At 39.1% G+C, this 69,840-nt stretch overlaps 2 protein-coding genes, 1 non-coding gene and 1 pseudogene across 3 annotated transcripts; all 4 read right to left on the reverse strand.

Moving 5' to 3' along the window:
* Positions 1 to 15,807: 15,807 nt before the first annotated feature.
* On the reverse strand, positions 15,808 to 29,087 carry LOC108414417 (mucin-5AC-like). The gene is made up of 19 exons (XM_037532709.1): positions 29,006 to 29,087; positions 26,445 to 26,504; positions 24,501 to 26,342; positions 24,213 to 24,340; positions 23,983 to 24,044; positions 23,720 to 23,841; positions 23,275 to 23,603; positions 22,508 to 22,572; positions 21,456 to 21,631; positions 21,120 to 21,232; positions 20,981 to 21,045; positions 20,517 to 20,695; positions 19,838 to 20,130; positions 19,061 to 19,125; positions 18,537 to 18,712; positions 18,201 to 18,313; positions 18,062 to 18,126; positions 17,598 to 17,776; positions 15,808 to 17,201 (listed from the first exon to the last, which is right to left on the reverse strand). The coding sequence occupies exons 2-19, from the start codon at positions 26,482 to 26,484 to the stop codon at positions 17,110 to 17,112; spliced, it is 4,104 nt and encodes a 1,367-aa protein (XP_037388606.1). The 5' UTR covers positions 26,485 to 26,504; positions 29,006 to 29,087; the 3' UTR covers positions 15,808 to 17,109.
* On the reverse strand, positions 19,460 to 19,567 carry LOC119262113. The gene has a single exon (XR_005129431.1). It is a non-coding gene; the product is annotated as a U6 spliceosomal RNA (small nuclear RNA).
* LOC119262116 lies at positions 22,942 to 23,004 on the reverse strand (annotated as a pseudogene).
* Positions 29,088 to 43,238: 14,151 nt separating the features above from the next.
* On the reverse strand, positions 43,239 to 60,222 carry si:dkey-162h11.3 (mucin-2). Its single transcript, XM_037532571.1, has 14 exons — positions 59,277 to 60,222; positions 51,103 to 59,163; positions 50,839 to 50,969; positions 50,660 to 50,721; positions 48,779 to 48,903; positions 48,331 to 48,542; positions 48,162 to 48,181; positions 47,791 to 48,064; positions 47,432 to 47,496; positions 45,550 to 45,725; positions 45,283 to 45,395; positions 44,993 to 45,057; positions 44,136 to 44,314; positions 43,239 to 43,836 (listed from the first exon to the last, which is right to left on the reverse strand). The coding sequence occupies exons 1-14, from the start codon at positions 60,220 to 60,222 to the stop codon at positions 43,745 to 43,747; spliced, it is 10,521 nt and encodes a 3,506-aa protein (XP_037388468.1). The 3' UTR covers positions 43,239 to 43,744.
* Between the last annotated feature and the right edge of the window lie 9,618 nt (positions 60,223 to 69,840).

A 69,840-nucleotide genomic window follows, 5' to 3' on the forward strand; every position in this document is an offset into this window, starting at 1 on the left:
CGAATGCTTGGGTGCATGACTCATCCCACCTGTCACCAAAAGGCTCTCTGACCTTGAAGTAGGTTTTGTCACCTGCAGTCTTGGAAGACTTTCTGCCCTTCTATGTGGGTGGGTATCCCTTGGTCAACTCGGACAGGGGTCGGACGATGATGGAATAGTTTTTAATGAATCGTTGATAATACCCACAGAACCCCAAAAATGACTGGAGTGACACAAGATCAGTGGGTTGCTTCCAGGAAACTACTGCCTCAATCTTAGCTGGGTCTGTTGCAATGCCATGGTCTGACAATATGTCCCACATATGCCACTTGGGAACAACAGAACTGACACTTGTCAATGGACAACTTCAGCCCACTCTCCTCCAATCGGTCCTGGACTTTCAGTAAGCGTTCTTCATGCTCTGCCAAGCTTTTCCCAAATACGATCAAGTCATTGAGGTACACTATCACTTCCACCATGTGCATGTCACCTACTGCCCTCTCCATGAGGCATTGAAATGTCGCTGGGGCCCCAGTCACACCTTGTGGCATCCTCTCAAACTGGAAGAATCCCAGTGGACAGTCTTCTCTTTGTCTTCATCTGCCATAGGGATCTGATAGTACCCACTACGGAGATCCAGAACAGAGAACCACTTACTGCCATTAAGACAATCCAGTGCTTCATCAATATGTGGTACAACATACTGATCAGGAATGGTCTGTCGATTCAAAGTCCTGATACATCCTATCACTATTAGTGATCACGCACCTGTATCTGTGTCTCTGACACAGAAACGAGTTACACCACCAACTAGGAACTGGAGATTTAATACATCATTACTTAAAGAACAAGATTTCATTAATTATTTTAAACGAGAGTGGGCTATATACTTAGAACAAAATAATCTGCCGGAAATATCGCCATGTGTTCTATGGGAAGCAGGAAAGGCAGTAATGCGGGGTAAAATAATTTCTTACTGTGCACATAAGAAAAATAAAGAAAAAACACTTATATTAGAATTGGAACAGAAAATTAAATCTTTAGAAAATGCCTATGCTGCATCACCACAAGAAAATATAATTAACAGCCTGAGGAAACTTAAATTGGAATTAAATGAAATACTTGATAAGAAGACACAATTTATGTTGCAGAGGTTGCGTCTGGAAAACTTTGAACATGGAAATAAATCTGGAAAATTCCTGGCCAATCAGTTAAAACTGAATAAAGAAAAAACAGCTATTCACTCTATTAAAGACTCTGTCGGTAATATTACTCATGACCCACAACAAATAAATAACTCCTTTAAAGACTTTTATGAAGCCTTATACTCATCACAGATTAATCCATCTGATGCTGAAATTGAAGAATTTCTTAATGACATAAATCTTCCTAAATTAAATGAGGATCAGATTACAACTCTTGATTCACCGTTTTCATCATCTCAATTCTATAAGGCAATACAGCACCTTAAAAATAATAAAGCCCCAGGCCCAGACGGTTTCCCAGCAGAATTCTATAAAGAATTCTGGCCTGTGTTAGAACCTACTTTTTTCAGGATGGTGACTCAAATCAAGAATAACCACACAATCTCTCCAAACATGAACTCGGCCAACATTAGCCTGCTTCTTAAACCAGGCAAAGACCCAACACTTCCATCTAGCTATCGCCCAATCTCTCTTATTAATGTAGACCTTAAAATTTTTTGCAAAGTTCTCGCAAGAAGATTAGAAAAAATCACTCCATATATTATACATTCGGACCAAACAGGTTTTATCAAGGGCCGGCATAAATATAATAGACTACTGTTCCATTAACAAATTAGAAAAAATAGTAGTCTCTTTAGATGCAGAGAAAGCATTCGACAGGGTAAATTGGAAATTTTTGTTAGCAGTTCTACATAAATTTGGATTTGGCCCATCCTTTATAAACTGGATCGAAACATTATACAGTTCTCCAAATGCACGGGTTAGGACAAATGATCTTATTTCACAAAGCTTCAGTCTGCAGAGGGGAACTAGACAAGGTTGCCCACTCTCTCCCTCAATGTTTATCATCTTCATTGAGCCACTAGCAGCAAAAATCAGACAGAATGTAAACATCAAAGGAATCCAAACAGAAAATACAGACCATAAAATAAGCCTTTATGCTGATGATGTATTACTTTTCCTTGGGAACTCACAAACCGCTCTTCTAAAGACAATCACACTTATAGATAAGTTCTCATCTGTATCAGATTACTCCATTAATTGGAGTAAATCAACAGTTTTGCCTCTGAATTGTAAATTTCAGAACATCATACCTACATCACTACAGTCGGGCAACATTAGATATCTAGGTATAAATTTTTCTCCCAGGCTGTTAGATCTGGTACGACTGAACCATATTCCTTTACTAAAAACAATAGAGGACGATCTCACACGTTGGAACCCTCTACCTATATCTCTCATGGGGAGAGTTGCCACAATAAAAATGATGATTCTGCCTAAAGTAAATTATCTGTTCTTAATGATCCCTAATAAACCTTCTATTGCTTGGTTTAAGTCGCTAGACTCAAATATATCTAAATTTTTATGGAAAAGTAAAACATCTAGAATAAGCTTGAAGACTTTACAAAAGCTAAAATGCAGCGGTGGTCTAGAACTACCAAATTTTTATCACTATTTTTTAGCCAATAGACTACAGTATGTTTCAAGGTGGATGAAATCAAACCGCTCAGACAGTCCATGGCTGGATCTGGAACAAACACTCTGTGGGAAATTGAAAATATCTGACTTACCTCTCATTAGCTCCAGCATTAAACATTACAATTGCTTTAAAAGCCTTACAATAAGCACCACCCTGATAGCCTGGTGGGAATTCTTAAAGATGGCTAAGTCTTCACTAATCCCTTGTAAATTAACACCCATTTGGAACAATCCCGATATATGTCGGAAAAAGACAGTACTGAATTTTTCAGAATGGCAAGAAAAAGGAATAAATAATTTAGAACATGTTATTCATGATGGGACCTTTATTTCATTTGAAGATCTTATTTTAAAATATGAAATTAGCAGTAGCAAAATTCTGGAATATCACCAATTGAGGTCCATCATACAGGCAAGATTTAATCTAAGTAATCTAAATCTAGAAATCCCTGTGTGGATAACAGACTTTCTAAACCTCTATACCCCTAAACTGTTATCAAAAATATACAAATTATTATTAAAAATTAATGATTCAATATCCCTTCCAATTACAAAATGGGAGAGAGATCTTTCCATCATCCCGGATGAAAATTTCTGGACACAGATATGTCTAAATACTTTTAAAATGACTAAAAATCCAAATTTACAACTTATACAATACAAAACTCTCCATAGAATACATTATACAGGGCACAGAATGTTCCAAATGGGCCTCAGAGAAACAAATATATGCACTAACTGCACAGGTAATTATATTGAAAATTATATGCATGCTATATGGTCTTGCATGCCTGTTCAGAGATTTTGGGTGTCTGATGGCTCTTGGACTGGAGATGGGGGCTGACGCTCTGCGGTTTCTGTGTGCGGGCCCTGTTGTTGATGGTGGGGGGCCTGGATGTGTGCGTTCACGGTCTTGGGGTGGGGACCTGGGGACCCGTGGGGGTGGGTGCTGGCCCCGTCCAGGGGGCTGGCCTCCTCTGTGTGGGCCGGGGTGCGGGGTTTGGGGCCTTGGCGCCTGGGGTCGCCCGTCCCCCGTTTGGGCTCCTCCCTACGCTGGAGGGGTCTGTGCCCCCCTGGGCGCACCGCCGGGTGGTGGGGGGTCTGGGGCGCGCCGGGGTGTCTGTCTGGCATTCCAGGATTCTGGATGCCTCCCGGGAGGAGGGGTGGGGCACTCAAGTAGGGGGACAACCACATAGGGCTGGTTGGTTCTGGACCCAGGACCACTGTGTTTGCGTATATATGGGTGTGTGTGAAGTTTGTGCGGGTGAGTGTGTTTGTGTTGGTATGTATGTGTGTGTGTTTGTATTGTAATTGAGTATGTGTATTGTAATCGTGAGTATGTGTGATAATTGTTGTCTCTTGTGTGCGTGTGGGTGTGTATGTTTTGTGCTGTGTCAGCTGTGTGTGCGGGCGCCGGCCTGGAGCGCGGTGGTGTCCTGGGGTCGTGGCCGCTTCGGGCCCAGGGCCGGCCTTCCCTGCGCCGCGGCCGGGTGTAGGAAACCGGGGTGCCTAGTGAGCTAGCGCCAGCTGGCTCTCTTCCTCCGAGGGGTAGTTCTCTGCCTCTCGGTCTTTCTTATCCTGACCCTTCCCCTCCTCCCACTCAGTCAAACATCACACTACACATGGGGGTTCTGGGGGAGGGGGGCCCATGCTACAGTGAGTAGGGCCACCTACCTGGCTCTGCTCGCTGTGATGCGTGATGTCCCACTCCTCCCCTTTTTTCCCCCCTTACAATGACACATTTCATGACACAGTACAGTACACACAGGGCTTTGGGGGGCAGGTGTCACTCAGTGGATGGTGGGTGGCGCTGCTGATGTGACCTCACTTATCTGCTCACTGCTACCTGCCCCTCAATTTTATTTACACATTAGACATTGAGGGCCTTGGGGGGCAGTGTGGCAGTGTGCTGTTATTCAGTACTACATTGCCTCTGTCCCTCCAATTTTAATTGCACTGTAGCTCACACACATTCTTTTCATTTCACACACATATGGAGTGTGTGGGGTGGGGGGGTGGGCGGGTCCTCTCACACCCCGGTTTGGTGCACCCTGCCTGGTGGGGAGACCGGCCGGTCATTCGGGGCCGGGGTGGCTGCCTCCCTGGGTTACCTCTGACCCGTGCTGTGTCCGCCCACCGATACTGTGAGTCCATGTATGTTCCGTGTGTATGCATGAGTGGGTGACTGATGTGTGCGAGTGTGGGTGTGTGTGGGTGCATGTGAACATGTGTGTGTGGACAGCTGGGCCTGGGTCTATGACTTGCTGAGCCTGGACATCTGTGGTACATGGTGGTGGGCAGGAGTTACCCCTCCCCACCGCTCCCCGCTGCTTGCCGACTCCGCCCCCCCCCCCCGGGGTATGGGTGCCCTGTGGGTCCCTGGGTGCATGGCTGGACATCTTGGCGTGGTCCCTGCCCTGCTCCCTTGGCGGTTGTGTCCTGAGGGTGGTTTGGGCCTCTCTGGCATGGGGGGGGGGTCCTGCCGGGGGTCGGCCGGTCTCGGGCGCCTGGGCCCTCGGGGGCCGCATGCTCGGCTCATGCTGGGGATGTTGGCCTGCCGGGGGGGTGGGCTGCTCATTGCCTCTGGCTCTCCGGTCACTTGCCCTTTGTCTGTGGGCGCTCTGTCTGGGGCCTCCATTCTTCGTCCTCTGGGGCGTGCACGCGGTGGCCGTCGGAGCATGTGGCCTCAGGTCTCCTGAGTTCCTAATGGGCTGTGCATGGTCCGGGTCCCCCGGGTCCTTCCCTATCTGTCTCTGGACCACGGGGGCATGGTTGCGGCTTCTTGCCCTCATTGCTGAGCACATTCCATGACACATGACACGTGAACGCATATACACACATATGCACATTGCTGCAAACAGTAGAATTGTGTGTGGTGGGTGGGTGTATATGTATAGAGGCATATGTATAGATATGTAAACATGTGTATGTATGTAGCAGCAAATAGAGTTATGTCTGGGTGTATATATGTATATGTATATGTGAATATGTATATGTATGTATATCTGTATAATTGTTTTTTTCCCCTCCCTTTTTTTTTTTTTTTTAACTTAATTATTTATCTATTTATTTTTATTTAGTTGTCTGTTTATTTACTTATTTTATTTGTTTTTTTCTTTTTTTTTATTTTTTTTATTATTATTTTTTTTTCTATTTATTTATTTATTTACTTACTTAATTATCATTATTATGATTTATTATTATTTTATTTTATTTTTTTCTCTCTCCTCCCTTCTTCTCTTTCTTTCCTGTCCTCTTTTTTATTGCCTGTCAGGCCTGGCCAAACAAATAAAATAAAAACTTTAACAAGAATAGGCTTTAGTAACCTATAGAGCTTTTTCTTGTGAAAACAAATATGTTTGGTACATCAGTACATTCGGATTACCATTCCGATTGCAAAAATGGCCAGACATGACAGGTTAAAAAAAAATAAAAAAATAAAAATAAAAAAATAAAAAAAGTCCTGTAGTCCACACACATGCATAACTGGCCAGACTTCTTCCTTGCGAGGACTATGGGAGACGCATAAGGGCTCCTTGACTCCTTTATGATTTCTGCGGCTAACAGGCCCTGCAAGTGTTGACCCAAATCATCCAGGTCAGCAGGTGCTATACGGCGGGTTCCTCTCACAGAATGGCTTAGCATCACGCAGTCTAATTTGATGCTCCACCCCTCTCACGAGACCAACATCCCATTCCTCCATTGAAAAGACGTTCACTCTTTGCGTTAGTTTCTTGGAAAGTCTCCCTTTTCCACTCTTCTGGAATCGGTGAGTCAGCAAAATCAAATACTAACGGGTCTATCCATTGGCGACTTTGGACTTGTCTGGCTGTGCTACTGTTACAGTGTCTACTACCTAAAGATGAGCGAGGACAGTGCCAGCTTGAACACAAACATCTTTAAGAGACTCGTTCTGTAGCATGACTAGGAACCTATTCTTGTCCAGTGTGGATGAAAACAACACTGTGGGCTGCACTAACACACTTGTGGGGAGAGCAAATGATGAAGCACGCTCTGTAATGAGGATACTCTTCTCCAATGACTGGGTTTCTTTGACTTTACAAATTGCAATGTGGTCACTTGTAGCAGGAACAACTAAAGGACCAGGGCCAGGCCATCTAACATCAGCCACTCTGTCCCCTGCAAGATCAGCAGCTCTTGTGACTGAGCAGGATTGCGCTGTAGATGTGGCAACACCACATACTCTCATGGAGCACACTTGCTCTGAACTGGACTTTTTGGTGACAGAGTTGAAACAGACTTTGTGAACATTGGTGCCCACTAGAATTGGCACGCTATCAGAACAACGAGGATCAGGGCACACTAGAGCAAGAACAGTGATGGGCCCTTTAGCGCCAGACACTTTCTTTGGAAGTTCTAATTCAACTTGGATGTAGCCGCAGTATGGATAACTCTCATCCGAGCCACTCAGACCCTAACTGTAGAAGCCACTTAATGGATGAAGCGGCTTGTGAGCTAGATGCTGTGTATACCAGCTTTCAAAGACAATCGTCACTTGGGCGCCGCTATCGATGAGAGCGGTACACTGCTTTCCACCAACTTTCACTTGGACCAGAGATGGGGGTCCTACTAACCCTCTGGGTATACACTTCGACTTTCCTCTTACAACCCCTCGGTTTACATAGATCTTGGGTGAGTCATCCTCAGAATGAACAGCTGATTCCCTTTTTCATCTTTTGCTGCATGCCGTGCACAAATGAATTTCTGAATTACCATCTGGGGGTCTTCTGTAGCTTGGCTGATGTGTCCATCATCACCACAACGGAGGCAGAAAAAGTCACTGTGGCTTCGGGGTGAAGGTGAGCTTGACTGGTTGAACTTGGAGGGCGGCGGCTTGTGAGCAAACCTCTCAGTGGCTGGCTTGATAGTCATTACCTAGATCTGTTTTTGCAGGTTCTTTAATTCTTTTTTCAATGCATTTACATTCTTGTCATCCCCTGAGGATTCAGAATTAGAACTAAGGGACAATTGCGTATCAGTGGGTAACGTTTGTATTGGATGCAAAGAGGTATAGTTACTAACTTGTTGTCTCAGCTTTCTTATCTCATCTTGAAGACCCTGCATCTTGTTTGCATTTGCTATCGCACTCTTGACTTGGACAGATGTCATCGCTGAGCTCAGCTTGTGACGTGAAGCTTCATACCCTTCTTCGAAGCGGATTTCGTTCAGCAGTTGTAGGAAGTTAGGTGGGCTGTTCCTCCTTTCCCTTAGTCTCAAAAGCATCAAGTCAGATGTAGTTGCACCTTTAATAAGTTGTTCTAGATGCGCTCCATTAGCAGCAGAGGCTGGGAGTCCACCTCTCTGTACAACTCTGTTGAGAGCTTTCTCAATGCGTCTTAGAAACTCAAAGTTTTTCCCCTGGTTTCTGGCAGAGGTGCCTGAATGCAAAGTAAAGATCCTCCCCAGTCTCAGGTGTGCCAAAAGCATTCTCAACAGCATCAATATACTCTTGGGAGGTTGCATCTGGGTCGTTGAAATTAACAGCCTGCTCAATTTCATATGCTGGACCTTTCAGACTCTCCAAAATTCGCATTCGTTTCGCTGGTCTTGACCATAAGGCGTGCTTGCTCTAACCAGCTGTCCAGCTGTTCTTCACCAGGTGGAGTAGGCACAACTCCAGAGAATGTATGTAATCTCCTATATGCACTGCTCTCACCTGAGAACCTACCTTGCTTTTCCATCAATTCTACAACCGCCCCAATGATGGCATCAGGTGCACATGTCTGAGCTAGTTCTGCCTGGCTCAAAACAGGGTTCTCATCTGGTATATTTCGCTCAGTTGTCTGCTCAGCTGAGTCCCCAACCTATCTCCAAGGCCTATCAGTGCCTGAAGGCAGCACATCTAGTGGCAGTGTCTTGACATTCACTTTTTCACGACATTCACACAGGACTGGGGGTCATACATCCTACCTTGCACTCTGACTCGTCCCAGTGCTTTTACAGACTTGAGGGTTTCTTCAATGAAGCTCACTTTAGTGTTGTCAGGAATGTCTTTCACCAACAAGGCATTATCAGGGTTGATGCCTTCCCCTTTACACCATGGCGAAGTTGTGCCATGCTCTGGGTTATGACTAGCTTTGTCAGACTGTAGTTAGACTGGAGTTAGATTATTTTAAATCTGACTAGCTGTGACTAGGGCTCAGAACTTAAAATGAAGTATTTTAAATACTGTTTACGAACTGTTTTAGAAGTATTTTTAAAGCTTAAATGAAACTATGGCGTCTGGCTTTATTACACTATTTTATGCCACTACTTTACAATACAACTTTACAGTAATCCCATTTTAATATCCCAGCGGTGCCTCCATTTTATGTAGCACTCATGCCACCTATGCAACAATATGTTCTAAATATAGAGGGTGAGGCTAGGGTTCGTTATTTTAGAAGTTTGTTTTAGATTTTTAAAACACAAAATGAATCTCAACCAGAGTACTAGAGTACCTTAATAGAAATAAGCTGAGACAGACTTTTCTCGTGTTTTTCCTCGTGTTGCTCTCATGCAGCTCTCGCCCTCTCTCCCTGTCTCTCATGCGCGTGTGGATGTCAATGATACTGCACAGTCTGACTCATGATTAGAAACTCAGCCGCCACAGTCTCTCAGGTAGATGTGAAGAAATGTGTGGATGATGTAATGTAAACAAGGAAAAATCGCACTTAAAGCCATAGATGAATAGTGAAGTCCAGATTTTACTTAAAGCATATGATGCAGCCTTCAGATCTGGTAACAAGGATCTGAGAGGAGCCAGACACAATCTGAAAACTGGCATCAGGGCTATGAAGAATAAATATACCATGCCAATTCAAGCTCACATACTCAACAACTCAAATTCTCAGTGCATGTAGTGTGGAATTCAGGCAGGCAGTGACTGACTACAAGAGCAGTGTCAATAGCTCACAGTCCTTAGATTGTCCTCCCAAACAATCTCAACTCATTCTATGCCTGCTTTGAGACCCTCAGGTCACCCTGCAGAAGAGACGGTACTAATGCTTTCTACAGAAGAAGTGATGTGAGCTCTCTTCAGAGTGCACACATGGACCCAATGGCATGCCAGGACAGGTCCTGAAAGAATGTGCCAACTGCCTGGCTGCTACTTTGAAGCCACAACCCTCATCTCCATTCAAAAGAAACCTAAGGTTACATACCTCATTGACTACCATCCAGTTGCACTCACACACATCATAATGAAGTGCTTTGAAGGACTGGTCTGGACTCATGCTAAGAATTGCCTCCCCTGAACTCTGAATCCTCATCAGGTCCAGGGGGATCAGTCTTACAATCTGCATCTGGATTCTGGATTTTCCCACCAGCAGGCCCTAGTCTGTCAGGATTGGCAACCACACTTCTCCCACCCTTACTCTCAGTACAGGCTGTCCACAAGATTGTGTTATATCACCCATGCTCTACACCCTGTTGTTACAGCCCCTTTAAGCTGTCTAGGGGTAAGAGGAGCATATAACATGTGGTGGAGGTTTGATGAGTGGGTTGGTGTATCATAAAATGGAGAGGGAGAGAACCACAGACCAGATAAGCTCACGTTTTAGCAGTTTACTGAACTCATTCAATATATACAGAAACCAGCCATAAGTATACATATATTCAAAAAGAAACAAAACAAAAATGATCAAATCCATACAAAACTGAAAATAAATGTAGGGCTGAACTCAGGACGGCACCAAAGAAAAGAACAAAACAAAAGATAAACGAAACCATAAGCTAACTGAACAAAACTTTTAATCTAAGAAATCAATAATGAAAACAAAGACTAACTACTCTGAACCTAATCAAACAAAACATACAGAGGGTAGTGCCCGCCCCTTACCTAAGGTTTTTAACAGTAGACAGTCCTACGTGGTGTAATGTATGAGCGTGCTCCTTCTTACCTGTCCAGCGCCTAAAACAAATACTAATGGCTGTTTTAAAGAGCTACAGAAGAATGTAAAACATAGGTCAATTACATGGAGCATTCAAGTTTGTAGGCCACATGGTTCTCCCCCACGCCAAACAGCATGGCTGCTGCTCTCCTTCTGTGGTTCTGTGGTGTCTGTCTGCCTCCTGCCCTCCTGTTCCCCTCTAGTGGCAGACTTAAATAAAGTGGGCTCCACCCACCAAGGTACTCCTGCAACAGGACCACACCCCAGGCTGTACATGTGAACACACACACAAACACAGACATGCCCTACATGCATTTGCACGTAACAACATAACACTGAACATCCCTAACTTGTTGCCTGTGTAAGAATAATATCTAACACCATCATCAGATTCATTATTGACATGACAGTAGTAGGCCTCATTTATAACAATGAGGAAGTGTACAGAGAGAAAGAGACAACAATCTCTCCCTCAGTTTATTCAAAGCCAAACAGATGATCGTTGATTTCAGGAAGAGGAATAGAGTGCACACCTCCAAGTCTTGAGGAGACCATGGTGGACAGAGTGAACTCCTTCCAGAGTTCATGTAGCTGTGAATGTCCCCTGGTAATTCAAGATGACCTCAGCAGAAAGACCCAACAATACCACGTAATAGTTTTACCCTCCACCTACGGTGCCCACCGGATTTTGATGACAAACGCTACTCAAACTATGCACATTGCACTTTGTAATTCCTTTAGATAACTCTGTCTTTCCATGTATATACACTTGGACTGAGCACTTTAACATCAATAGAATTTTTTACAGTACACTTGCCACCACAGAGATCACACTTTTGCATTATGTTGTTTTTTATTTACAATGCAAGTCAATACAAGATGACCCTTTACAGTAATTTCGTCTTTTGTATAAGTTTTCACAGTAATGGACTGTGTGCTTTTGTGATTTAAATCTGTTTTAATCTCTTTTACTTCTGCATTTCTATGTGGATAATCTCTGTCTGGATGTATTCCTGATACTTGAAATGAAATTTGGATAGATAGATAGATAGATAGATAGATAGATAGATAGATAGATAGATAGATAGATAGATAGATAGATAAGCAATCAGAAAATTATAATGTGCAGCACAAAAATAAGCACATAAAATGGCATAAGCAGTAGTGTATATCATATCCAGTAAAATGAACCAAGTGACTATGCATTGTAAACGATAACATATGTTAACAGTTATGCAATATACATTGGTGTATAAACAAGTGACAGTGCAAAAGAGGAATAATGCAGTACAATCTGCAATATAAGTGGACATATAAACAAAGCAATGCATAGTAATGCAAGTACAGTGATATAATGTCCAGCAAGTGCTCAGTGACCCTGTCGTATCAGTGGCTCAGTATACAATAATATTCCTTCATAGTGACAAGGTGTTGTACAAGCACCAGTTGCTGTTGGTACAAACAACCTCCTGTACTCACTACAGTGGAGCTGAATGAGTCCTGCTGAAAGTGCTCCACTGTCTGGTTAATAGGTTGTGGAGGCAATGAGACATGCAATGATTATTTTTGTGATAATGTTCTGACTGCTGTTACTGTGACTCAGTAAAGCTGTGAATGATGTATGAATGATGGTGTAGTACATTTTTGTGGACAATAATGTGTTTTGATTATTGGTGTAGTGCCTACAAGTTCAACTGTAGATGTAGCTCCTGCTTTTTTTATAAATAAATTTTATGAATTTCCCTGCAGCCTTCGAATTTCAAGTAAAATCAAAGTGGATATATTAATTGTTATATGACATTAAGTCTAAGTTGAATTGTTAATATAACTCATTGTTCATGTTTTCTGTCGACCGAATAAAGTTATGAAGCTGCACTATGTAAGGTTTGTTTTTTAAACAACAAAAGCAACAAAAACAAAAAAATATCATTACGGAGTCAGGAGGGAAAAAATCAAGCTAAAATATCATGTCTGTTTAGCTATTACCAAAATGTTTACATAAAATCCTTCAGAATAGAATATGTATGCAAGTATTTTATGAAGTGATATTTCTGGTTTTGAAAGTACATCGTAAAAAGTGAAAGTTGATTTGAAGTTTACTTGTTTTTTGTTGTTGTTGTCTTCTTCTTCTTCTTTCGGCTGCTCCCTTTAGGGGTTGCCACAGCGGATCATCTGCCCACGTCTTGCCCTATCCACTGCCTTCTCTACTTTTACACCAACAATCTACATGTCCACCTTCACTACATCCATAAACCTTCTCTGAGGTCTACCTCTTCTCCTTCTACCTGCCTGCTCCATCTCCAACATTCTCTGACCAATATTTCCACTATTCCCTCTTCTTCATCTCTTTTCTACACTGTCCATTGCTCTGGATGGTTGACCCAAGATATTTGAAGTCATCCACCTTTACGACCTCTACTCCTTGCATCTTCACCTTTCCACCTGCCTCCCTCTCATTCACACACATGTATTCCGTCTTGTCTTTACTGAACTTCATTCCTCTCCTCTCCAGTGCAAACCTCCACCTCTCCAGATTCTCTTCCACCTGCTCTCTACTCTCACCACAGATTACAATGTCATCTGCAAACATCATGGTCCATGGAGCCTCCTGCCTGACCTCATCTGTCAACCTTTCCATCACCATTGCTAACAAGAAGGGGCTCAAAGCTGATCCCTGATGTAACCCACCTTCACCTTGAAACTATTTGTCACTCCAACTACACACCTCACCACTGTCTCACTATCCTCATACATGTCCTGCACCACCCTAACATACTTTTCAGCTACACCTGACTTCTTCATACAGTACCACAGTTTCTCTCTTGGCACCCTATCATATGGCTTCTCTAGATCCACAAAGACACAATGTAGCTCCTTCTGACCTCCTTTGTACTTCTCTACCAACACTCTCAATGCAAAAATTGCATCTGTGGTACTCTTTCTGGGCATGAAACCAAACTGCTTATCACTGATCTGAACCTCTCGCCTTAGCCTTGCTTCAACAACTCTTTCCCATACCTTCATGGTGTGGCTCATCAACTTTATACCTCTGTAGTTACTGCAGCTCTGCACATCACCCTTGCTCTTAAAAATGGGGACCAGTACACTGCTTCTCCACTCATCAGGCATCCTCTCACTCTCCAGGATTTTGTTAAACAACCTGGTTAAATAGTCCACTGCCTTCTCTCCTAAACATCTCCATACCTCCACAGGTATGTCATCTGGACCAACTGCCTTTCCATTCTTCATCCTTTTTACAGCTGCCCTCACTTCCATCTTACCAATTCTCTGCACTTCCTGATTCACTATCTCTCCCCCCATTGTCCTCCTCTCTCTCTCATTTTCCTCATTCATTAGTTCTTCAAAGTATTCCTTCCATTTACTCAACACTCTCTATTCACTCACTAGTACATTTCCCTCTCTATCCTTTATCAGCCTAACCTGCTGTACATCCTTTCCAGCTCTATCTCTCTGTTTAGCCAAGCGATACAAGTCCTTTACTCCTTTACTGTCCAGCCTCTCATACAGCTCATCATAGGCCTGAGCCTTTGCCACCATTCTTTTCGCTATGCGACTAGCCTCACAGTACTCCTGCCTACTTCCTTCATCTCTCTGGTTATCCCACTTATTCTTAGCTGCCTTCTTCTGAATACTCTCCTGGACTTCCTCATTCCACCATCAACTTTCATTGTCTTCTTTCCTCTGACCAGACGAAACACCCAACATCTTTTTACCAGTTTCTCTCACCACCTTAGCTGTAGTTTCCCAGTCCTCAGGTAGCTCCTCACTGCCCCCAAGGACCTGTTGCAATTTTTCCCTGAAATGCCTGCAACCATCCTCCTCCTTTAGCTTCCACCATCTAATCTTTGGCTCTGTCTTCACTCTCTTCCTCTTCTTTGTTTCTAATCTCATTCTACAGACAATCACCCTATGCTGCCTTGCTACACTTTCCCCTGGTACCACTTTACAATCTCCAATTTCCTTTAGGTGGCATCTCCTGCTACGGATATAATCCATCTGTGTGCACCTCCCTCCACTCTTGTATGTCACCCCATGTTCTTCCCTTTTCTCAAAATACATGTTCTTCCCTCTTCTCAAAATACATGTTCACAGCCATTTCCATTCTCTTTGCAAAATCTACAACCATCTGACCTTCCGCATTTCTGTCTTTCACAGCATACATACCCAGCACCTCTTCATCCCCTCTGTTCCCTTCACCAACATGTCCATTGAAGTCTGCACCAATCACCAATCTCTCCTCTCTAGGGACACCATCTACCACTTCATCCATCTTACTCCAAAATTCCTCTTTCTCCTCTAACTGACAACCAACCTGTGGTGCATATGAACTGACCACATTCAAAATCACACCATCAACCTCCAACTTAAGGCTCATGAACCTGTCCGACACTTTCTTTACATCCAGAACACTTTTCCCAAGCTGTTCCTTTAGGATTATCCCTACTCCATTTCTCTTCCTCTCTACACCATGATAGAACAGTTTGAATCCACCTCCAATGTTCCTGGCCTTGCTTCCTTTCCATCTGGTCTCCTGGACACACAGAATATTTACCTTCCTTCTCTCCATCATGTCTGCAAGCTCTCTGCCTTTACCAGTCCCTATGTTCAGAGTCCCTACTCTAGCCTCCATACTCCTGCCTTTCCTTCTCTCTTGCTGCCTTCTAACCCGCCTTCCTCCTCTCCTCTTTGATGGGCTTTGACCTACAGTAGTCCAATTTCCACCGGCACCCTGCTGGTCAACACCACTGGAGGCAGTCGTTGTTAATCCAGTATGGCAATCACATTTGTGATCCGCATGATAGTTTTGGCACAAGTTTTACACTGGATGCCCTTCCTGACGCAACCCTCACCATTTATCCAGGCTTTGGGGATAAAAGGGAAAGTTGATTTGAAGTTGACTTGTTTTTTGTTGTTGTTGTATATGAATGTAAATTGAAATACAAAACAAATAAACATATTTCAGTTTTGACATTTTTATGATTTCAGTTTGAGAGACAACATGTAACAGATGCAGCTTATCCAAAAATCAGAAAATTATTTTCTTGTAATAGTAATTTCAAGTGTCTCTAGTGTGCTTTAGATCAAGAACCTATGCAGAAGGGCCAAGAACAGGAATAAATGAAGTTTGCTATAATATTAAGGGTCAGGCTTGTAGAAGTAATAAAGATCAGCCATAAAACCTTTACTTGACTCAAGTGGCAGCCAATGTTAAAAAAAATATATAGAGCAAATAGATATTGGACTTTTTATTTTGAAACAATTAATACAATGTACTTTCATTTACTTGGCCATTTTCATTCAAAACCTTCTCACCACTCAGACCGTTGTTATTTTCCTGAAGAATAGCTCTTTTGCCTTTCTAAGTTCATTGCTGCAACACAGACACATGATTGTACAGCTCACAGTAATGACAGAAATACAAAGAGTTAGTCATTCCGTAGTGTTTTATGACTATGCAAATGAAATAAATCAGAGTCAATTTAACTCAAATCCAATTAATTCTTACAATATATATATATATATATATATATATATATATAAATAAAACAGGATTAACATGATAGAGCTACATACCTTTCATCATAGAGCTCAGTCATGGAGCTCATCTAATGGCAGTAGCAGAGGTACAATAATACACTGCAATATTATGTACTAGGGTTAAATTTAAAAATGTAAATAATTTATGCATCTTTGCATCTGCAAGAATCTATTTAATACACTAATTTCTTTTATTTATGAATTAATCTATACCAAATTTAAAACAGATTTCATCAGGACTTCAAATTTACCACCCAAAAAATGTATAAACTAGGCTTTGTACTTGGACGCCCTTATAAATCTGTCTTTGAACTCAAACATTCAGTATAAAAACAATTTTTTTCATCTTTCTTGTAAATGCACTTTGTCATTGACCCATAACATGTGCTCATATATTGACCCATAACAATGTAATTTCAACAAAACAGAATTAATCATTTTTATTTAACACTCATGAACTCTTCTTAAAATATATAAAAGTTATGACATGCCTGAACTACTGAATACTATTCATTATGTAGCTCTCGCTCATCTGATGGCAGTAGCAGAGGTACAGATATCCTTAAGGATGTAGAGATAAATGACCATTTTATTTCTTTACCCACAACTAGACTCCTTATATCTGCATATAAACCATTATTACCAATAGTAGCATAATTTACTTTTCTAAAGTATTCTGAAGGTTTCATGCATGTCAGGAGATTTAACTGATGCCAAAAATATTTGTAGAAGGCCTAGAAATAAACTCCTGGGGCTCGGAAAGCAAACTGCAACCTGGGTATCAGTGTGAATATCACAATTTTTAATGGTAACTGACAGTGATGTCAGTACATTACGCAAATTATTCTCAGTTTACAATGGATTAATTTAATAAACAGTGTTTATGATGCATTTAGAGTTAAACTATGGGGCCCCAATGTAAGGTTTCTTGCAAATAGTTGGTGCATTTGAGAACTAAAGTCAGGAATAAATGTGAATGGTAGACATCATCATTCTTAGCTGGACCATGTGACTAGAAGTGAGATGGCCACCATGAAGATCGCTGTGAACACGCTGATCTTGCTGCTGACTTCACTTGATGATATTACTGTAACACAAAGAAATATAAAAGAATGAATATTGAATGACATCAGCGGAACTGTCACAAGTCTAAGTAATTCAACACAACTTAAAAAGAACATTTTATACATCCTTACAAATTAGCATGTATGACTATACATGGCAAAAGTGTACTTTTCATATACAGAAACATTGCTAAGAGTCTACAATTCTAAGTCATGAACAGTTAGATTCTTCAAACTCCAACCTGAAATGTACAAGGGAGCATTAAAGATACCACATGGACTTTGTGTTCATTAAAAGATGGTACTTTGAAAGCATGTATGCACACTTTTTTGTGTTATCTCTTTAAAAGCTTTTGTATCACAGTACTAAAAATCAATCTACAGTGCTTATTGATGATTCATTTGTCTAAATTACTTACCAGTGCCATTTACTATGATTTTTGAGGTGAAGATCTGGAAGGGGAGGCTGTTATTTTTAGCTGCTCTAATTATAGTTTGTCCAATCTGGGTGGTGTTGGGCAGTGTAGCAGATGCTCCAAAAGACAAATCCATAGAGTTTTGGATCATTCTTACCAATGTAAGGCTGTAACCTCCATCACTGGATGGCCAAACATAAAGTGAGTGAAGACAAAAGAATTATGATGAACTTTTTCTACTATAATTAGTAGAAAATAAGCATATTAAATGAATGTAAGAGAAATACACAAAATCATCGGTCCAATCCAACTATTACTCTAAGTACCTTAGAAGCCACTTACACAATATTTCTAAGTAAATCCAACATTTCTTTTTAGACATGACTGAGCAATGATTCAAACTAATATAATTCCTCATTTCTTTGGTCTGGCCTGACTGCAAATAGATCAAGAAACACCATAAGTACCTGAAATTTGTCAGTGCCAAGCTACTGAATGCTGAAGGATAGTCAGCAGTGAAAAAAGGCTCGAGCTGCAAAATTAAAGAATGAATAAGTGGTTAACAAGAATTGTTCTGAAATCACTGAGATGTGATATCATACTTACTCCTGTTTTGATCATTGATGACCTGGCTGTGAATAAAGCTGAAGTGGGATTTGAGAGATCCGTTACAAAAGTGCCATTCGTGAAAATTACCACAGTGACAATCTTCGGAGAACCTGGAGAAATAACGACAGGATGCAAATTTCTTAATGTGGGAGTACAGTGCTTGATATTTGCTTTGCTGAACCTGTGAATTATGGCAACATACAAGGTGGACAGTAACATTAAATGTAATTTTAAAGTCTTTATCCTAAACTGTCTTAGCACTGTCAAGAACAGTTCTCTCTTCAGTTGGAAGAAAGACGAATCTGCGCACTTTGGTATCCAGGTTCAACTTACTGACAACAGTAATGGAGGTGGGGTCCACTGGCAATGTGAAACCTGAGTTTGGATTTGATATAGCCTCTTTCAGAGTGCTCACGATTTCAGTAGCGGCTGGGATGGGTTTTGTGGAGTTCTCGTTGAATATCAACTGGACATCTGCTTCTACGTTTTGATCACGTGTGGTCCCAGGTCTGGGGAAAAAAAATAAAACACTGGATTTGACTATGCTCCACACTGACTATGCTCCACTTAAGATTTTTAGTTTTTCTGAACATTTACATTTACATCTTATGTGGTACAAAAAACGCTGAAGCCTGACAAGGACATTCTGCACAAGAATGTCTAACACTTTCTTTTAAAGAGTTGGATCTGTCAAAGGTATGTACTGAGGAATCTTCAGCCTAGTTTGTAATTGTGATTCACCACCTCAGTATGAAATATGAAGATTACTATAGCATGGATAAGGTCATATCTTAATATTACACACTATATGTTTGAAATTAAAGGTCAGTTTCTAGTTATGTTATATCAACTCTTACCTAAAACCTATCACAACGGTCCTGACGAAGAGAATCCCATATTGTAATTTGTAGATTTTGTCAAACTGCAAAGAGATTTGTAGTATTATCCACAGATATTACACTTTTTACAGTTTTTTTTTCATTCATTTTTTTTCATTCATTCATTTTTTCGAGTCATTTCAGCTTTCAGATTTAACAGATATTGGCCAGATTCATAAATACACCAGCAGATTTAACTTGATGTTAAGACCAAATAATATCACACCTTTTCTCATTAATTTTTTTCTCTTTGCATTATATGTGGTGCTGCCACCCTTTTCCCTCACTTGCATGTGCTGTCAGCCATTTGTAACAATACACCAAAAATTTTAACAATTGTAACAATTTTACCAAAAAACAACACCTGATAACTTCCATGATAAGAGGATGCTTCTATCCATTAGGATCGAGCATTGTGGTAAGAGGGGCCATGCTAATCTTCTCTGTATCAATCCAATTTTAGTATGCGCTGCCGTAGCAGGCAGTGTAAAAATACAGTTATTAAGAGAAGCATTGAATTATTTAACTTTAGATTTATATTTATATTTAGATATAGATATATTTTGTAATTTTACCAAATTTTGATTGCCATTTATCTAGAATACACATCAAAATGCCACCACACTATATAGGGACAGGTGTGCTAATTACTTGCACAGTATAGCATGCTTTCCACTGAGTTTTATGAATCTGGCCTGTAGTCTGTCATTAATATAGCACAAATGTTCTGAAGTGATGTATTAATCTGACACTCACTGATACTACCACTATGCTGGCTAAGCTTTGGAACTGCTCACTCTGAGGGTCACTCAGCTGTACCACATAGACTTGCTGTATGACAATCTGTAGAGCAACTGTTGGGGGTGGACGTGTTGGTGCAGCTGTTGTTGTTGCTGCTGTTGTGGTAGTAGTAGTTCTTGTGGTAGTAGTAGTTGTAGTAGTAGTTGTTGTAGTAGTAGTTGTAGTAGTAGTTGTTGGACTAGTGGTTGTTAGAATAGTTGTTGCAGTAGTTGCAGTAGGAGGACTTAATGATGTTCCCGATGTAATGCCTGTATTGAATTGAATGAATATTGAATGACATTAGCGGAACTGTCACAAGTCTAAGTAATTCAACACAACTTAAAAAGAACATTTTATACATCCTTACAAATTAGCATGTATGACTATACATGGCAAAAGTGTACTTTTCATATACAGAAACATTGCTAAGAGTCTACAATTCTAAGTTCATGAACAGTTAGATTCTTCAAACTCCAACCTGAAATGTACAAGGGAGCATTAAAGATACCACATGGACTTTGTGTTCATTAAAAGATGGTACTTTGAAAGCATATATGCACACTTTTTTGTGTTATCTCTTTAAAAGCTTTTGTATCACAGTACTAAAAATCAATCTACAGTGCTTATTGATGATTCATTTGTCTAAATTACTTACCAGTGCCATTTACTATGATTTTTGAGGTGAAGATCTGGAAGGGGAGGCTGTTATTTTTAGCTGCTCTAATTATAGTTTGTCCAATCTGGGTGGTGTTGGGCAGTGTAGCAGATGCTCCAAAAGACAAATCCATAGAGTTTTGGATCATTCTTTCCAATGTAAGGCTGTAACCTCCATCACTGGATGGCCAAACATAAAGTGAGTGAAGACAAAAGAATTATGATGAACTTTTTCTACTATAATTAGTAGAAAATAAGCATATTAAATGAATGTAAGAGAAATACACAAAATCATCGGTCCAATCCAGCTATTACTCTAAGTACCTTAGAAGCCACTTACACAATATTTCTAAGTAAATCCAACAATTCTTTTTAGACATGACTGAGCAATGATTCAAACTAATATAATTCCTCATTTCTTTGGTCTGGCCTGACTGCAAATAGATCAAGAAACACCATAAGTACCTGAAATTTGTCAGTGCCAAGCTACTGAATGCTGAAGGATAGTCAGCAGTGAAAAAAGGCTCGAGCTGCAAAATTAAAGAATGAATAAGTGGTTAACAAGAATTGTTCTGAAATCACTGAGATGTGATATCATACTTACTCCTGTTTTGATCATTGATGACCTGGCTGTGAATAAAGCTGAAGTGGGATTTGAGAGATCCGTTACAAAAGTGCCATTCGTGAAAATTACCACAGTGACAATCTTCGGAGAACCTGGAGAAATAACGACAGGATGCAAATTTCTTAATGTGGGAGTACAGTGCTTGATATTTGCTTTGCTGAACCTGTGAATTATGGCAACATACAAGGTGGACAGTAACATTAAACATAATTTTAAAGTCTTTATCCTAAACTGTCTTAGCACTGTCAAGAACAGTTCTCTCTTCAGTTGGAAGAAAGACGAATCTGCGCACTTTGGTATCCAGGTTCAACTTACTGACAACAGTAATGGAGGTGGGATCCACTGGCAATGTGAAACCTGAGTTTGGATTTGATATAGCCTCTTTCAGAGTGCTCACGATTTCAGTAGCGGCTGGGATGGGTTTTGTGGAGTTCTCGTTGAATATCAACTGGACATCTGCTTCTACGTTTTGATCACGTGTGATCCCAGGTCTGGGGAAAAAAAATAAAACACTGGATTTGACTATGCTCCACACTGACTATGCTCCACTTAAGATTTTTAGTTTTTCTGAACATTTACATTTACATCTTATGTGGTACAAAAAACGCTGAAGCCTGACAAGGACATTCTGACTGAACAACCAGACTGTGGAACAGACAGTAGAACAGTGTTCTGCCCTACCCACCCCATTGCCACCCCATACGAACTCAATGCACTCTGCACTTTATCCTGCACTCCATTACTTTACTTCACTTTACACTGCACATTCGGACTCAGTCTCTACCATGCACTTTACTCTAAGCTACTCTAAGTCACCTACTGGACTATCTCCGTACTTACACACATACATAGATTATTGCACATGTACACAGCAATGCAGTATCCTTATTTTATGACTTTTTACCTCACATTCAGTGCAATAAGATTATGCATATAATTATGTACATAATGTCTGTGTATATTGTTAAAGTTGGTTTACTGTATATTTCTATATTTATATATATATCCTTTTTTTTTTTTTTTTTTTTTGTACTCCATGTTGTATTTACTGTCGCTGCATTCAGTGGGAACTTGCACCCAAGTTTTTCACTCACCTGTACTCCTGTACTCTCGTGATGTGACAATAAATCTGATTTGATTTGATTTGATTTGATTTCTGCACAAGAATGTCTAACACTTTCTTTTAAAGAGTTGGATCTGTCAAAGGTATGTACTGAGGAATCTTCAGCCTAGTTTGTAATTGTGATTCACCACCTCAGTATGAAATATGAAGATTACTATAGCATGGATAAGGTCATATCTTAATATTACACACTATATGTTTGAAATTAAAGGTCAGTTTCTAGTTATGTTATATCAACTCTTACCTAAAAGCTATCACAACGGTCCTGACGAAGAGAATCCCATATTGTAATTTGTAGATTTTGTCCAACTGCAAAGAGATTTGTAGTATTATCCACAGATATTACACTTTTTACAGTTTTTTTTTCATTCATTTTTTTTCATTCATTCATTTTTTCGAGTCATTTCAGCTTTCAGATTTAACAGATATTGGCCAGATTCATAAATACACCAGCAGATTTAACTTGATGTAAAGACCAAATAATATCACACCTTTTCTCATTAATTTTTTTCTCTTTGCATTATATGTGGTGCTGCCACCCTTTTCCCTCACTTGCATGTGCTGTCAGCCATTTGTAACAATACACCAAAAATTTTAACAATTTACCAAAAAACAACACCTGATAACTTCCATGATAAGAGGATGCTTCTATCCATTAGGATCGAGGATTGTGGTAAGAGGGGCCATGCTAATCTTCTCTGTATCAATCCAATTTTAGTATGCGCTGCCGTAGCAGGCAGTGTAAAAATACAGTTATTAAGAGAAGCATTGAATTATTTAACTTTAGATTTATATTTATATTTAGATATAGATATATTTTGCAATTTTACCAAATTTTGATTGCCATTTATCTAGAATACACATCAAAATGCCACCACACTATATAGGGACAGGTGTGCTAATTACTTGCACAGTATAGCATGCTTTCCACTGAGTTTTATGAATCTGGCCTGTAGTCTGTCATTAATATAGCACAAATGTTCTGAAGTGATGTATTAATCTGACACTCACTGATACTACCACTATGCTGGCTAAGCTTTGGAACTGCTCACTCTGAGGGTCACTCAGCTGTACCACATAGACTTGCTGTATGACAATCTGTAGAGCAAATGTTGGGGGTGGACGTGTTGGTGCAGCTATTGTTGTTGTTGCTGTTGTTGTGGTAGTAGTAGTTCTTGTGGTAGTAGTAGTTGTAGTAGTAGTTGTTGCAGTTGATGGAGTAGTTGTTGCAGTTGTTGCAGTTGTTGCAGTAGTTGCGGTTGTTGGAACTTGAGTTGTGGTAGTTGTGGTGGACACCAATAATGTTGGAATCTGAGTTGTAGATGTAGTTGTTGTTATCACTATGAATAACATGAGACATGATCACGATTCAGATAATGAACCCTCAAAATATCAGAAGCTGAAATGCTACTTTTGCATAAGACTTTGTATTACAAAAAACATGATTTGTACTTACCACTAGCTGCTATGATACTGAGAGATGTGTTTGCACTTAGTACAGTGGTAACAACTTCAGTGTCATTGGGTGCACTTCCAGCACTAAACTCTAAATTCATAAGTGTGATGATTGACCCTGCCCTAAGCAAATAAAAGTAGATTTGAAAAGGCTATATGTCAGACATGTGACACACATACACTCATAACATATGATGATATAAAGCTGATATTTAAACTAAAATTTTTAATAAAAATAGACTTTAAAATAAAAAAAATACCCACTTGAAACTAATTACCGTCAGCTTGAAGAAGGTAGTAAATTTTGCCTTGAATACTGGTTCCAACTGTAAACCAAGAGGTCTCAAATTCAAATTCAACATTCAATCCCACAGCAAGCAAGTATGTTTCTTTTTGATAAAATAACATTTCTCACATTAAAAAGAAAGGTTTGTATGTATGCTACTTAGGCATGAAAGCTGTATTCATATAGTGTTTTACTGTCCAGTACAGACCTCTGATTTGACCCTTTCTGAACGCTGGATGAAGGCAGCTGAAGATGAGTTCAGTAGGTCAGAACTAAATATTTCATTGCTGGTAAAGCTTATTTGTTTTACATCAGAAGCTGCTGTGGTAGTGGCAACTGTAGAAAAGGTTGAAAAGAAAAAAGTTACAAAGCTCAACAAGAAGAATATCAAATAAATGTAACAAAATTTTCACAGCCATTTAAGGTTTGAGAATGCTCATGAGTGGAATGTAAGCAAGGAAGCAAGGAACATAATTTAAGGTTTCCAATGTCATACCTGCTGTTGGTGAAAGACTTGATGTTGGTTGTGTTGTGACTCCTGTAGATGCTGATATAACACTAACACCTGTTGATGGGCCCTGTGTGATGACTGTATTTGATCCAGCAGGTGAACTCGGTGATGGTCCTGATGTGGCTACTGTAGATACTAATGTACTGCCAGCACTTGCTGTTGCTCCTGGTGTGACACCTGTAGTTGATCCGACAGGACTACTGGATGGTAGGTATGATGTGACTACTGTAGATGCTGTTATGTTACTAGCTGTTGGTTGTATAAGTGTGATACTTGTACTTGATATTGCAGAACTTGGAGATAGTCCTGGTATGACAGATGTAGATGCTGGTGCGTTACTAAAAGTTGATTTTTCTAGTGCTGTACCTGTTGGATATGATGGACTTGATGGTGGTCCAGATGTAATGCTAATAGATGCTGATGCATTGCTAGAAACTGTTGGTGGTCCTTGTGTGATATCTGTAGATGACCTGCTAGGTGGACTTAATGATGTTCCTGATGTAATGCCTGTAGACGGTGGTGCATAACTAACACTTGTTGGTGATCCAAGTGTGATACCTGTTGCTGATCCAGTAGGGGGACTTAATGATGTTCCCGATATAATGCCTGTAGATGGTGGTGCATAACTAACGCTTGTTGGTGATCCAATTATAATACCTGAAGCTGATCCAGTAGGGGGACTTAATGATGTTCCCAATGTAATGCCTGTAGATGTTGGTGCATAACTATCCCTGGTTGATGGACCTAATGTGATACCTGTAGGTGACTGAGTAGGAGGACTTAATGATGGTCCCGATGTAGTGCCTATAGATGGTGATGCAAAACTAACGCTTGTTGGTGATCCAAGTGTGATTCCTGTTGCTGATCCAGTAGGGGGACTTAATGATGTTCCCGATGTAATGCCTGTAGACGGTGGTGCATAACTAACACTTGTTGGTGATCCAAGTGTGATACCTGTTGCTGATCCAGTAGGGGGACTTAATGATGTTCCCGATGTAATGCCTGTAGACGGTGGTGCATAACTAACACTTGTTGGTGATCCAAATGTGATACCAGTAGCTGATCCAGTAGGGGGACTTAATGATGTTCCTGTTGTAATGCCTGTAGACGGTGGTGCATAACTAACACTGGTTGATTGTCCCAATGTTGGAACAGTAGGTGATTCTGGAGGATTTGATTGTGGTCCTAATGTGACACCTGGGCTTGCTGATGCCACTGTGTTACCTGTTGTTCCAGCAGGAGAACTTGGTGATCCTGATGTACCTCCTGTTGAAGATCCCAGTATAATACCTGTAGTTGATCCAGACAAAGGACTTGATGATATTCCAGATGTGATTACTGTAGGTAATGAAGTATTACTGACACCTGTTGATGTTCCCTGTGGGATACCTGTAGTTGATGTAGCAGGAGCACTAGGTGACGGTTCTGACGTGTTACCTGTAGATGCCGCCATTGTAATTGAACCTGTTGCTGGACTTGAGACATTACTTGCTGGTAATGTGGCAGTGGTACTTGATTCAGAAGTTAGACCTGCAGTTGATCTGATGGTGACATTGGTCCATGTTGTAGTGACACCTGTTGTTGATTCCACAGTGGTGCCCGTTGTTGAATTGGCAGTGGATTCCACTGTGATGCCATTAGTTGCATTTGTTCCTGCTGAGACACCTGTAGCGGACACTGTTGTAGGGTCTGTCGATCCATTAGTATATACTGAAACATTTGTTGTGGTGGGTGCATCGGTAACATTTGTGTAGTCAGCAACTGTGGAATATGTTGTAGAGTCTGTGGTGCTGGTATCTGCCTGTGCATTGACAGCATTCAATGCAGCTGTTTCAAGGGTACAAACATAATATTCACTTGGTTTGAAAACTCTTGAAGGAACTCTTAAAGTGATATCAGTAAAAGAAAAACATGTTTTAGGGAACTTACCCACTACCATAAAAACTGTAGCTAGTGCTTTTCCATTCATCTTGATTGTTCTCTTAACACCTTTAAAAGATATTGTGTACATTAAACTGTAGTATTTTAAGGGTCAACAAATTTTATTCTACAATTTTATTCCATTCTTTTCTATTCTGTTTATTCTGTTTTATGTTGTGTGTTTAAGTAGAATTCTCAACTTAGAGAATTTAAGTTGAGAACTGCAGTGGATTCTTGTCATTGATTCTTGTTGTCGAGAACATGCATGTAGTATGGACTAATACTGAATTGATAGATCAAATGAGATTTTTACAGATCTCTCTGTCATCTCCACCAGATTTCTAACTGTAAACTAAATGGTTTTAGTTCACCCTGGCAATCAAAGAGTAGAAATGTGACTTTGGATGAGGCATTCAAAAGTAAATACAGTTCACAGACACACACACACACACACACACACACACACACGCACACATCTACGAATTAATGTGAACAAACTAGCTACCATGGCTACAGCCCCAGACATGACTCCCGAAGTACAATAAAGCCAAAATATAGTGCTACTGAACTTCAGCAACAGAGACAAACTGAGAGAGAGTAAAGGGCTAACAGTGATTGACAGTGCCTTTGTGCTTGGTGTTTGCTGCAACAAGTTTAGCCAGGCAGAATATATTTCAACATCTCTAGACTTAAGAGTGTTAAATGGGTAGCCAGTTTCTGCTCCCAAAGAAAAAAAATACACTCATCCTTTGAATCATCCCCAACCAAGATTGAGCAGAATACTTTGAAAAAGTAGTGAATACTGAATACTGTCCTAAATGTATTGAGGAATGCATTCCATTGCAATGCATAAAACAGTAGCACATTCAATATTCATTTAGAATACATTTGGAATATGCATGTTATAAATGTTTTCAATTACACTGTTCCTCACTGTTACTGGTTGGCAGTTTTCTGTGTATAGATCTTCTGTTGTAGTATGTTCCTTTAAAAAAATCACTTATTCTATTAGCTTTCACTGCTTGCTTCAGTTCACTGCTGCTTGCATCATCCCACTGCTGTCTCCTGAACAAAATCCCAAACCCAACATCTTTTACATTTAACAAAGTAGTTCAGTGTGATTGTCAGTTGCTAGCATGTATGTAATTCGCCATAAAGCATGAGTCCAGTGTAACACTAAAGCTAAGCTTGTCACTTCTGAACATGAGGAGATTGTTCTGTTCTGTCATCTTTCAAAAGAGTTAATTAACACTGAGATTGAACTGGCTCATCACATTTATCAGTCTATTTAGGCAGTACCAGAGCTTTAATATTGCTCAGTGAGTATTCTAAAAGTGTTCTCTTAAAAAAGGAAAAAATAACTATATTCTGAATACTGCCTTTGCAATATTCTGAAAGCTTGTACTCTGTTACATCCCAACTCTATACTTAATGCATCATCAAATTCTTCACATTCTGAAAAAACTGATGGCATGGCAGTGTTTTTCTACTTTTCTTTCTGTCAATGTTTGGTGAATGCCTGATTAATTCTGCATGCAAGTGAAGTTCTTAGAACTGAATACCATCAGATTTGAATATTTGTTTTTTGCTATATCATCTAGATAATATGGAGTTGAATTGCCTGCAACTATGGTGACATTCACTGGCACTAAATAAATTATAGGACTTTTGCTTTCAGTAACACGTCATTTGGATAGCCCCTCATAGATGCCTTGTAAATGCTTGTCTTGCATTTAACTTACATTCTGCAGATCATCTATTATGTGCACCAATAACCCTGCTTCTAACCTTAAACCTAACCTTAACCTCTCCCCAAAACATAATCCTAATCCTCTCCTTGGTTGTATGATTCATTTACAGAGATCCTAATTATTTGGTGTGAATAGGACAGACCAGTGGTAGTTCATCATTATGTGAGGATTTTTCTTCTTAAGCTCTAACTACCAAATCTTTTAGATCCAACTTTTATTTTAAATCCTTGTAATTATCCTTATTATTTTTGTGCAACAGATACATTTGAATCACACAAATTCAACTTTTAGTACTGCCTCTCGGGCTTGTTTCAGTCAGCAAGCATTTAAATATTTGGATAAATAAAATACATAAAATATATTCAAGTAGTATTTTAAAATTTTGATTATTTCACACCAATGGCTATTTAATAAACCTCTGTTTGACTTTGCATAGCTTCATGACATACCGACAGACCCTTACGCAGGCTTTACAGAGTGAATGTGACTTTATTTGCACAATTTGTTAAGCTTTTAGGAAGAAAAAGACAAACTAGAAAGAACAATAGAAAAAGAGACATAAAATTTAACAAAAAATTGTATTGCTTGGTGAGATCTAGTTCTATTATTTATTCTGTGAATTAGTATTCAACGATTCTATTATTGATTGTTTTATCTGCAACTGCAAAAATCAACTAATTTAATGTGATCAAGCCTTCAATTCAGTAATGAGGTCTAATAATTTTTTTTAAGTTTATATCAGCAGAATTTCAGCCAGGAGAACATATGGCACTGAGGAGACAGAAAAAAAGGCTTTAAATTGTCAAATGTCAAACTCACCCAACTGCTCTACAAAACCAGCTTAATTCATTATTTGTGAACTGGTGGCCGTCGATTCCTAAAATCCTCGAAACCAGGCTACTCTAATAGTTACATGACGCAGGTTGGTAAAGTAGTTGTCACCTTTCTGTGGCCTTTTTTATAAGGTCACATGAAAGTGACGTGACACATTTTTCCATGACCAAGTTTACTTATCACACATTTTTGAGTTTGCTGTCTGTCTCGGTTGAAGGAAATTGTTTGCAGGTGCATTTTTTAAGTTTTTTTATCATCAGCATCTTCTCTAACTGACAGAAACAACACATGACAAATGTGGCTATGGGACAAATTGTGCTTCCACAGAAGTATGTTGCAGAGTGTCTTGTGATGTTAACTTCAAAAAGTAAAAAATTCTGTGTTCTTTTGAGAAACTACAAATTCTTCTAACACAAATATATATTTAGAGCAAATGTTCAGATTTTTGAAAAATATAGAAGGTTTCTCCGTACTGTGAATTCAGGCTTGTTGCTAAATTTTACCTGGTCATTGGAGTTACTGAAGTGATTTTACAAAAATACAGTGCCTTCATTCATTTAAATTGTGTATTCATCATAATGTATGATGAAATCATAGATAATAAATAGAAATAAACTGATACAAATGACAGTCACATTAATAGATTACATGTTCATTTTACATCTCTCATTCAAAGCATATCAGCATATCTCTAAATACGTAAAACAGGGTGGGTAGAGTGTTATCTGTCATTGCTAACATTTTTACTGGTAAACTGACAGCCTGTTTTTCAGCCTGTTAAAATGGCATTTGTACAGTTGAAAACATTAGTGCTTAGGATAACGTAAGCAAAAAAATACACAAAGTTAATAATCTAAATAACACAGCCTACACTGAAATTTCTCTGTCTCTGGGGGGGCTCTTCCTTAACTCTTTCATCGTGTTCTTCTTTGTGGATAATTGCATTAACTAGGAGGTTTAATAGCAGCAAAGGCAACATATCATCATAGGCTTTTTCAGGATTTTTGGGGGGATTTTCCCTGAATGAAAGAATGTAAAACAACAAAGTTTGTTTTTCCTGTTTGCAACAGCAACTTTATTAAATAAGGACAAACTTTTTCAGCTTCCAAGTTTTCATATAGAAATATTTATTTTTCCTGAATGTTGTTACATTGCGTGTTTCACAGTGTATCAACACAAAACAGCTTTACCATTATTAGAATAAACTCAAGATATTCAGTTAATTGAACACTGCAGCCTTAATTAAGTTGAGATTAAATTGATGGAATCTTTGCTGTTACAAAGTGTGTTACTTTTAAGAAATAAATATGCTTAAAGCTGCCTGTTTAAATTGCACATTTTCTAATGTAGGATCAAAAGACAATGATGTAAATCTAAGGCAGCATTACTATGCTTAATTAAACTTTTATTTAGAGATGTAGGGCATTTGTTGTTTTCTACAATGCTCAGAATTGAGTAAATAGTTTTTTTTGGTTGTGACCACAAGGACAGTGAGGAAGTGGTCACCTCAGGCTGTAGACTCACTGAGGGGCTGTCTGGAAGCTACACAATGGAATGTCCCATGTAAACCACATGGTGAGGACATTGATGCAATAACATCATTCATCACTGACTACATCAACTTCTGGATGAACTCTGTTGTACCCTCCAGGACTGTCTGATGCTTTCCCAACAACAAACCCTGGGTCACCAGTGACTAAAAGTCTCTGCTGAACCAGAAGAAAAGAACATTTATGGCAGTGGACAAGGAGGAACTGAAGAGAGTACAAAAAGAGCTTAAAACCTCAATTAAGAAGGCCAAAGAAGAGTACAAGTCCAAGCTGGAAAACAAACTAGGGCTGAATAACACTCATGATGTCGGGAGAGGCCTAAAAGACATCACTGGCTTCAACGCAGCTCTATTCCAGCAGAGGGAAAGCGCGAAAGGGTAAATGAGTTAAACCAATTCTTTGTGCTGTTTGACAGTGGCTCCTCTCCTTCTCCGTTGTGCCTGTCTCCTACATTACAGATTAACACTCTTACACAACTACACCATGGGCCATCCACAGCCTCACCTTCCTCCACCACAGCCATTCGCACCTGTGACCATCAGCAACCACTGTCTGCAATGGATGCCTTTCACCCCCACCCCCCACCCCCCACAACTGGATTGTCCAATGATGTTACATTCACTGCTAATCAGGTGAAGACTGAACTGAAAAAAACTCGGGCAGAACAAAGCAGCGGGTCCTAATGGCATTGAACCTAAGGTGCTGAAACTGTGCAGTGAAGCTGTGTGGAATTCTGCAGCATATCTTCAATCTGAGCTGTAGCTTAAAGAGAGTCACAGTTATGTAGAAGACCTCTGGTCAGAACAGCTCCCGACCATCTGCAGTTTGCATACTAGGATGGCACTGGTTTGGATTACGTAGTTAGGGGAGAAACTATGGCTGATGCATCATCTCATGGACAATGGACTATCTGACTGGATTACCCCACTATGTGCAACTGCAGGGCTGTCTCAGACATGGTTGTGTGCAGTGTCAGGGCAGAAATTCTCAGATGACATTGTGGCGTGCACAAGGAATGGACAGGAGGAGGAACACAGGAAGCTGGTTAAGGACTTTGTTGGCTGGTGTAAGCTGAACTAGCTGCAGCTAAACATCAGTAAGACTAAGGAGATGGTGCTGGACTTTAGGCAGTCCAGACCTGCCTTGTCACCAGTCACCATTGAGTGAGTTGATGTGGAGGTGGTTGAGACCTACAAATATCTGGGTGTGCACTTGGAAAACAAACTGGCCCGGAACTGTAATGCTCTCACAGTGTACAAGAGAGGCAAAAGCTGTCTTTACTTCCTGAAGAGGCTAAGGGCTTTTGGTTTGTGCACTAAGCTCCTACCAAGTCTGTAAGCATCACATTCTACCAGTCTGTTGTAGTGAGTGCTCTATTCTATGCTGTTGTGTGCTGGGGCAGCAGCATTAACAAAAGTGCTCTGAACAAAATAAACAAACTTATTAGGAAGGCTGGCTCTGTTGCAGGAGTCAAGCTGGACTCTTTGGAGGTTGTGGCAGAACAGAGGTCATTCAACAAGCTGTTAGCCATAATGAATAAAATGCCGCACCTTTTGCATGCTACACTGGATAAACAGAGAGGCACATTTAGTGGCCAACCGTTACATCTTTCTTACCCACTTACCCAGGCTCTACAGTGAGTCTCCTTACTGCAGAGACGCTACTGATCTCCCGCTATCTGAACTGTGCTGAACCACATCACATCTCCTCTCCGATTAATAGACACTGAAATGCATCACAACTATTACTGTGATGGCACCTTTACTATGGACTTAACTTTACACTATAACATTGATGCAACTAATCACTCCAATTTTGAAAGAACTTTGCTAGCTACCTGTATCTTTCGGGATACATCTTAAAAATGTAGCACCCACTCACCTCATAGAATATCTGTCTGTCTATGCTCCAACAAGTGAACTTCAGCAAACACCTTACATTAACCATAAAAAAAACATTGACAGGCCTCTTTTAGTTATTATGCTTCTGAACTGTGGAATTCGATTTCACCTTTTATTAGATAGTCAATCTCAGTTCACAATTTGAAGAAACTTTTGGAAATGTATCTCTTTAACTTTAATAGCATTTAATAAAATTTTTACTTCACTTTGGTATTTTTCTTTTTTATTTGGTCTGTGTCATTTTTCTAAATTGCTCATAATTTCTTCTACTATTGGTAGGTTCTACTGCCTGTTGTAAAGCACTTCAAGCTATCCCTGGAAAGAAATATTGTAATACAGATGAAGCCTGACTTATCAAAAATCTCAGAAATGTCTTTAGAAAGGAGTAAGTTACCCTGAAACAGGGCTACCTAATGAGGTAAAGCACAGAGAAGATTCATAACATGAGTGGGACTGAGTGAGGATCTCAAAATCCTCCAAAGGGATGTGTGGATCTTGTCTGTGTATCCATGGCCATGTCTAGGACAATGTGGTAATTGGAGGACTCTGGATTATAAAAACAGATTTCTTTATAGGAGATTGGAATAGAGCCAGACCTGTCAATTCTTCCCTTCAAAGCTTTAAGACAGGCATTGCAAGAATGTTGTAGTCAGGTTGATTAATGTCCTTTACTTATTTCTACAAATTAAAATATTTAAAAATTTCAATGTTGTGCAGCGTTGATTTTGATCCCATATTTGTTTTCATAATGAAGAGGTGAGACTTTAAAATGAACAGTGAGCAATAAGCCTCTGAGTTTTGGGTCGAATGTAACAAGCAGAGCCTTTGGCTGGCTATGAGTGTCTTGTGACCGCGTCAGCCACCGTAGTGAGAGGCACAGCACTGTACCCCTCGCATGCCAGTTTGGGTAACACATTGGCTGTGTAGCACCCCCTTTGAATCAAGTGGTCTTAGTATCTTTACATACTAACTGTGTCTCTTCCTTTTTTATAGGACACCTGAGCGCTTGTGGTATATTTCTGGTGGTGGGGTTCTCCTGCGGATGCTCCCTTCCTGTCTTTCACTCGTGGTTTGGCACCTTACTGGTTGTGATGTGTTCACATGCACTGCACTTCTCTCTCTTTCTGTGTGTGTGTGTGTGTGTGTGTGTGTGTGTGTGTGTGTGTGTGTGTGTGTGTGTGTGTGTGTGTGTGTGTGTGTGTATAGGAGATTTTAGGTTTTTGACCAGGCTAGACCACTTAGAGTTGCATGCTCACAGCCAGTCTCTCCCCTTCTTTAGAGCTCCTATTTTATATATCTGTTCTTTTCTCTATTTCTGGTTGCTCGTTTATTTTAGATCAATATTAATAAACCAGTGTTTTTATTGACTATTAATAAATTTGTCTCATTAACTCAAACCCATGTCTCTGAATGTCTTTCAGGTTTATCTGTGTGCTTAAGTTCTCTAGCTTGTTGATAGGGTATTTCCTGGAGTGACACTCCTAGGTGGCATAGTTGTATTGACATAAAAGCAGGAACTCCATACAAGGCAAGTGAATACTGTTTCAGTATCAGTAATAATCATAATAGGATAATGTTGTTCCACTAATAATAACAATAATATAATAACAAAAACAACAATAATGACAGCATCAGGGAGAGTAAATGGGTTAACTTATCACAGTTATGGCTAGCTTACTAGCATACTGTCCATACCAAGCACATTATTAAACAGTATGGGTGCTAGTCTACATTAAGAACACCTAGGGTATCGTTCTTGTAGAAAGAAGGCTGCTGTGTTGTGCTGCAAAGTAAACACAGGGCGAGGTGCTTCTATGCATGAGACAAATACAGATTGCAGGTGAGGCCATCTGCAAACTCGGAAAAAGGAAGCTTGTGCCTCAACTTTTCAACACTGTAAGGGGAAGTCCCAGAGAGACAGTATTTCCCCAACAAGTACAAAACTATACACAAGAAATGCTGATTGAGTTTCATTTCTCCCCTGCTTAACCTTTAACTGACTTTTTCTCATACATGGTTACGTATGTAGTCGGTCAAGTATGCAGATCTGCAGTGGAAATATCCAGTCTGCCAATCTCTGTTCATAACTGTTTTGATGTCTATTAGTATTTGAAATGAATTGGTCAAAATCCTCCCTTGCCAAAGCATTGTTTATCCATTTCAGCTTCCTCATTGCACAACACTTTAAGTATCTAGGGATTATAAACTATTGATCTGAACTGATTGATTAGAATTCCTATTTTTTCTCAGTCCTATATTTCTATTGTCTGTTTTTTTCTGAGAATACATATTGTCAGCCATGGATCCATTACATTCTGATGTTTCTAAATTTGTCTTTTAAAAAACATGTGTCTGAAATGTTCTTTAGAGAAAGAAAGTGGATAGAAGTCTAGTAGTACCAAATTTAGAATTTTACATTGGGTCATATGTTCTTCAGCAAGTTCATATGCAACTCACTTGTTATACACCCACAGTCTTGTCTACATAAATACATACATTGACAAACATTAGAGCCACCCAGTGATAACATTGTTTTGGTTTCATTATTCCTCAGTTGAAGCACATTATAATTCCTGTAGATGGCACCATCTCTACTTATATGCAACAGCAAAAGACATCTGCTCAGAAGGAGCTTCTCATTGGAAAACAGGGACATTCTTTATTTAAGCAATGTTTACCATGACACAATGGTCTTTTATTAAAAACCTTATTTTATAGATAACTCCCTACTCAATCACCCCCAATTTGTGAAATATTTGCTGCTTAGAGCAAGGCAGAGAATACAGTGTCCATACTCCATCAGTTCTCACTGTGGGCAGCTTCTGTTACTGTCCCACTGGACAGGGTGTGGTGAGATGAAATTGCCAAGATCTAGATCAGAGAAGCTGCATGGACCAACATTCAAGATGGATCCTGTAATCATGATCAATAATTAATTCATTTTAGTTGTTTGCATGGAACATGCCTGATTAAAATGATTAATAATCTTTTATATAGTTTATTAAGTATTTTCCTGCATGGCCTGCAAAAACATACTCTATAGAAAAACTTGAGAAAAGGCTTCTTTACAGTGACTTAGGTTCCTGCTAAAGCCTGAGTAGACTAATTAATCAATGATCAGTAATTAATCTCAGTGTTATTGAGCTCAGCTAAAGCCGGAGTAGACTGATAAACCAATGATCAGTCATTAATCTCAGTGTTATTGAGCTCTGCTAAAGCCTGGGTATACTGATAAATCAATGTCATGATCAGTTATTAATCTCAGGGTTACTGAGCTCTGCTAAAGCCTAAGTAGACTGATAAATCAATGTGATGAATTATTAATCCCAGTGTTTTCAAAGTCCTTTGAATGATGATGGAACTGAATCTTCTTCTTCTTTCGGCTGCTCCCTTTAGGGGTCGCCACAGCGGATCATCTGCCTCCATCTTGCCCTATGAACTGCCTCCTGTACTTTTACACCAACCATCTCCATGTCCACCATCACTACATCCATAAACATTTTCTGAGGTCTACCTCTTCTCCTTCTACCCGGCAGCTCCATCTCCAACATTCTTTGACCAATATATCCACTATTCCTCCTCAACACATGTCCAAACCATCTCAACCTGGCCTCTCTGGCTTTATCTCCAAACTGCTCCACCTTCACTGTCCCTCTGATCTGCTCATTTCTAATCTTGTCCATCCTTGTCACTCCCAACGAAAATCTCAGCATCCTCATCTCCGCCACCTCCAGCTCAGCCTCCTGTCTTTTAGACAGAGCCACAGTCTCCAAACCATACATCACAGCAGGACGCACTACTGTCTTGTAAACCTTCCCTTTCATTCTTGCTGCTATCCTTCTGTCACACATCAGCCCTGACACCTGTCTCCACCCACTCCATCCTGCCTGGACCCTCTTCTTCACCTCTTTTCTACACTGTCCATTGCTCTGGATGGTTGACCCAAGATATTTGAAGTCATCCACCTTTACGACCTCTACTCCTTGCATCTTCACCTTTCCACCTGCCTCCCTCTCATTCACACACATGTATTCCATCTTGTCTCTACTGACCTTCATTCCTCTCTTCTCCAGTGCAAACCTCCACCTCTCCAAATTCTCTTATACTTCATTGAAGCAGGTATTTAACACAAAAATAAATAAAATGTATATTGTAAGCATAAAGTTGATAAAAGCATAAAAATTAACGTGTTATTTAAGCATAATTCATTGAAGTGCATCTGTAACACAGCAGTAACATTTTACTGGGACACACTTTGCAAAAGTAAAGGTTTATCATCAATGAAATAACATTTATATTTTTATTGTTTTTAAAAAGTATATGTTGAAGACCTTGAAGCATTCTTTATATAATTTATGTAGACTAATTTCTTATTAATGTATATGGCCTTTTTCACAAATGTTTAATTAGTCAAGTCAAATTTATTTGTATAGCACTTTTTACAACTGATGTTGTCACAAAGCCGCTTCACATTACATTACATTATATTAGCATTTGGCTGACGCTCTTATCCAGAACGACTTGCAATTTGATCATTTTACACAATTGACCTGACTGCATGTCTTTTGGACTGTGGGAGGAAACCGGAGAACCCGAAGGAAAACCCACGCAGACACGGGGAGAACATGCAAACTCCACACAGAGAGGACCCCGGTCACCTAGCCAGGGAATCGAACCCAGGCCCTCCTTGCTGTGAGGCGACAGCGCTACCCACCACGCCACCGTGCTTCACAGAATTCAAATAAAGACAAAGTTTTAGCATGACTGGAAAAACCCCCAGGTGAGCAAGCCAGAGGCGACTGTGGCAAGGACAAACTCCCTCAGAACTGAGGAAGGAACCAAGGCCCACAAGGGGGGACCCAACCTTCTCTGGTCAAGCTACCTACAAAGTTATTATACAACTAATGTTAATAGTAGTAGCATTAGTGATAGTAATAGCAAGGAGTCAATAAAAACTTCAATGTAGGGTAGGCAGCTAGTCCAAGGCAGGTGGCGGTAGCTGGGGCGTGGGCAGCTGGTGTGAAGCGGGTAGCAGGACAGCTCAACAGTCATTCATCCATCCTGTCCAACCAGACAGGAGGATGGTTGTTTACTTGGAAAAAAGGTAGAGAAATTGAATTAATTTTGTTCTGTTTGGGTGTGCGTAAAACATGAATGTGAACATTTCCAGTGTGTGTCTAATGACTCCAGCAGATCTGACTATAACAGCTTAACTAAAAAGAGAGACCCAGAAGGACACACAGACATGAGAGCACTCTGAAACAGTTTGGCATCCCTCCGCTCCACCATCCACAAACCTGAGTGGCTGCATGCGAGCAGCGGGACGACAGCACCAGCGTCTCAGTTTAGTTCTGTGTCCATGGACCCCTGGATCTGACATCTAAGTGGGAACAATTAACTTCCAAAAGCTAAACTGAACAAGTGAGTTTTCAGCTTAGATTTAAAGACTGCGACTGACTCTGAGTCCCGACCATTTTCTGGAAGATCATTCCAGAGTTTGGGGGCTTTATAAGAAAAGGCTCTTCCCCCAGCTGCAGCCTTATGAAATCTAGGAACTATTAATAAGGCAGCACTCTGTGATCTGAGTGATTGTGATGGCTTGTAATAGGAAATAAGGTCTTGCAGGTACTGAGGAGCAAGCCCATGTAGGGCTTTATATGTCAATAAAAGAATTTTGTAAACAATATGGAATTTATTTATTTATTTTTTTTTTTTTTTTTGCCTGTCTTGTCTGGCAGATTTGCAATCAGAATTATGGTCAGACTGCGTTACTGTGCCAAACAAATTTACTTTTCCAAAATGAGCACTATAGATTATAGGCTCATCTTGTCAGTGTTTCTTTCTTTCTTTCTTTATTTTTTAATTATTTAATTTCATTTTGTTTATACATTTGATATTGTAATGAAATGTGTCAACATCATGCCAGACTTGACAGGCCAGGGGAATCTGTAAAGAAGGGAGAGGAGAGATAAAAGGGGGGGGGAGTAAAAAAGGGAAATAACAAAAGGGCAGAAAAAAAAAAAAAACAGCACAAAATGCCACGGCGATGGTTCACCAACTGCTGCTCCTGAGAAAAGAGAAGAAAGTGTACCGGAGGCGTACAGCACTTGGAAATAATCAATATGGAATTTAACAGGCAGCCAATGAAGTAATGATAGCACTGGACTAATATGATCAAATTTTGCAGTTTTAGTGAGGACCCTGGCTGCAGCATAAATTCCTGCTAGTGTGTCCTGACAGTTGCGCTGTAACGTGGTGGAGCGATGATTAGGCGGACGCATGTGAGAAGAGGAGCGAGATTTATTATGGGCAAATCCAAACTTGGGGTCAAAACAGTCCAGGGTCACAGAGCCAATGTGGAGAAAAGGAGGGACAGACAAAATGTGGAACACACGATAAACACAACGGAGGCTGGAAGGAACAAAAACCAAACAATATCAAACACTTTAAACAAATCAAACAATTCAAAGACCAGCGAGAGACTAGGGAAAACACAGGGCTTAAATCCAGGGAGACGTAACGAGACACAGGTGGTTAACAAGAGGGTAACAGATGAAAACAGTCAAGGTCATGGTCTGGAAATAAGGGGGCAGGACCAGGAAGGAAGCAAAACAAAAGCACATGGACAAGATCAAAACCAAAACAAAAGCACATGGATGACTGTGAAGGGCAAATTGTGACAAGTGCATTACAATAGTCTAGCCTTGAAGTAATAAAGGCATGTACGAATGTTTCTGCCTCACATAGGGATAGGGCATTTCTTATCTTGGCAATGTTGCAAAGATGTAAAAAAGCTGTTCTAGTCATGCTGCCTATGTGTTGATCGAATGATAAATGTGAATTAATTATGACACCAAGATTTTTTGCTACTGAACCAGGTGTAACTAGAAATTCAGTGGGATTTAAAATTAAAGCTGACGATTTATTTCTTGTCAATTTTGGACCCAGAAGGAGAACCTCTGTTTTGTTACTGTTTAGTAGGAGGAAGTTCTGTAACATCCAGCATTTTATGTCTTTTACACAGTCCTCTATTTTCTTTAATCTGCATTTGTCATCAGGCTTGGCTGATATGTACAGTTGCGTATCGTCTGCATAACAGTGAAAGTTAATGCCTTGGTTACATATAACTGTGCCTAACGGTAACATGTATAGAGTAAATAATAAAGGTCCTAAAATAGAGCCCTGCGGAACTCCAAATCTTACTTTTGAATAACTGGAAGATAAATAGTTTACACTAACGAACTGATAACGTTCTGTTAAGTAAGATTTGAACCATGATAGGGCTGTCGCTGTGATTCCAACCATGTTTTCTAGCCTTTCTAGGAGAATATTGTGGTCTATTGTATCGAAAGCTGCGCTGAGGTCAAGTATTAGACAATACGCTAGCATCAAGGTTTGGTTTCTTGATCAGAGGTTTGATAACTGCTAGTTTAAAAGCTTTGGGTACATGGCCCAGGCTAAGGGACGAGTTAAAAGAGGATTTATAATAACTGATTTCTAATAACTGATTACTTCTTTGAGTAGTTTTGAGGGAATTGCATCAAGTGTACAATTTTCTGAGGAGATAACCTTCTCTATTTCTAGCTGTGGGAGTGGATAAAAAGTTTCCAGCCATTCTTCTACAACTATGTTATGTTTTATATCAGCCATGTCAGATGACAGCCAGATTGGATTTAATACTGTGGGTTGAATTTGTTGTCTAATATTTTCAATTTTATTATTTAAAAAGTCCATAAAAACTTCACTGGTGAGAGTCGCCGGAATTAGTGATTCAGTACCTGCCTGATTTTTGTAATTCTGGAAATCCCACTAAACAGAACTCTAGGATTATATTTATTATTCTTGATCAGCGAGGCCAGATATACTGAGAGATCTTTAGTGAGAGCATTTCTATACTCTATAAGGCTGTCCTTCCAGGCAGAGTGGAACACTTCCAGCTTGGTTTGTCGCCATTTCCGCTCTATTTTCCAAACTGTTTGTTTTAAGGCACGGGGTTTGTCGTTGTACCATGGGGCGAGCTTTTTCACAAAATTCTTTTAAAGATTCAGACTAGGGCTCTGGTGGTCTGTAAATGTTAAATAATGAAAATGCATCCTTTTTTTGTGACCGGATTTGTAACATGAATGGAAAGCACCTCAAAAGAAGTGAAGGTGTCACATTGTTTCTGATTAATATCTAGGGTATTTTGGTAGATTACACATAATCCACCTCCCTTGCCTGATAATCTTGTCCTGTGTACATTATTATAGCCTATAGGTGTGGCTTCATTTAATGCTGAGTATTCATCTGGTCTAACCCATGTTTCAGTGAGACAGAAAACGTCAAATTTATGATCACTTACAATTTCATTTATGATGACTGCTTTTGAGTTTAGTGATCTTATGTTGAGTAACCCAAACTTTAGATCTGAGGTGTTGCTGCTATCATCTGATTATGAATTTACACTGATTAGGTTGTTGGAACAGGCTGATTTTTTCTACGTTTAAATTTAGATTTGATTCGGGGCAAAAAAAAAAATTAAAAAAAAAAAAAAAAAAAAGATTTGATTCGGGGCAAAGACAGGAGAGGGCAGAGAGATTAACAAAATAATTACATAAACAGAAGTGCCAACAGTAATAGTGAGGAACAGTGTGAATTAAACAAAAATTACAAAGGTTTTTCCCATCTGACTTAGCAACATATCCCAAATGAATTCTGAATATGCACATTTTTATATAATATAATATAACATAATAATATTATATAATACATTATATTTGCAGCAGTGTTTTCAGTATTCAGATGCAATTTTCCAAAGTATTCTGTTAAAACCTGATAGTAGATTCCAAGATAATGTCACGGGAAACTGGTGTAACCAGTTTACTGTATTTGCTAGCACTTTGCAGGTGTGGTATGGATGATGGTGTTGTGCATGCAAATGCATATGAAAATGTTGTGTTTATTGTTGTACGATAGGCACAAAGGCCTAAAAAATTTAAATGAATGTGTGATGTTGTGCTCCACCTTTTTCATGTTGCTTGTTTGTGCTTCCATATGTAGTTTTCCCAGCCTAGGTTTTCTTGTAGTTATTCCATAATCCACTTGGTGTCTTTGGATAATCTCCACTCCACTCCAGTCCAGGACCACCAGAACCATGGGGCTGAGATGGCAGTACTTTGAAAAAGTACTGGGGTGACAGTCCACTTCCTTTTGATTGAGCTCAGAATGCTGGCATCACAAAAAAATTAAACTACAGTGAAATTACTCCCAACAGAGAGTTTAAACTCATTAGCGGAGCCAATCAAAATCTCAGTTTAAGCTTGGAGATGGGATATGTGCCAAACAGTAAAACCTTTCTAGAGTTTGTGTTCAGTGAGAGGAACTGCAGCAAATTGATCCAGTAAAATGTTTTTCTGTGATACACAAACTTATGCACTCAGTCGCATTTTAAATTTGAACACTCCACCCGTATTCAGTTCTGCACCAAAGACCTTAACTGTGAACAAGTGAACTCTGCTTGAGTTTGCTGCTGGTGGGATCTTTATGATGGTGCCCACATAACTGTGCACATAATCTTCTTGCTGTACTAAGGTCCCTGTCACACCTACCTTTTAATTTGGATTGAAGATTGTATTACTTGGCCAAGTGACCTGATCAAATTCAACATGGTAAACTAATCATAAAGAAGCAAATACTAAGTAAAGTTCATTTCTATTTGTTTTTTTAATGTTTTTTTTTATATATTATTCATGGTGGTAAATGTGAGAATAGCAGAATAATTGCATCCATGCAAAGTTTCTGAGCAATTAACAAACACCCCTGTGTGTAATTTGGCCCAGTTTAGCAGTTGCACTGTAAAACCTACTGAACTAATATGAAAAGCAACACCACATAAACTCTCATGAATAGGTTTATAGAGACATGATATTAGCATGTCATGAAAGGTAATTTCACTAGTTTTCACCAACAGCTCTGGCTCACTTTTGTTGATTTGCTTGTTTCCGGCTTAACTCATCTTTGGCTGCTAGGCCTTCTGACACTGATTGATTTAACCTAGCTGACTTGAACTTGATAACTTCATGTATATTTAACATAGAAATTTCCTTTTTGTACCTTTTGCAATTAGATTCACCCGTTGTAGAGTTTGGCCACCATTTTATTTTGGGTTTTGTGTTTGCCTGTTTTATATGTTAGTCAGGGAGTTATGTAAGCTGTTTGTCTTTTGTTTCAATTTTTGTTTTCATTAAGGTTAGTAAGCATTTTTCTTGGAGCTAATGTGGGTTTGTTTGTGTTTTTGGCCTGAGCCAGATCTGAAGTCTTCGCTTATAATTTGTATAACACACATTCACTTTACTGTCAACAACTTTTGCTGTTTTTGTCTCATTATTACTGTACACACAGATTCACAAAGTTTACATTTAACACCACACCATTCTTTACAGCTTTTTCTAGAAGCTCCAGTTGTTTCAACCAGTAACCCAGAATCTGTAAAATCTGTTTGATGGAAAGTATATATCAGTTGATTTAGTGGATTTGTTTGTGTAACTGAAAAGGTCATAATTTTTGGATTAACCTCAGATGTTGTCATCCTCAGTGATATTGAATCTGTTCGGAATGTGTAGTATGGTTTTGAAAAAAATTAGCTGTAATGTAATTGATGCTGCGAACATACAGTTGTACATGAGTACAATTAAGAAAATTCACAAAAAAGCAGCAACTTGTGTCTCCTATAAAATGCAGTACATTAAAAAAAATTTGCGATAACATCACCGTCAACGACAACAACACTAATGATAACAATACATTGTATTTGAATACATCAATAAATATTTTTTTAAATACAATATGGACAACCACAGACAGCAATATCATGAGCCAGCCATTAAAAAGCTTAAAGACCCAAACGAAAAACAAGTCATTCTGGAGAAACACTGTCCATTTGGTCGCCTGGAGCCAAAACTGACTTGACAGCGCTAAATAAATAAATAAGCTTACAAAAATAATGAATTAAATTTTGCAACATACACTTTCAGAAAGGGCTCACATGTGAAGTATATTAGTGATAAATAGGTGCTGAAGATTAGTAGGTATGAACTGCTCTGAGCTAAAATATCTGGCCTCAATTTGAAGTTTTACATAAATTACAGGTAGCTTTCATGAAGGATGGACCCAGTACAGATTCTTTAAAAACATGGTGCTCAGAAAGGCCTCTATTCAATCATTTAACTGACACTGAGAAAAGGGGCTAAAAGCACACTGTTGTCACTCCTTCTGATTGCTGGAAGTGGATATCATCAGTTGGACCATATGAAGAATAGTGACAGGGATACCATGAAGGTTGCTGTGAACATGCTGATCTTGCTGCTGACTTCACTTGATGATATTACTGTATGGCAACAAATTAAAAAATGAATAAGCAAATGCTGAATGATGAAAAATTATATGACAGAAAGAGATAAAAGAAATAAATGAAATGTTTATATATGTATATAACCTGCTAAAACTACAACTGACATGAGCTATAAATGGTTTAAATTTTAAGTAGATTATCATCTTATAATTTACATTTCCTACAGCCATTCTACAACAATAGAGTGCTCCTTAAAGTAAAAAAAACTAGGGCTATTGCATAAGGCTATTGTTTTGATCCTGAAATGACAGAAACCATGTAGCCAAATGACTTACCAGTGCCATTTACTATGATTTTTGAGGTGAAGATCTGGAAGGGGAGGCTTTTATTTTTAGCTGCTCTAATTATAGTTTGTCCAATCTGGGTGGTGTTGGGCAGTGTAGCAGACGCTCCAAAAGACAGATCCATGGCATTCTGGATCATTGTTATACCAGTAGAGCTGAGGCCTCCATCACTGGATGCACAGATAAAGTGAGTTATGGCGAAGTGAGATTCTTTGTTATTATTCAGATATAAAGTTTGACGTGACTGGGTTGTGATACAGACTAACACAATTCTAAATTGGGTTACATTTTACAACAAGTGTTCATTAATATTTGCGTTTTAATAATGTGAGGAATTACATTAATGGTAGTTAGCTAATATTAGATGTGCGGTTAATGTTGTTCCTGAAATTAAGAGTTGACGAACATGAACATTATTATATGTTTAACAGTAAAAAAACACATGATCTACTGTGTTAATAGTGGTTAGTGAATATTAAGTAAACAAATAACAATTGCTTGAATTCACAACTAAGACATGACTGGTATTCACTTCAGGTATTTTAAGTAACTCATAGAATTGCAGTGGAATTTCTTAGTCCATTAAGCATCAGCAGAGTATTGAATTTTGTATGTCGCTATTTTGGATAAAAATAATATGCTAAAGCTCCAAATTGAGAAATGTGAGTAACAGTAAAGCAGTCCATGAGCTGAACAACCTCAAAAGAAATAAATAAACCCCAAAAATATCAGCTAACCATTGTCAATGTAGTATCTCATTTGTTTTGTTATATTGTACCTCATATGTTGTTCATGTTAAGAAATGCATTAAATAATATTAGAGAGAAAACGCTGAGGACAATAATTACCTGAAATCTGACAGTGTCAAGCTGCTGAATGCTGAAGGGTAGTCAGCTGTGAAAAAGGGCTCCAGCTGCAAAATAAACCACAATCAGAATCAAGCTTTATTGGCCAGGTATGCCATGCATACAATTTGGTTTTGGTTACAAATGGTTTTGTATTTTTGTCATATTTTACATACATTTTGTTATATTGTTATATAACCATTTTCGTTATAAATGGTTACAAAGAAAATGTGCATGAGTTTTTTTCCAGACAAAATCTCAAATCACTGAAAAATCACTAGTTTCATACTTACTCCCGTTTTGATCATTGACGACCTGATTCTGAATAAATCTGAAGAGGAGTCTGAGAGAGCCGTTACAAAAGTGCCATTTGTTAGTAATATCACTGCGACAGTCTGTGGAACACCTGGATAAAGCAGAGATAAATGTCACAGTTAAGTTTTAGTTTGATTGAATTTGTGGATCATGGCAATGATGAACAATAACATTAACTATAAATTTGCAAAATTGCTAATGACAACATAAAAACAGTTCTCTCTTCAGTGGAAGGAAAGACTCACTGAGAACAGTGATGGAGGTAGGGTCCACTGTTAAGTTGAAACCTGAGTTTGGATTTGATATAGCCTGTTTCAGAGTGTTCACGACTTCAGTAGAGGTTGGAATGGACGTCGTGGAGTTCTCGTTGAATATCAACTGGACATCTGCTTCAACGTTTTGTGCACGAGTAGGTCCAGGTCTGGGGAGAAAAAACTCAGCTACAATGTTTCTAAAAATATAATCTGTTATACAACCCCAATTCCAATGAAGGTGGGAAGTTGTGTAAAACATAAATAAAAACAGAATACAATGATTTGCAAATCCTGTTCAACCTATATTCAATTGGATACACTACAAAGACAAGATATTTAATCAATCAAGTGGATAAATTTAATTGTTTTTTCAAATATTCACTCATTTTGAATTTGATGCCTGCAACACGTTCCAAAGAAGTTGGGACAGGAGCAACAAAAGACTGGGAAAGTTGAGGAATATTTAAAAAACACATGTTTGGAACATTCCACAGGTGAACAGGTTAATTGGAAACAGGTGAGTGTCGTGATTGGGTATAAAGGGAGCATCCCTGAAAGGCTCAGTCATTCACAAGCAAAGATGGGGCGAGGTTCACCACTTTGTGAACAACTGCGTGAGCAAATAGTCCAACAGTTTAAGAACAACGTTTCTGAATGTGCAATTGCAAGTAATTTAGGGATTTCATCATCTACAGTCCATAATATCATCAAAAGATTCAGAGAATCTGGAGAAATCTCTGCAAGTAAGCGGCAAGGCAGAAAACCAACATTGAATGCCCGTGACCTTCGATACCTCAGGCGGCACTGCATTAAAAACCGTCATCATTCTGTAACGGATATTACCACATGGGCTCAGGAACACTTCAGAAAACCATTGTCAGTGAACACAGTTCGTCACTCAATCTACAAGTGCAAGTTAAAACTCTGCCATGCAAAGCGAAAGCCATATATCAACAACACCCAGAAATACCGCCGGCTTCTCTGGGCCTGAGCTCATCTGAGATTTACTGACGCAAAGTGGAAAAGTGTCCTGTGGTCTGACGAGTCCACATTTCAAATTGTCGTGTCCTCCAGGCCAAAGAGGAAAAGGACTGTCCGGATTGTTATCAGTGCAGAATTCAAAAGCCAGCATCTCTGATGGTATGGGGGTGTGTTAGTGCCCATGGCATGGGTAACTTGCACATCTGTGAAGGCACCATTAATGCTAAATGGTACATACAGGTTTTGGAGCAACATATGCTGCCTTCCAAGCAACGTCTTTTTCAGGGACGTCCCTGCTTGTTTCAGCAAGACAATGCAAAGCCACATTCTGCACGTGTTACAACAGCGTGGCTTCATAGTAAAAGAGGACTGGCCTGCCTGCAGTCCAGACCTGTCTCCCATTGAAAATGTGTGGCACATTATGAAGCGCAAAACATGACAACGGAGACCCCGGACTGTTGAGCAACTGAAGCGTACATCAAGCAAGAATGGGAAAGAATTCCACCTACAAAGCTTCAACAATTAGTGTCCTCAGTTCCCAAACGCTTATTGAGTGTTGTTAAAAGGAAAGGTGATGTAACACAGTGGTAAACATGCCCCTGTCCCAACTTCTTTGTAACGTGTTGCAGGCATCAATTCAAAATAAGTGAATATTTGCAAAAAACAATAAAGTTTATCTGTTTGAACATTAAATATCTTGTCTTTCTAGTGTATTCAATTGAATATAGATTGAAAAGGATTTGCAAATCATTGTTTTTATTTATGTTTTACACAACGTCCCAACTTCACTGGAATTGGGGTTGCACTTGAGTTGTGGTCAAACTGTACCACAGTGCTGTCTTGTATATGTTAACATGAAAGGCAGTCTGTAGTCATGAGCACTGACTCTTACCTGAAGGCCAGCACAATAGTTCTGACGAAGAGAATCCCATATCGTGCCTTGTAGACCACGTCAAACTGAAAAGAGAATTTTATTACTATGCAGAAATATTACACATATATATTAATTACTCATTTACTGACTCATCAGTTGCCTTTTTAACAGCTGCTGTGAGCAAGAGCTATAACTAGAGCTTGTGTGGTGCTACAATGTATAGCTCTTCATGCTTCTCTCATCATTTCAGATTCGGTACTATTTTCAATTCGAATGCACACTGTCAAATATAGCATATTGTGTCAAGTTCAGTTTTCTAGTCAAATTGTATTAGTATTTTAAAGAATGAAGTGATTAATGAACAGTCTGACACTCACTGATGCTGCCACTGTAATGGCTAGGCCGCGGAATTCCTCACTCTGAGGGTTACTCAGCTCTACAACATACACTTCCCGGATTACAATCTGTATAGCAACAGCCGGGGGTGGACGTGTTGGTGCAGGTGTTGTTGTTGCTGCTGTTGTTGCTGTAGTAGTAGTTGTAGAAGTAGTAGTTTTTGGAGTTGTTGTAGTAGTTGTAGTAGTTATTGGAGTTATTGTTGTAGTAGTTGTAGTAGTTGTAGTAGTTGTTGGAGTTGCAGTTGTTGTAGTACTAGTAGTAGTTGGAGTTGTTGTAGTAATTGTAGTAGTTATTGGAGTTATTGTAGTAGTTGTAGTAGTAGTTGTTGGAGTTGCAGTTGTTGTAGTACTAGTAGTTGTTGGAGTTATACTAGCAGTTGTTGGATTTGTTGCAGTAGTAGTAGTAGTAGTATTAGTTGGAGTTGTTGTAGTAATTGAAGTAGTTATTGGAGTTATTGTAGTAGTTGTAGTAGTAGTTGTTGGAGTTGCAGTTGTTGTAGTAGTAGTTGTTGGATTTGCAGTTGTTGTAGTAGTAGTTGTTGGAGTTGGAGTAGCAGTTGTTAAATTTGGTGCAGTAGTAGTAGTTGTTGTTGGAGTAGCTGTTGTGGTTGCTGGAACTTGAGTTGTTATTGCAGGAGAAGTTGTAGTTGTAGTGACCATTGTATCTGTAGTATTTGATACAGTTTTTGGTACAGCTGTAGTCAGAACTGTAGTTGTTGGTGTTTCTGTCACTGAGATGAAAAATCATCAAATCATGAAATGCATAATTATTAAGTTGTTAGGTGGTCTCTAGGCACATGTTTTATTTATTAAGATACACCTTTAATGTAAATGCTTAAATCAACATAATAAGCAGTTTGTTTAAAGGTGTTTCTGCTAGTTTGTTCTGGTTCTGACTATTTAAGCCTGCTACTTAACTTTTTTTTTACCTGCTAGTTAACTAAAAGTATAAGTGTGTTGTACTTACCATAAACATCTGTAATGTTAAAACTAGTATTTGCATTGCGCACAGTATTAATTACTGTCATATCACTGGGCAGACTTCCGTGATCACTGAATTGTAAATTCATGTCTGTGATGATCGATCCAGACCTAAGTAGACAAACACAGATTTAAAAATCATTATATATATATATATATATATATATATATACAGTGGGTTGCAAAAGTATTCATACCCCTTGAACTTTTCCATATTTTGTCACATTACAACCACAAACATAAATATATTTCACTGGAATTTAATGTGAAAGACCAACACAAAGTGGTATACAATTGTGAAGTGGAAAGAAAATTATACATGAATCAAAACATTTTTTACAAATAAAAAACTAATAAGTGCGACGTGCAAAAGTATTCAGCCCCCCTGAGTCAATACTTTGTGGAGCCACCTTTTGCTGCAATTACAGCTGCAAGTCTTTTAGGGTATGTCTCCACCAGCTTTGCACATCTAGTGACTGAAATTCTTGCCCATTCCTCCTTGCAAAACAGCTCAAGCTCAGTCAGATTGGATGGAGAGCGTTTGTGAACAGCAGTTTTGAGATCTTGCCACAAATTCTCAATTGGGTTTAGGTCTGGACTCTGACTGGGCCATTCTAACACATGAATATTCTTTTTTTTAAACCACTCCATTGTAGCTCTGGCTTTATGTTTAGGGTCGTTGTCCTGCTGGAAGGTGAACCTCCGCCCCAGTCTCAAATCTTTTGCTGACTCCAACAGGTTTTCTTCCAAGATTGCCCTGTATTTGGCTCCATCCATCTTCCCATCAACTTTGACCAACTTCCCGGTCCCTGCTGAAGAGAAGCACCCCCAGAGCATGATGCTGCCACCACCATATTTGACAGTGGGGATGGTGTTTTCAGAGTGATGTGCAGTGTTATTTCTCCGCCACGCATAGCGTTTTGCATTGTGGCCAAAAAGTTCTATTTTGGTCTCGTCTGACCAAAGCACCTTCTTCCACATGTTTGCTGTGTCCTCAACATGGCTTCTGGCAAACTGCAAACGGGACTTCTTATGGTTTTCTTTTAACAATGGCTTTCTCCTTGCCACTCTTCCATAAATACCACATTTGTGTAGTGCACGACTAATTGTTGTCCTGTGGACAGTTTCCCCCACCTGAGCTGTGGCTCTCTGCATTTCATCCAGAGTCACCATGGGCCTCTTGGCTGCCTCTCTGATCAGTGATCTCCTTGTTCGGCCTGTAAGTTTAGGTGGACGGCCTTGTCTTGGCAGGTTTACTGTGGTGCCATACTCTTTCCATTTCCGGATGATGGATTGAACAGTGCTCCGTGAGATGTTCAAAGCTTGGGAAATCTTTTTATAACCTAAGCCTGCTTTAAACTTCTCCAAAACCATATTCCTAACCTGTCTGGTGTGTTCTTTGGACTTCATGATGCTGTTTGCTCCCCAATATTCTCTTAACCAACATCTGAGGCCGTCACGGTGCAGCTGTATTTGTACTGAGATTAGATTACACACAGGTGGACCCTTTTGAGTCATTAGCAGTCATCAGGCAACTTCTGAATGCAATTGGTTGCACTCAGGGAAAAGGGGGCTGAATACTTTTGCACGTCGCACTTATTAGTTTTTTATTTGTAAAAAATGTTTTGATTCATGTATAATTTTCTTTCCACTTCACAATTGTATACCACTTTGTGTTGGTCTTTCACATTAAATTCCAGTGAAATATATTTATGTTTGTGGTTGTAATGTGACAAAATATGGAAAAGTTCAAGGGGTATGAATACTTTTGCAACCCACTGTATATATATATATATATATATATATATGGAATATGCATATATATAGATATGGAATTTAATGCAGACTTAATATGCTTGATGCTCACCTGAACCTATTTACTGTTAGCCCAATGAAGTTGATAAATGCTGCCACAAATGCTGGTTCAAACTGTTAATAAAATAAACAAATCATCACTCATTATCACATTTGATAATGCACTCATCTGTACATTACAGTACATTATTTTTACTAAACTACTAAAGTTTTCCAACACAATGTACACACCTCCAGTTTCACACGTGCCGCTCTAGAGATGAATGCTTGTGAAGATGAGTTTAATAGGTCTGAAAAAAATTCTTCATTGGTTCTAAAGCTAATTTGGCGTATAATGATTTGCACTGTGGTTGTAGAGACAGCTGTGAAGGTTGACAGAAAAAACAGACAGCTCTAGAATAGGTATTTGAAACAAATGTTGTCGAATAAGAATAGAAAATGCTTATATACGTGATAAGTAAAAAAACATGAAATTTAAGGATTCCAGAGTGATACCTGTAGTAGCAGCAGAACTTGACGGTGGCTCTGATGTGCCGCTAACACTTGTTGATTGTGCCATGGTGATACCCATAGTTGATACTTCAGGAACACTTGAAGTGGGTTCTGACATAACTAATGTAGATACTGATGTGTAAGTAGTGGAACCTGTGGTTGACTCTGGAGCAAGACCTGTTGTTGATGACTGGGAAGAGACACTTGTGATTAAAACAGGAGTTGTGCCTGAAGCTGAACCCATTTCAGTACTTGTTGCTGATATGCCAGCAGCATCTGTAGTTGAATCTGTTGAGACACCTGTAGATGAATGTGCAGTAGGACCTGTTGTTGATTCCACAATTTGTGTTGTTTCTGGTAATGATGATGATAAATATATTGATGCTGCACTAGTGGAAAATGATATAGATGTCATTCCTGTTGATAATATTGCAGTACTACTTGATTCCACAGTAGAAACTGTTGTAGGTTTGGTAGTGTTAGCTGCACTTGATTGAACCGTTGAAGTTGTATTTGATTCCACAAAGGAAATTTTTGTAGGATTTGTTGTTAAAGCTGAAGTTGTTTGAACTATGGCAGCTGTACTTGATTCCATGGTGGAAATTGTTGAAGGTTCTGTTGTAAAAACAGAACTTGATTCAATATTTGCAGAAGTACTTGATTCCACTGTGGGGATCATTGTGGATTTGGTTGTAAATGCTGTAGTTTGAATAGTTACAGCTGTACTTGAGTCTAGGCTGGTAAATGTTGTAGTTTCTGCTGTATTGGCTGTACTTGATTCTACAGTGGAAATTGTTGTATATTCTCCTGTAGAAGATGTGATTGATTCAAAATCTACAGCAGTCCTAATTGTTGTAGTTACTGTTGTAAAAGCTGTAGTTGGTGAAATAACAGAAGTTGTACTTGATTGCATAGTGATAGGCGTTGTAGGTTCTGTTGTAAAAGCTGTAGTTGATTCAACTGGTGCAACTCCACTTGATTCCATTGTGGGAACTGTTGTAGGTTCTGCTGTTAAAGCTGTAGTTGTAGGTACAGCAATACTTGATTCTATTGTTGTAACTGCTGTGGGTTCTGCTGTTGATTCTGTTGTAGGTTCTGTAGTTGATTCAGTAGGTACAGCAGTACTTGATTCCACTGTTGTAACTTCTGTAGTTTCAGTGGTTGGTTCTGTTGTAGGCTCTGTAGTTGATTCAACAGGTGGGGCAGTGCTTGATTCCATGGTGGTAACTGTTCTAAGTTCTGTAGTTGATTCTGTTGTTGATTCAACAGTTACAGCAGTACTTGTTTCCATGGTGATAACTGTTGTAGGTTCTGTAGTTAATTCAGGAGGTACAGCAGTACTTGATTCCATTGTTGTAACTTCTGTAGTTTCAGTGGTTGGTTCTGTTGTAGGCTCTGTAGTTGATTCAATAGGTGAGGCTGTGCTTGTTTCCAAGGTGATAACTGTTGTAGGTTCTGTGGTTGATTCAACAGGTAGAGTAGTACTTGTTTCTATTGTTGTAACTGTTGTGGGTTCTGCTGTTGATTCTGTTGTAGGTTCTGTAGTTGATTCAGTAGGTACAGCAGTACTTGTTTCCATTGTTGTAACTTCTGTAGTTTCAGTGCTTGGTTCTGTCATAGGCTCTGTAGTTAATTCAATAGGTGAGGCTGTGCTTGTTTCCAAGGTGATAACTGTTGTAGGTTCTGTGGTTGATTCAACAGGTACAGTAGTACTTGTTTCTATTGTTGTAACTGTTGTGGGTCCTGCTGTTGATTCTGTTGTAGGTTCTGTACTTGATTCAATATGTACAGCAGTACTTGATTCCATTGTTGTAACTTCTGAAGTTTCAGTGGTTGGTTCTGTTGTAGGCTCTGTAGTTGATTCAATAGGTGAGGCAGTGCTTGCTTCCATGGTGATAACTGTTGTAGGTTCTGTAGTTAATTCAGGAGGTACAGTAGTACTTGTTTCTATTCTTGTAACTGTTGTGGGTTCTGCTGTTGATTCTGTTGTAGGTTCTGTACTTGATTCAATATGTACAGCAGTACTTGATTCCATTGTTGTAACTTCTGAAGTTTCAGTGGTTGGTTCTGTTGTAGGCTCTGTAGTTGATTCAATAGGTGAGGCAGTGCTTGCTTCCATGGTGATAACTGTTGTAGGTTCTGTAGTTAATTCAGGAGGTACAGTAGTACTTGTTTCTATTCTTGTAACTGTTGTGGGTTCTGCTGTTGATTCTGTTGTAGGTTCTGTAGTTGATTCAGTAGGTACAGCAGTACTTGTTTCCATTGTTGTAACTTCTGAGGTTTCAGTGGTTGGTTCTGTCATAGGCTCTGTAGTTGATTCAATAGGTAAGGCTGTGCTTGTTTCCAAGGTGATAACTGTTGTAGGTTCTGTGGTTGATTCAAAAGGTAGAGTAGTACTTGTTTCTATTGTAACTGTTGTGGGTTCTGCTGTTGATTCTGTTGTAGGTTCTGTAGTTGATTCAGTAGGTACAGCAGTACTTGATTCCATTGTTGTAACTTCTGTAGTTTCAGTGGTTGGTTCTGTTGTAGGCTCTGTAGAAGATTCAACAGGTGAGGCAGTGCTTGATTCCATGGTGGTAACTGTTCTAAGTTCTGTAGTTGATTCTGTGCTAAATTCTGTTGTTGATTCAACAGTTACAGCAGTACTTGTTTCCATGGTGATAACTGTTGTAGGTTCTGACGTTAATTCAGGAGGTACAGCAGTACTTGTTTCCATTGTTGTAACTTCTGTAGTTTCAGTGGTTGGTTCTGTTGTAGGCTCTGTAGTTGATTCAATAGGTGAGACTGTGCTTGTTTCCAAGGTGATAACTGTTGTAGGTTCTGTGGTTGATTCAACAGGTACAGTAGTACTTGTTTCTATTGTTGTAACTGTTGTGGGTTCTGCTGTTGATTCTGTTGTAGGTTCTGTAGTTGATTCAGTAGGTACAGCAGTACTTGTTTCCATTGTTGTAACTTCTGAAGTTTCAGTGGTTGGTTCTGTCATAGGCTCTGTAGTTGATTCAATAGGTGAGGCTGTGCTTGTTTCCAAGGTGATAACTGTTGTAGGTTCTGTGGTTGATTCAACAGGTACAGTAGTACTTGTTTCTATTGTTGTAACTGTTGTGGGTTCTGCTGTTGATTCTGTTGTAGGTTCTGTAGTTGATTCAATATATACAGCAGTACTTGATTCCATTGTTGTAACTTCTGAAGTTTCAGTGGTTGGTTCTGTTGTAAGCTCTGTAGTTGATTCAATAGCTGAGGCTGTACTTGTTTCCAAGGTGATAACTGTTGTAGATTCTGTGGTTGATTCAACAGGTAGAGTAGTACTTGTTTCTATTGTTGTAACTGCTGTGGGTTCTGCTGTTGATTCTGTTGTAGGTTCTGTAGTTGATTCAGTAGGTACAGCAGTACTTGATTCCATTGTTGTAACTTCTGTAGTTTCAGTGGTTGGTTCTGTTGTAAGCTCTGTAGTTGATTCAATAGGTGAGGCTGTGCTTGTTTCCAAGGTGATAACTGTTGTAGGTTCTGTGGTTAATTCAACAGGTACAGTTGTACTTGTTTCTATTGTTGTAACTGTTGTGGGTTCTGCTGTTGATTCTGTTGTAGGTTCTGTAGTTGATTCAGTAGGTACAGCAGTACTTGTTTCCATTGTTGTAACTTCTGAAGTTTCAGTGGTTGGTTCTGTTGTAAGCTCTGTAGTTGATTCAATAGGTGAGGCTGTGCTTGTTTCCAAGGTGATAACTGTTGTAGGTTCTGTGGTTGATTCAACAGGTACAGTAGTACTTGTTTCTATTGTTGTAACTGTTGTGGGTTCTGCTGTTGATTCTGTTGTAGGTTCTGTAGTTAATTCAGTAGGTACAGCAGTACTTGTTTCCATTGTTGTAACTTCTGTAGTTTCAGTGCTTGGTTCTGTCATAGGCTCTGTAGTTGATTCAATAGGTAAGGCTGTGCTTGTTTCCAAGGTGATAACTGTTGTAGGTTCTGTGGTTGATTCAACAGGTACAGTAGTACTTGTTTCTATTGTTGTAACTGTTGTGGGTTCTGCTGTTGATTCTGTTGTAGGTTCTGTAGTTGATTCAGTAGGTACAGCAGTACTTGATTCCATTGTTGTAACTTCTGTAGTTTCAGTGGTTGGTTCTGTTGTAGGCTCTGTAGTTGATTCAATAGGTGAGGCTGTGCTTGTTTCCAAGGTGATAACTGTTGTAGGTTCTGTGGTTGATTCAACAGGTACAGTAGTACTTGTTTCTATTGTTGTAACTGTTGTGGGTTCTGCTGTTGATTCTGTTGTAGGTTCTGTAGTTGATTCAGTAGGTACAGCAGTACTTGTTTCCATTGTTGTAACTTCTGTAGTTTCAGTGGTTGGTTCTGTCATAGGCTCTGTAGTTGATTCAATAGGTAAGGCTGTGCTTGTTTCCAAGGTGATAACTGTTGTAGGTTCTGTGGTTGATTCAACAGGTACAGTAGTACTTGTTTCTATTGTTGTAACTGTTGTGGGTTCTGCTGTTGATTCTGTTGTAGGTTCTGTAGTTGATTCAGTAGGTACAGCAGTACTTGATTCCATTGTTGTAACTTCTGTAGTTTCAGTGGTTGGTTCTGTTGTAGGCTCTGTAGTTGATTCAATAGGTGAGGCTGTGCTTGTTTCCAAGGTGATAACTGTTGTAGGTTCTGTGGTTGATTCAACAGGTACAGTAGAACTTGTTTCTATTGTTGTAACTGTTGTGGGTTCTGCTGTTGATTCTGTTGTAGGTTCTGTAGTTGATTCAGTAGGAACAGCAGTACTTGTTTCCATTGTTTTAACTTCTGTAGTTTCAGTGGTTGGTTCTGTTGTAGGCTCTGTAGTTGATTCAATAGGTAAGGCTGTGCTTGTTTCCAAGGTGATAACTGTTGTAGGTTCTGTGGTTGATTCAACAGGTACAGTAGTACTTGTTTCTATTGTTGTAACTGTTGTGGGTTCTGCTGTTGATTCTGTTGTAGGTTCTGTAGTTGATTCAGTAGGTACAGCAGTACTTGATTCCATTGTTGTAACTTCTGTAGTTTCAGTGGTTGGTTCTGTTGTAGGCTCTGTAGTTGATTCAATAGGTGAGGCTGTGCTTGTTTCCAAGGTGATAACTGTTGTAGGTTCTGTGGTTGATTCAACAGGTACAGTAGAACTTGTTTCTATTGTTGTAACTGTTGTGGGTTCTGCTGTTGATTCTGTTGTAGGTTCTGTAGTTGATTCAGTAGGAACAGCAGTACTTGTTTCCATTGTTGTAACTTCTGTAGTTTCAGTGGTTGGTTCTGTTGTAGGCTCTGTAGTTGATTCAATAGGTGAGGCTGTGCTTGTTTCCAAGGTGATAACTGTTGTAGGTTCTGTGGTTGATTCAACAGGTACAGTAGTACTTGTTTCTATTGTTGTAACTGTTGTGGGTTCTGCTGTTGATTCTGTTGTAGGTTCTGTAGTTGATTCAGTAGGAACAGCAGTACTTGTTTCCATTGTTGTAACTTCTGTAGTTTCAGTGGTTGGTTCTGTCATAGGCTCTGTAGTTGATTCAATAGGTGAGGCTGTACTTGTTTCCAAGGTGATAACTGTTGTAGGTTCTGTGGTTGATTCAACAGGTAGAGTAGTACTTGTTTCTATTGTTGTAACTGCTGTGGGTTCTGCTGTTGATTCTGTTGTAGGTTCTGTAGTTGATTCAGTAGGTACAGCAGTACTTGATTCCATTGTTGTAACTTCTGTAGTTTCAGTGGTTGGTTCTGTTGTAAGCTCTGTAGTTGATTCAATAGGTGAGGCTGTGCTTGTTTCCAAGGTGATAACTGTTGTAGGTTCTGTGGTTGATTCAACAGGTACAGTAGTACTTGTTTCTATTGTTGTAACTGTTGTGGGTTCTGCTGTTGATTCTGTTGTAGGTTCTGTAGTTGATTCAGTAGGTACAGCAGTACTTGTTTCCATTGTTGTAACTTCTGTAGTTTCAGTGGTTGGTTCTGTTGTAGGCTCTGTAGTTGATTCAATAGGTAAGGCTGTGCTTGTTTCCAAGGTGATAACTGTTGTAGGTTCTGTGGTTGATTCAACAGGTACAGTAGTACTTGTTTCTATTGTTGTAACTGTTGTGGGTTCTGCTGTTGATTCTGTTGTAGGTTCTGTAGTTGATTCAGTAGGTACAGCAGTACTTGATTCCATTGTTGTAACTTCTGTAGTTTCAGTGGTTGGTTCTGTCATAGGCTCTGTAGTTGATTCAATAGGTGAGGCTGTGCTTGTTTCCAAGGTGATAACTGTTGTAGGTTCTGTGGTTGATTCAACAGGTAGAGTAGTACTTGTTTCTATTGTTGTAACTGCTGTGGGTTCTGCTGTTGATTCTGTTGTAGGTTCTGTAGTTGATTCAGTAGGTACAGCAGTACTTGATTCCATTGTTGTAACTTCTGTAGTTTCAGTGGTTGGTTCTGTTGTAAGCTCTGTAGTTGATTCAATAGGTGAGGCTGTGCTTGTTTCCAAGGTGATAACTGTTGTAGGTTCTGTGGTTGATTCAACAGGTACAGTAGTACTTGTTTCTATTGTTGTAACTGTTGTGGGTTCTGCTGTTGATTCTGTTGTAGGTTCTGTAGTTGATTCAGTAGGTACAGCAGTACTTGTTTCCATTGTTGTAACTTCTGTAGTTTCAGTGGTTGGTTCTGTCATAGGCTCTGTAGTTGATTCAATAGGTGAGGCTGTGCTTGTTTCCAAGGTGATAACTGTTGTAGGTTCTGTGGTTGATTCAACAGGTACAGTAGTACTTGTTTCTATTGTTGTAACTGTTGTGGGTTCTGCTGTTGATTCTGTTGTAGGTTCTGTAGTTGATTCAGTAGGTACAGCAGTACTTGATTCCATTGTTGTAACTTCTGTAGTTTCAGTGGTTGGTTCTGTTGTAGGCTCTGTAGTTGATTCAATAGGTGAGACTGTGCTTGTTTCCAAGGTGATAACTGTTGTAGGTTCTGTGGTTGATTCAACAGGTACAGTAGTACTTGTTTCTATTGTTGTAACTGTTGTGGGTTCTGCTGTTGATTCTGTTGTAGGTTCTGTAGTTGATTCAGTAGGTACAGCAGTACTTGATTCCATTGTTGTAACTTCTGTAGTTTCAGTGGTTGGTTCTGTTGTAGGCTCTGTAGTTGATTCAATAGGTGAGGCTGTGCTTGTTTCCAAGGTGATAACTGTTGTAGGTTCTGTGGTTGATTCAACAGGTACAGTAGTACTTGTTTCTATTGTTGTAACTGTTGTGGGTTCTGCTGTTGATTCTGTTGTAGGTTCTGTAGTTGATTCAGTAGGTACAGCAGTACTTGATTCCATTGTTGTAACTTCTGTAGTTTCAGTGGTTGGTTCTGTTGTAAGCTCTGTAGTTGATTCAATAGGTGAGGCTGTGCTTGTTTCCAAGGTGATAACTGTTGTAGGTTCTGTGGTTGATTCAACAGGTACAGTAGTACTTGTTTCTATTGTTGTAACTGTTGTGGGTTCTGCTGTTGATTCTGTTGTAGGTTCTGTAGTTGATTCAGTAGGTACAGCAGTACTTGTTTCCATTGTTGTAACTTCTGTAGTTTCAGTGGTTGGTTCTGTCATAGGCTCTGTAGTTGATTCAATAGGTAAGGCTGTGCTTGTTTCCAAGGTGATAACTGTTGTAGGTTCTGTGGTTGATTCAACAGGTACAGTAGTACTTGTTTCTATTGTTGTAACTGTTGTGGGTTCTGCTGTTGATTCTGTTGTAGGTTCTGTAGTTGATTCAGTAGGTACAGCAGTACTTGATTCCATTGTTGTAACTTCTGTAGTTTCAGTGGTTGGTTCTGTTGTAGGCTCTGTAGTTGATTCAATAGGTGAGGCTGTGCTTGTTTCCAAGGTGATAACTGTTGTAGGTTCTGTGGTTGATTCAACAGGTACAGTAGAACTTGTTTCTATTGTTGTAACTGTTGTGGGTTCTGCTGTTGATTCTGTTGTAGGTTCTGTAGTTGATTCAGTAGGAACAGCAGTACTTGTTTCCATTGTTGTAACTTCTGTAGTTTCAGTGGTTGGTTCTGTTGTAGGCTCTGTAGTTGATTCAATAGGTAAGGCTGTGCTTGTTTCCAAGGTGATAACTGTTGTAGGTTCTGTGGTTGATTCACAGGTACAGTAGTACTTGTTTCTATTGTTGTAACTGTTGTGGGTTCTGCTGTTGATTCTGTTGTAGGTTCTGTAGTTGATTCAGTAGGTACAGCAGTACTTGTTTCCATTGTTGTAACTTCTGTAGTTTCAGTGGTTGGTTCTGTCATAGGCTCTGTAGTTGATTCAATAGGTAAGGCTGTGCTTGTTTCCAAGGTGATAACTGTTGTAGGTTCTGTGGTTGATTCAACAGGTACAGTAGTACTTGTTTCTATTGTTGTAACTGTTGTGGGTTCTGCTGTTGATTCTGTTGTAGGTTCTGTAGTTGATTCAGTAGGTACAGCAGTACTTGATTCCATTGTTGTAACTTCTGTAGTTTCAGTGGTTGGTTCTGTTGTAGGCTCTGTAGTTGATTCAATAGGTGAGGCTGTGCTTGTTTCCAAGGTGATAACTGTTGTAGGTTCTGTGGTTGATTCAACAGGTAGAGTAGTACTTGTTTCTATTGTTGTAACTGCTGTGGGTTCTGCTGTTGATTCTGTTGTAGGTTCTGTAGTTGATTCAGTAGGTACAGCAGTACTTGATTCCATTGTTGTAACTTCTGTAGTTTCAGTGGTTGGTTCTGTTGTAGGCTCTGTAGTTGATTCAATAGGTGAGACTGTGCTTGTTTCCAAGGTGATAACTGTTGTAGGTTCTGTGGTTGATTCAACAGGTACAGTAGTACTTGTTTCTATTGTTGTAACTGTTGTGGGTTCTGCTGTTGATTCTGTTGTAGGTTCTGTAGTTGATTCAGTAGGTACAGCAGTACTTGATTCCATTGTTGTAACTTCTGTAGTTTCAGTGGTTGGTTCTGTCATAGGCTCTGTAGTTGATTCTGTGCTAAATTCTGTTGTTGATTCAACAGTTACAGCAGTACTTGTTTCCATGGTGATAACTGTTGTAGGTTCTGTAGTTAATTCAGGAGGTACAGCAGTACTTGATTCCATTGTTGTAACTTCTGTAGTTTCAGTGGTTGGTTCTGTTGTAGGCTCTGTAGTTGATTCAACAGGTGAGGCAGTGCTTGATTCCATGGTGGTAACTGTTCTAAGTTCTGTAGTTGATTCTGTGCTAAATTCTGTTGTTGATTCAACAGTTACAGCAGTACTTGTTTCCATGGTGATAACTGTTGTAGGTTCTGTAGTTAATTCAGTAGGTACAGCAGTACTTGTTTCCATGGTTGTAACTTCTGTAGTTTCAGTGGTTGGTTCTGTCATAGGCTCTGTAGTTGATTCAGTAGGTGAGGCTGTGCTTGTTTCCAAGGTGATAATTGTTGTAGGTTCTGTGGTTGATTCAACAGGTACAGTAGTACTTGTTTCTATTGTTGTAACTGTTGATGGTTCTGCTGTTGATTCTGTTGTAGGTTCTGTAGTTGATTCAGTAGGTACAGCAGTACTTGTTTCCATGGTTGTAACTTCTGAAGTTTCAATGGTTGGTTCTGTCGTAGGCTCTGTACTTGATTCAATAAGTGAGGCTGTGCTTGATTCCAAGGTTATATCTGTTGTAGGTTCTGTGGTTGATTCAACAGGTACAGTAGTACTTGTTTCTATTGTTGTAACTGTTGTGGGTTCTGCTGTTGATTCTGTTGTAGGTTCTGTAGTTGATTCAATATATACAGCAGTACTTGATTCCATTGTTGTAACTTCTGTAGTTTCAGTGGTTGGTTCTGTCATAGGCTCTGTAGTTGATTCAATAGGTGAGGCTGTGCTTGTTTCCAAGTGTATAACTGTTGTAGGTTCTGTGGTTGATTCAACAGGTAGAGTAGTACTTGTTTCTATTGTTGTAACTGCTGTGGGTTCTGCTGTTGATTCTGTAGGTACAGCAGTACTTGATTCCATGGTTGTATTTGTCAAAAGTTCTGTGATTGATTCTCCTGTAATTTCTGTAGTTGATTCAATTATTCCAGGACTTGATTCCATTGTGTTAACTGTTGTAGTCTCTGTGGTTGATGTGATATCTTGTGTTATAGCACAGTTTATTGTGACTGTTTGAAGGGAAGCACATTAGAGAGCAATGTTTTATTGGAGAATAATCTTCACAAGTTCAATTGTAAAACTTTTTTCTTTTTTTTTTGTGAAGATGGCGATGTGCTTTGCACTTACCCATTAACGTGAACACTGCAGTCAAAGTTTTTCCATTCATCTTGATTGTTTCAAATAACACCTTTAGGAGATTATGCATTAGTATGTAGTATTCTAGGGACCACTTATAACATAACTGTAATCATAATATAATATAATATAATATAATATAATATATGGTATCCAATAGCTATTAATGATTCCAACTGCTTTTGTTCAATTTATTTATTTATTTATTTATTTATTTATTTTCATCCATTTCAGCTTCTGCAGCAGTATTTCTGGATATGTATGAGGTATTTGTTAATGAAATACTCTATACCGTATACATTTGTAGGTATATATTCCGATGGATAAATAGGAAAGAAGTACAGATAAAAAACTGTAAAAAGCTATTATACATTTTACAGTTAATTCACACCGTTAACAGTTGTTATTCGAATGGGCAAGGATTATCCACCTGATTAAAATAAAGACTTTTGTGAGCTTAGTTTGTATCACATTAAAATGATTTAACATTAATTCCACATGCTGTAAGTCTTCTTGAGTGTTCTGTGTAGTTGTTTTTAAAATGCCAACAATTCCTTACTGATGGAAGATAAAGATTTCATTGGAAGGAAAGTATGTGCTATTTACAGATTAGGAATGCAAGTGCTAACATACAAGACCTTCTTTCAGTACCTCAGTGCTTGTATTTAAAGGATTAAAAGAAATCAAAAGAGATTTTAAAAGAAATGGTCAATTTGAAAATGATATTTGATAGATAAAACTCATTACAAGTAATGACAAAGAAAGACAGTTAGATAATAAACGAGAGACAAAATATTCTCTTTTGTGTTGCCTTCATTTGTGTTATTGTAAGAATTTGTCTTTATTTTATGAATTTATTTGTATTATGTTCATTTGTAATTAGATTAAGGAATTAATGACTTGAATAATATGGTTTAGCGAAATTCCAATTTTGAGATTATCAGATTTCACTTAATACGAGGAAATAAAATCTCTCATTCTAACAGAAATTGAATGTATTACTTATAACTTAGTACTACTTGCTACTTATTTATTACACATAAAAATACTAATTAATTTTTACTAACAAACTCTCAAATTCAATTATCAAACTTACCCAATTCCTTCGTGAAATCACCTTCGATCACTATTTGTAAAGTAGCTGAATTGTGATGTAGTGCGTAAGATGTCTGTCAAATCATAGTCCTCTAAAGCAGAGTAGTCCAATAGTCCAGCAATGCAAATGTGTAAAGCAATGCTTGTGTGGGCTTACTTATAAGTCTTGCTGAAAGTGATGTGTCTGAGATTGGTGTCTTTGACATATTTCTCAATACTGGTCATTGATATTTGTCAGTCATCTATTGTCATGCAGTGTTTAGTCATTTTTGCATTGTCCTTTGTTTCAGCTGAAAGACGTTTGGCAGGTGAATTGATGACGCATTCCATCCTGTACAACTGAAAGAAGCAATGTCTAAAAATATAGCTTTGGGGTATGTGGCAATTGCACAATAGCATTTCATTGTCACACAATTTTCATGTCAAACCCAATAAGAACTGAGATTGTGAGAGCTCACAAGTGAAAACACAAGTGTATAGTCACTGTCCAAAGAAAAATATGTATGTTCATTTGTTTGTTGAGTTTTAATTTTCTGCATCATGTGGACACAGTGTCTCTCCTTCACATCCTGTGGAAATTTCATGATAAATGGACTGATAACAATGCTCTAAAATGACTTGTAATAAAATATCTTCACATTTTGCTCTCTCCTGTAAAGTTACCCTTTTGGAGATTTTTCTTTGGACAGCAACAATCATCTTACTTGTAAATTAAGTCTCAAAGAAAAGTGTACCTGCCTATTAGGGTTTCTCGCATCATTTATTTGAAATAAACTGTTTCTTTCTATGATTTTTTCATTCCATTTTTTCTTTCTTTTTACATTTAAAAATGCCAGTTGCTCCTTACATTGTGTGAAAATATCACAATGAAAAGACAAATAGAACTGCTCCAAATGCCCTAAAATAAAATTACATTACAATAATTAACTTTAAAGTGACTACATTTTCTTCTTCTAAGTTACTATGTTTTGTTATGACAGTTGTTGTCTAGTTTTTACACATTATCTAGCAGCCATATTCTGTGTTCATTTTTTAATCATTTTATCTTTGAAGGCATGACACAGGTCATTGCTGACATTTTTCTATTGTTTAGCTCACACTATTTTTATTCAATGTTAAATTGACATGTGATCTTAAGCAAATGGAAAAAAATCTAATGTAATGAAATATAATTAAAGGCGCTGTAAAGAAGAGCATTTATTTGTACAGGCAAAGGTGTTTTAACTTTAGAGTTTATGACAGGTTCCATTTATTGTTAATCGTATTAGCATGAGCGGTCAAGGTATTACTATTATTTTAAGTAAACTGTAAAACATAAATGTCTGCAAATTCATAAATCAGCTGTGAAAACTTTCAAAATTTGAAAAACAAACCTAATATATGGAATAAAGTACAATAAGTACATGCAAAAGTCATTCAAGTTCCTGTAATATTCTGTCATTCATGTCAAGTAATTAGGCTAATTGTTTAGATAAGCTATACATTGTAAGATTTAGGGATTTGGTGACTTCTCTGGGGAATATGTGATTGCTTTTAACAGTTGCACTTTGGACCCCTTCACTGAGTGGGTGAATCTGAGAATGAGCATTGAAAGAGTAACAAAAACTTGATAATGAATGTGTCTTCTGAGAATGGGAAATAATTATTTTCTATTCTCACCTTATCTTTTTCAGATTCATCTGTTTTTTAAAAAGTTGTAAACAGTGCATTATATGTGAACTCACATAAAGGTGCTGTAGAATAATAATTCTAAGCTTGCAAAGCAACATAATGCCCAATAGTAATAAAAAAACATTTTATTATTTCCTGAATATTATTCATTTATTAATATTCACATGTTAGAAATGGGTACAACAGCCAATGTATGTGGCAACATACATGCTTCATTTTCTGTGCAAAATATTCTTTACAAGTTACAAGTAGTAACATAAAAAGCATGTTATATATTTCTTGTAGAAGACACTCTGCATAGATATTCAAGATGAAATAAATATATTTAACCCCTTTTTATTATATGAATATACATATTAAGTCAACTAAGGTGAAATACAGTAATGTACACAAAAAAAGCTGTTTAGTTTAGTAAACCTTAATTATTTCAGACACTTTAGGAAATTTGCTGTCTTGCACAAGCACTTAGTGCTAAGTGAATAGTTTAAATGCTTTAGGAATAACAAGACCTTCCTTAGTACCCCATTTCCTACTCCCCAGCCAAGCATCAATCAGTCATTAAAACAGTATTTATGTTTTATGTACATTATGCTAAATCTGTGGTTTCAACTAGAGTTTTTCTTTGGCTTCTGGCTTCATCATACATTTCCTGTGTGGTCCATGTAAGTGCTGGTTCATTCTGTTGTCTGATTGTGAAACTTTTTAGCCATAAATGTTTCACTGTGCATAACAGGATGATCAAATGTAATGGCTTTAAACAGTGGCACTTTGGCATTTTCAGTAAAGAACACAATAGAGCCTCTGCTGAGTGGATCTGGTGTTGATTGTATTTTCTGTTCAGCACTGTTTGAAAAAGGATTCGGGGAAGTATTTAGGTCAGTGGTGTCTGTGTTCTTGTTTGTTTGAGACCTATGTGTACCCTTAAATTCTTCAGTAATGTTTTTTGATGTTAAAGAAGTTGTCTGCCCTGCCAGCACCGTGTCTTGGGTGTTAGGTACAGAATGTGTAGAGTTTGTTGATGCTGAATCTAGAGCAAGTGTTGGGTTCAAGGTTGCATTCATAAGTGAACTTGTGGACTGTCCATTTGTTGGGAATGATCCAAGTCTTGTGTCCAGTGAAGTGCTTACAGAGCTTGTAAATCCTAATGAATCAACATTTTTAGCTGTTGCCATTGATAGTACAGAGGTAGAAAGTAGATCTGAAGTTGATGTTTCACTAGTTGTCTGCTCTGAATAGGTGTTTCTTGATTTGACAGATACAGTCAGATTTTCTGGAGCGACAGGAGTAACTGAGGTGTCTTCTGAAGCAATCATTTGTGTTGAAACATCTGTTTCAACTGAAGCAGTAAGTACAGTTGTTTCCATCCGTGGTATATCTGACAATGCACTGGTCCTTGGTCCAGTCATTTTTGGTAAAACTGAAGTCATATTTAAGGGTTGGAGAGTACTTTTTATAGTGGCAGTCAGAACATCCATTGTTGGGTTGGTTGTCTCTTTTACGTTAGTTTGAGATGTTGCAAATCCTGGTGATACAGTCTCTTCTGCATAGGTATTTCCTGATGAGGGGTGGATTTTCTCAGAATGTTCATTTGGAGGGCTTGCAGTGTTTATACCAAGAGAAGATGAAAGTGGTGGTGTCAGAGATATATAACCTGTCTGGGAGGTGACATGCATTGGCGGATTCCATGACAATTCTGAGATGGATGTGACATTGGAAACTGGTGTAACTTCATTGTCTTGGCTTCTACTTTTTAGTGTAGCTGAGGGTGTGCTATGGAATTCTGTGAATGATGAAGTAGTACCTATGGGTGCATTTGAAAACAAGTTCATTGGTGTACCTAAGGCTGTAGTGTCTACCAATCCATTTGTCCCTGTGTTATCTGAAAGTGTGGATGCTTGAGATGTACCTGCGGCAGTGGAATCTGTCTGGTTGATGGAAGGCATAGTATCTGTTGGAGTAACTGAGAACACAGTGGTTGTTTGTGTACTTTGAGCTGTAGTTAGCATTGTTAATGATGATTTAGAATCTGTTGGGATCACTGGTGTACCGCTGTTTATTGTTCCAGCTGCATAAGTAGTTCCTTCTGATAAAACTAAAGGCATTAAACTGTCAGTACTTTTGGCTGTAACTGAATCTGTTGCACCTTGGAGCGTATATGAAGGTGTTATCCTTACTGGAACTGCTGAAGGTGTATTACTCGAATATGTGATAGGGGTGGGTGAAGTTGTTTGGAGAGAAGCATTATTTGCTGAGGATGTTTGGACCATTGTAAGTCTTGTCTCTGGATCTGAAGTAGCAATAGTAGAGGAGAGTAATGTGTCTTTTGTATTTGTAACTGTCCCAGTTGCAAATGATGATGTTAAAGACGATGTATAGGTCTCATTTGTGTTAATAATGGCTGATTTTGAAGTTATGACTGGGGTAAGGATTGATGAATCTATATCTACTGTTCCATAGGCAACAGTAGATGTGTGTCTGGTGTTTTCAGTGGGATTATTTGGTGAATTCATGGGTGAATTGAAGGTTAATGGTTGCATGGAAGTTATTAAAGGGCCAGCTGAAGCTGATAATGCAGACAATGGCAGAGAAAAGGAAGACATTGCAGAAGATACTCCAGAGGCAGAGAATGGTGAGGTAGTAGATGATGATGCTGAGCTTGTAGCCTCAATGTTAGCCATGTACTCTTCATTTATAGACTGACTTGTTGTGAACGAGCCTTTCCCACTGGCTGACAACGCAGCCAGCATTTCAGGTGTAGTGGAGGAATTCTCCTTAAGGGGAGGTGTAGGACTAAGTGTCAAATACTGAAGCACTAGAGAAGATTGTGCTGGTCTTCTGGTTGTTGTGTCAAATGGGGTGACTGGAATGGAAGAGCTCTGTTTTGGCTGTATAGTTGGAGAGATGCTGGAATATGAAGGTACCACTGCTGTTTGAGTTGCTGTGGTTGCAATAGTTGATATTTCAGAAGTTTCACTTGTCAGGTTTATATCAGGCAACTGTGCAGCAGTGCTCTGTGAGGATGTCAATTGGAGCTTAATTGATGCAAAGTCACTAGAGTTTTGTGTATTAAGGGTAAGGGATTGTAACAATGATGCAGTTAGATCAGACATTTGCATTGATTCTGTTTTGACTGATTCAATATTTGCAGTTATACTTGTGGGAGAGACTGAGGACTGACGGCTGAAATAAGCTGTGAATCCATCTTCAATAGAATTAGGTGTTGATCTTGTTTGTGATTGGTCTGTCACTGCCAGTCTGTTGGCTTCAGAAATCACCCCATTTGGAGTTTTAGATTGTACAGAAACTTTAGCCGTGAGTGTTGAAATGAGTGATTGTGAATTTGGTGTAAAGGATGTGGATACAGGTGAAACAGTTGTGGCCAAAGGTGAAATTGTGGAAAATGAGATAAATGATAAGATAGAAGTTGGTGGGACATTCTCAACTGTGCTCTCAGGGTTTCCATGTCTGATAACTCCTGCATTTGTCATTTGGATGTCTCCTATGGGACTGGTACTTAGGTCTGATGGAGTGCCACCATGGTTGGGGTAAGGTACCATTGTACCAGTACTCCCTGATGACTTCAATGTTTGTTCATTTGATGAGGTGATGCTGGTGATTGTAGAAAACATGTCTTCCAATGTAGATGTTGTGACAGATATATTGTTAATAGTAATGGCAGTACTGTTTACAGAATTTAGGTCTGTATTGCTGGTCAATACATGGTTGGGATTAGTTGCCAGTGTTCCAGTGCTCTCTGACAATCTCACTCTTTGGTCCAGGGATGTTGAAACATCAGTGATTGTAGAAAACATGTCTTCTGATGTAGATGTTGTGGCAGTTATGTTATTAATTGTGTTGCCAGTGCCATTTATAGAATTTAAGTCATTTTTGTCAGTCAAAAGTTGCATGGACGTAGCAGATGTTGTAATGGATATTGTTGGGGCCTCTGCATTTATGGAGGACACCCTATTTGCTGTTTCTGCATTTGTCTTTGTTATCACTGCGAGTGGAGGTAGTGTAGTATGGCCCAGTGATATTTCATTAAGTGATGAGGTTTTCACTTCAGAGACATTAGTTACTGAATCATTCCTGGTAGGTTTGAGGCCTGAGGTAATGAACAATGCTTGCTTTGAGAGGGTTGGGTTTAAACTAGAGCCAGATGAAGTAGCTGAAGTAATCTTTAATATCACAGGCATGGTTGAAATTTGATGGGTTGTGGGGGCAGTGGTTTGGAGAGGAACACCATTTGCTGTATTAGGTGACATGACTGTCCATGTTTGCACTGTTTTAGGTGAGGATGTCTGGACAGTTGAGTCTGTCTCTGAATCAGTAGCAATAGTTGAATTAGAGTTTAAAGTCTCTGACTGAGTCCCACCCTGCTTGAGGTTAGGTATCACTGATTGTGCAGTGTCTGTGTTGACAATCGTTGACGGAAGTATTAGTTCATGAGCTGATACTGTGGATATGTCTGGAACTTTGGTTACTGAATCATTCGTGGGGAGTCTATTGCCTGTGGTATCCTCTGAAACTGGATCTGAAATAATTAAAGTAGTTGTGGGCTTTGATAATGTTGTTGCATTGTAAATGGATGAGTCTGAGGCTGTGGAAGGAATTGAAGAAGTGACCTGTGATGTTAAAACCATGCCTGAAGTTTCGGCAATAGTTTTTTGCACTTCAGTGGATGTAATGCCAGTGTTTGATGACAGTGAAACTGGATTACTATGAGGATCTGTTGTTGTTGTGGGAAGAGGGTTATGAGAAGTAACAAATGGTAAAGTTGTTGGTGACAAAGAGGATGTTTCAAGACTTAAGGTTCTCTCAGGGGTTGAGTACCTTGTATTTTTGGTAGTATCCATGGTATTGGTGCTGCTTCTTGACTGAGCACTTCCTTCTGTGGGTTTAGACAACATTGTTTCAGTGCTCTGGTTAAGTGATGATGTTGGGGTGGTGCTAAAATCTATAGGGACTGGTGCTGTTTGAGTTGATAATGCTGCAACAAGTGAGCTGACATTTGGATGCTGGGTTACAGTCTGATTTAGGCCTGAAATATTTTGCACTGACTGAGCAGTTACAGTACTGTCGGTGAGAGAAACAGGGTCTGTTGTAAAGGACTTAACTGTTAAATTAAAATTTGGTGAGACATTATCAATTGTGGTCTGTAATACTCCAACAGAGGTTACTCTAGAAAAATATGCACTTTCTTCTGAAATGGATGTAGCTGTGACAGTCACTTTGTTAGTAATATAGACAGGTTCACTTGAATAATCAAAGTTTGTGCTAATGATTGTATTTGACGAAATTAAACTTGCACTTGCAGATACTGTTGGGGTATCTGCTGCAATTCTTGCAGCAGGTGCATGAGTGGTGGTAGACAATGTTTCAGATGGTGACAAAGCAGGTCCTGTGCTTGTGTCAGAATCTTGAATCACAGATCTGTTGGCTGTGGGTAAAGTGTGGCCACCAACCAATGATGCTTTCGATGTTTCAGGCAATGTAAACTTTGATAGTTCAGTTCTGGAATCAGTTGGCATATTGATTGGTTGAGATGTTGGAATTGCTGCTGCCGTATTTGATGAAATAGGATCATTACCTGCATTTGAAATAAAGCTTACACTGTCAATTGGGACTGAAGTTGTTTGCGGTAATTCAGCAGACAGAAAGATACTGGTGTCAGGTGCTATGGATTGACTGGTTGAAACAATTGGATTTTTGTGTCCCTGAGAAATAGATGTTGTTGAATCTCTGGAAGTGCTGCTGAGCATTTCTTCCAGAGGA

This window comes from Pygocentrus nattereri, chromosome 22 (assembly GCF_015220715.1).
Source record: "Pygocentrus nattereri isolate fPygNat1 chromosome 22, fPygNat1.pri, whole genome shotgun sequence".
In the NCBI taxonomy this organism is placed as follows: Eukaryota; Metazoa; Chordata; class Actinopteri; order Characiformes; family Serrasalmidae; genus Pygocentrus; species Pygocentrus nattereri.

Bases quoted from the DNA above. Each gene is read 5' to 3' on its own strand.
- LOC108414417 (XM_037532709.1), bottom strand. From the start codon at position 26,484: ATGAATGGAAAAGCACTAGCTACAGTTTTTATGGTAGTGG. The intron at 18,713-19,060 runs GTAAGAGTTGAT...TTTTTTCCCCAG, and splicing joins ACCGTTGTGATAGGTTTTAG to ACCTGGGACCACACGTGATC. The intron at 17,202-17,597 runs GTAAGTAATTTA...TTTGTGTTACAG, and splicing joins AATCATAGTAAATGGCACTG to TAATATCATCAAGTGAAGTC.
- si:dkey-162h11.3 (XM_037532571.1), bottom strand. From the start codon at position 60,222: ATGGAATCAAGCACTGCCTCACCTGTTGAATCAACTACAGAGCCTACA. The intron at 48,543-48,778 runs GTAAGTACAACA...TTTTCATCTCAG, and splicing joins TAACATTACAGATGTTTATG to TGACAGAAACACCAACAACT. The intron at 48,065-48,161 runs GTACTACAACAA...AACTACTACTAG, and splicing joins TATAACTCCAACAACTACTA to TACTACAACAACTGCAACTC.